At 36.7% G+C, this 57554-nt stretch overlaps 2 protein-coding genes and 1 long non-coding RNA gene across 11 annotated transcripts; all 3 read right to left on the bottom strand.

Annotated features, from left to right (window-relative positions):
• Window positions 1-2472: 2472 nt before the first annotated feature.
• LOC136277886 (uncharacterized) lies at window positions 2473-13376 on the bottom strand. Its single transcript, XR_010716066.1, has 3 exons — window positions 13197-13376; window positions 12190-12267; window positions 2473-2667 (listed from the first exon to the last, which is right to left on the bottom strand). It is a non-coding gene; the product is annotated as an uncharacterized lncRNA (long non-coding RNA).
• An 8188-nt stretch (window positions 13377-21564) lies between these two features.
• Window positions 21565-28325, bottom strand: LOC131790165 (nuclear receptor subfamily 2 group E member 1). Of its 2 annotated transcripts, none has more exons than XM_059107344.2 (4): window positions 28186-28325; window positions 27477-27704; window positions 23591-24310; window positions 21565-22813 (listed from the first exon to the last, which is right to left on the bottom strand). In XM_059107344.2, the coding sequence occupies exons 1-4, from the start codon at window positions 28226-28228 to the stop codon at window positions 22572-22574; spliced, it is 1233 nt and encodes a 410-aa protein (XP_058963327.1). In that variant the 5' UTR covers window positions 28229-28325; the 3' UTR covers window positions 21565-22571. The 2 variants fall into 2 exon arrangements, with proteins under 2 accessions (XP_058963327.1, XP_066016017.1); XM_066159920.1 differs by having other exon boundaries at window positions 27477-27701; window positions 28186-28298.
• Window positions 28326-39570: 11245 nt separating this feature from the next.
• Window positions 39571-49617, bottom strand: LOC131790166 (neuropeptide FF receptor 2). 8 transcript variants are annotated; one of them, XM_066159922.1, is made up of 4 exons: window positions 49602-49617; window positions 49244-49343; window positions 45802-46017; window positions 39571-41427 (listed from the first exon to the last, which is right to left on the bottom strand). In XM_066159922.1, exon 4 carries the CDS (start codon window positions 41239-41241, stop codon window positions 40045-40047), a length of 1197 nt encoding a protein of 398 aa, XP_066016019.1. In that variant the 5' UTR covers window positions 41242-41427; window positions 45802-46017; window positions 49244-49343; window positions 49602-49617; the 3' UTR covers window positions 39571-40044. The 8 variants fall into 8 exon arrangements, with proteins under 8 accessions (XP_066016019.1, XP_066016018.1, XP_058963329.2 ...); XM_066159921.1 differs by lacking the exon at window positions 49602-49617 and having other exon boundaries at window positions 49244-49359; XM_059107346.2 differs by lacking the exon at window positions 49602-49617 and having other exon boundaries at window positions 45802-45929; window positions 49244-49327.
• Window positions 49618-57554: the final 7937 nt, after the last annotated feature.

Below are 57554 nucleotides of genomic sequence, written 5' to 3' on the forward strand. Positions count from 1 at the left end.
CCATGTTATCGTCCCCTTTGATTCCACCAATGCACATTCCATACTTCGACCTCGTCTCGGTCCATGACAACGCAAAAAAAAAAAAGAAAAAAAAAAAAGAAAAATGATAATTTACTTGAGTGGCCAGGCTCGTAAACCCTTTAACTCCCATGACTGACCAAGGCAAAATTTCTCCTCACAATATTCGATACAATATCAAGTGTGCAAGTAATTAGAATTAAAAAAAAAGATCTGTCAAGGGATATTTGTTGATCCAATACCAAATTCTCTGACCCAACATCACAAGAACTGTATGACAGACAGTAAGGAGGATTGCTAATAAAATCTTTGGAGTGAAAGGGTTAAAGGAGAAATGTTGAAGGGAAGAGGGAGTGAATGAGACAAAAGAAATACTCAATTCTTAAACTCCTCTCCCTCTATTTTTACTCCTTTAGCGACGATTGATCTCCCATCCATATCCCCCTGAAAACCAGGTGATCCCTGCAAAATCCTCGGAACCCCCCCCCCCTCCTTCTCCTTAGGCGATGGCAAGAAACGATAGATAAATGTCAATCCCTCAGAAGATTTTGTTTGTAAGACAATGTTCGTTCCTCTTCATTGGTTTTCCTGAAAGAGTGTTTTGTAGAGTTTCATTAAAACCATTCCATGAAAGATCTTTCTCCTTGCATTCTCATCTTTTCTTTCTTGTGTTTTGCTCTAAAAGAGAGTTATTGAAATCAGAGGGTTTCCGTTCTATCTCGTTTGATGTAATATGTTTCTTAATTTTGTCGATGTTTCCTAATTGTTTCTGCCGGCGTGTATCTCAACGGGGTTCCGTGATAAATGTAAGCGAAAGATGTTATGCTCCACTGTAGTTGTTGTTGTATGAAAAACATAAAAAGTTACTTCAAATCCGTGTCCGCGTGAATGTGACGATTTTAAGAAAAAAAATGATTAAGAATGCTTTTTATTTTTACTCGCGTTTCTGAAGGTTCCTTCGCAAAAATGGACGGTTTATTCAAGTCATCAAAGTTATTCATGCGCAGCACTAACTAAATATGTCAAACCAGTAAACCATGTGATCTGCTTCTGAATTAAGTTACACCCGGTGCAAGCAATAATATTTAGCCGTTCCGTTGAGGGAATAACTTGGCGTCGGAAACCTAAAGGTAAAGCATATTTACAGTATAAATTTTTTTGATTTGAAATTGTCACTTGAAGTCTAGCGGGAACAAACACATTCGAAATAATTGTGTCTATGTAAGAATTTTTTGTCAAAGTGACGTTTCAAACCTTGAATTCAAAGATCTTTATGAGTTGTAAACTTTAAGTTGCTAGCCAAAGATTTTTGTCAGAAAAAAATTTAAGGGACCTACCTGTATTGCAACTACCCGCTAAAATTTTTAATCGTCGCATTATGTGGTCTGTATTGGTTTGTTTCGCACAGACCTCATTGAATCCTATGCCTCAGAAGTCAGGTGAGATCAAGAGAAGACCAGCTCCATTTTCGTTGGTTCTTTTGACGAAGAAACTCAACAATTCTCGATCGCTCAAATCCAACGCGAATGATAAAATGAAGGTTAAGGTTTTTGTTATGATAAATCTCACGATAGCGATATAAGGAGGACACTGGTAAGTTCGCGCGTTGTGTTTAGTCCTCTAAAAATGGACCTGTACTCAGACTATTTGCAAACTTTACCTCTAAGTTGTCTTTGTTGTTGTCTTTTTAATTTCATTACGTTCTGAAGACAACACACTTAAGCTCAAGAGGCCATATAATTTTATATTCGCTTTTAAAATTATGACCTCAACTGCGTTTTGAGAGTCCAAAGAGCAAACGAACCTTTAGAAAATTTGTCTTCAAATTTTCAAACACTTTGTCTGTGGACGCCGCCATTTTGAATCTTGCTCAGTAACTATGCCGCCTACCTGTGACATTGAAAGATCCCGCTTCTCTTCTTTTTCCTTTGGGCGCCCGCGATTGGTTTAAAAATTAGCCAGAGGAGGGATCGAGGAGCAGCTGTTTGTGAGCCGCGCGTTGTGGTTCCGCGCCATTTAAGCAAATATGCAATGGCCGAGTTGTTTTCAATTGAATGTTCAGCAATATTAGATACAATTTTCGGGGGGCTTGGAATCTCTTTGAAATCTCAAATTGCGGTAAGTGGTTAATTTCATTTCTACCTTTCGATGGCAGAGATAACAATTCAGATGTTTGTACCTCTGAAACGCGGAAAAGCGAGGTTAATGAAGCAGGTTATTTAACCATATTTAGCTCATTCTTCTCTAATTTAAAACAAGGTCACCTTCAAATATGCTGCTTGATCAGTTAAAAACAATGAATGATGTCGTAAAATTTTGTCCGATATATACTACTCCCTTAAAGAGAGAAGAAAGGTCTCATTTCCTTTAGAAAAGCAACAGTTACTTTTCTACATACAAACACTCCTTGTAATGTACTCTCGCTGTTTCATTGTTTATTTTTTTGTGAGGGGAACTAAGGTATATCGAATCTATAGGAGGAATGTCATTATCCGGAGAAAAAGAAAGAAATGATGGTTCATCAGGGGCTTGTAATACCATAAAAATTTCTTAGCCAGAGTTTCATATCTATGTTCAAGATGTGGACAGCATATTTCCAAGTCATTTTGGCCTCAGTGTCGTCGTCTTCAACTTGGGAGTGAGCTTTCCCTGTTGGTTTAGAATAAACATCACGAAATAAATAGCAGGTTAGAAGCAGTAAAAAATAGCCAGCAACGATTAAATTTTTCAATTAACTTTCGACGGAATAAATGAATTCTATACAGCTGTTTCGGAGAGGGTGTTCGTTGCTACCATGGAGATGGACGCTGCCGATTAGAAATAAAACATTTTTATTCTAGAGTTTTGCGGCTTTCCGAACTGCCAAGATGTAGGGTAAGGCCGAGGACTACGATATGTTACTATGTTGGAAGAGTCCGTTGAAGTGAAACAAATAACTTACTTTACGTACATATTGTACTCGTCAGAGATGATAAGGAATCTCTCGCTTTCAAGTTTATATGGACTCTGAATGGGCCATTTGTTGATAAGTTTAAATTGTCCGTGGCAACTTATTTTACTTCCAAATTTTGTCGTTTTTAGCCCAAGAAAGACAATGTAGGCATAACGCAGAAAGCTAATGTTCAAACTAAAATATTCCTTCTGTCGACAGAATTTCTTTTTCATCTTTGTAAAACATGTGACTAGATCTGAATTGCGCGTGTTCAGTTCAGCCTTTGTTTAAATGCAAGTTACGCTTAAAGAAAGAGCTCTTTTGTGGTGTCACCCGCCTTGCATAAGTGATATTTGAATAGTTTTTGGACGTAAGTTATAACACGTTTACCATGATGTCTGTGATAACAAAACAGCCGAAGTAAGACATTTCAACTTCCGTTAATCAAAGCTATACACTTTAAGAAGCTTTGGTCAGCATAAAGAACTTTATCTCCAGTCACGCTGATTGAGGGTCTGTTATCATCCAAATAATTCATCAGCTTCTATTTGCTTTTTATGTTTTTTAAAACACCGAACTCCTGCGTTGTAACATTAAAGCTTTAGTTTGCAATAAGTTGAGTTGCATTCTCAACCTTGCTGCTTTCAATTCGTTTAGGTGTTTATAACTTTCCAGTCTGTTGATCGAAGTAATCGCTAATAAATGAATGTTTATGGAAAATTCAATTAGAGCGGGAAAAAACAGAATTTTAAGGTGATACCCAGGGTGGTTTGTGCTGTTTAAAATCAGCGGTTCGAACTCTTAATTCTGTGGCTGGATCCTATCTAGTGCACAATTTTGAAAAGATTCTGTTCGTTGTACTTGAGTTGTGGTGAAAATAAGGCCTGAAAAAAATTCAGGCCTGCACGGGATTTGAACCCATGACCTTTGCGATACCGGTGAAGTACTCTACCAAGTAACAAGCCAAATGGGAGTAAGTCATTATGATGGTTCCAAATAAACCCGCAAAGTGATGAATAACCAACTGTGGATATATGAAAATCACATATGTAAACTGCGGATAAAGAAGTTAATATGAGATCGCTTTCATTTCCATTTCTTTTACCGCAGTTCACATATATGATTTCGTGTAAGTCTCTCCAAACCTAAGTGCATGACCATTCAAGTGAAAATCACTGAACATAACAGTGACGTGGTGCTGTTTACCATGCTGTAAAAGATGCCACTGCTTCCTATTCTGTGGATGAAACCTTGGAGTGCGACTATTTAGATGAAAGCTACTGAGCATCACTACTTTGACGTGGCAATGATTATCATGATGTTTAAAGTAGTTGTAGCCATTCAGTGTTGGAATAACTGCAAAAGTCTTTCATGTAGGTATGTTTACATAGTAAGTCTGAAGATGAAGCCCAAGAGTGTAATTATTCCAATGAAAGTTACTCATGAACAGGGGCGATTTCATGTGATGGCATTTATGGTGCTTTGCCAGGTAGCTATCAGGTTTATTGTGATATGCGGTGATTTTAAAGTGATCAATTGAGCATTAATTTCATATTCACAAAGCTGTACTGGTTGGTTCCAAGGTTATGTCTGTACATGAAACCTTGGGTTGTGACCATTCATTTGAAAGCTATCAAGCCTTACTCTCATGTGGTACTGGTTATCATGCTCATTTGTGGAAGTTGACGCAAACTTTTAGTTTTGAGGATTAAATCTAGTACTGGGTGACCGTTCAAATGAACGATAAACTGAGCAGTACTTTTATTTGGTACTATTTAGCAGCTCTTTATCATGCTCCACTTTAACAAGCAAGTGCAGCTGCTTATACTTTATTAGGTACAATCTACATTACCATCTACATTAGCTTTTCCGGTTGTTGGTAAAACCTTCAGACATGATACAAAAAAGCCACAAAGCAGTACTTTCATGTGGAAATATTTTTCGTTCTGGTTTTGATGGTCTGTGGATAAAACATAATTTTGTGAAATTTTGAATAGTACTGAACTACTGATAAATCTTTCATGTTGAGGAGAATTTGAGTCTGTTTAACGTCGGTTTATCATTTCGAGCACACCTGTCTACGGGTACAGTACAAGTTAATCGCGTTCTAAAACTCTTTGTACAATAGTGTATAACGTAATTAAGTTCTCTTAAAGTTGTCGTTAATTGTTAATTGCACAGATGTTGACAGGTTTGATTTGTAATGCACATATTCAGTTTTGTCAAAAGCTATTGATAATATATGTTTTGGTTACAAAGTCAAAGTACCTAGCTTAAAGCTTGACTTGCCTTGGCTGCCATAAAAACTTCCGGCCAGTTTTTTTTTTCTGTTTTTTTCGTAGCTGAAATTGTTATTACACAGTAACTTCTCAAGTAAATGCCATAAGACTGATTAAATATATGCAAATTTGTTCAAGCATTTTCCTTTTTGTAACAACGGGTTCAACCACTATCCTGCCATGTGGAGATTATAAGAACAAGAAACCTTGAGCCTTAAAATTCTAAATTATGAAGAAGTGCGGCTAATTACAGAACAGTGTGGTTAATTGTACGCCAATTGATCATAATGGCAAATGGCCAGTTCAGGCCCTTAAAACCATTGTTACACTATTGTTTCAACTGGCGGAAGGTGAAAATTGAATCTTCTCGCATACCCTAGAAGTGATTCGATTTCTCCGATTGATCAAATAGTTTTTCCAAGGTGTACGTTAGCGCTGTCATTTCGTTACATCAATGTAGCCTGAGTTCGATTAGAAGCGAACTGAGTTCTCAATAGAAACCAAAAACTGCTTTTGTGAGTGTGAACTTGACTGGGGAACAGTAGTTTTACGCGAAGCTTTTCTTTTAAATCCTCAAATCCTTTAGGCAAAGCAATCATCTATGTCAAGGTTACTCTTAGTTGTTATTTTTATTCAAATCTTGTTTTAAACTGCAAATATTTTATCTGAGTTAATCCAGTCTAACCAAGCAGTTCTCAAATTAAAAGTGGTTGAGAAGCGGTGAATAATGAGGTTGAATTAATATTTTTCTTAACGCTGTGCGCAGCTGATTGTAAAAAAATTTGATCCGCTTTGTCCAATTTTTTTTTTATCATTTACAACCTATTTTGCGAAACTAGATGTATTTATTTCCACTTTCATTCTTACTGGCTGTGAAATCAAGATTAATACGGAATACCGTACTTTCGATTTGTTAGCTTGTTTACTTAAGCTTTTGATCTAGAATATGTCCGTTTATTAAAATTTGGTCAAACTCAAAGATGTTTCGAGGCCATTTACTAAGAGCAGAATTGACTCACGGTGTCGTGATTTTCTCAGCCTTGGTAAGGTTCGCTTTCTCTCCGTCAAGTTCTCCTGACTATGGTCATGGAGAAATTTGTAATGAAATCTTCAAATTCGTGTCTGCGTGAGACTTCAACGTTAACTTGAAAAACGTCTTTGTAAAGGTTTTCAATTCTAATTCTCTAAATTAGGTGCATTGTTTACCAACAGTATACGAGGGACTAAGCGAAAGCATGTGCCATCGAGGTGTCTTTGTTCCAACCATGTGTCTTAAAGTGATCTTAAATTTCAACCGTGGGAACTTTTCCGCGGCCTTTTTAACGTTCCTCTTTGTCCAATCAGCATTAAGCTCCCCACCTGCCGTTGATTTAACTACAGGGATCATATCTGCCTATTGTTTACGCAGAACTATCTGGCATTGACGTAAAGAGACAACAAAAAATGGAGTAACCTTTTCCCGTATCGCAACAAATAAACGCCACTGTGAAACACCATAAGTCGTCAAAAGAAGTGGGCTTTTAAATTCTATCAGAGAAGAGCTCTTTAACTCACTCTGAATTCTTTCTTACGATAAAATTCGACTTTTGAAAAAGCCATCATTGATCTTTATCCATGTTAATAATAAAAACGACTGCACAATGGAAAAGCTTTGTTTCCAAAAGCAATATTCCTTTCGCGGTTGCCTGGATAAGGGCTAAGGAATATGTTTTCTGGCGAATGAGATTTACATGTGGCGAGCAGCAACAATAGAAGATAGAACGAAATGAAAGGACCTCGCTATATCGAATGCTAAGTCATTAAAGGCAAATAAAAGTGCTTACAAAACAATTGTTCCCTCTTGCTGAGAAATGCTTTGGTTTTTTCTTCATTCTTATGTCACTTTAGTGCCGTGTCTTGGAGCCAGCTTGACTTAAGGGTCACTTCTGATTGGTTGAAGAAAGCTCTGTTTTGTTCCCCATCGTAAATAAAATCAAGAATGGATCATTGCCTTAGCTAACAAAATTCAACGTCTGGTCGTAAAATACGCTAGTCAAATATTTGCGTTCGGCTAAAAAGGAGTGATCGTATTTTCCTTGACATAATCTCTTAAGTCGTGGTAAGTGGTGTTTTCTAACATTTCCAGTGATTTTCTTTACCTTGGAAATTAGGCTTATCAGAATTTAAAGGGTTATGGAATTTTTAAACCGGCGACTCTACTGCGAAATATTTTTTTTTCTTTCAAGGATGTACTTCCGAGAGTTTTTGTTGAGTTACGTATTCACGTTTTTGTCTTTGATATTGGTTTACAGTTGCTAAGGTACATGTTTGGGACATCCTCCGGTAGTAGGCCTACATTTGGTGTCACTATGGAAGAAACAGCATCTCCAAATCAGTGGTTTTTTCAGCATACCGAGAATTTCTCAGCGACGGCGACCCCAAGCCTTGCGATGCCGGCGGTGAACCCATTGACAAGCTGTAATGAGCAACAGTACTACCCACACGAAGTTTCTAATGATCAACCTAAGAAATCTGCCAAAAGTACCTCCCTTGAGCCACGATTACGCCGTATTAGGGCCAATAACAGAGAGAGGAGGCGTATACAAGCAATTAACGATGCAATGGAAGCTCTAAGAAAAGCTATCCCAAGCACAAACAATAAACGTAAATTGACTAAATTAGAACTTTTGCGACTCGCGCAAGAATACATAAGACAACTCTCAGAAATGCTTTGTTCAAGCACGTCTCCTTTCGAAGATGAAGTTGTAAATGTAAGTTTTTCCTACCCTGCTTACACAAATTATTTTCCAGAGACTTGCTTTACAAATTAGAGCTTTTTTGTATGAAATAAGTTGAGTTACGGTACTAAAAAACAGAGAACTTCATCAGCGGAACCGATAAAAATCTTCGGAGAAGCATGGTCGATGTTCCTTACTGCCTGGTTGACACGGGGTGTTATTTTTTTCTATCGAAATTTGTAAACAAGTCAGACACACAGAAAGTGCATATGATCTAACTGCAGTGCGGTGATGAATGTAATATTTAACAAGTTGTAAAAAGGTCGATGTCTAAATGGGTAAAAAAAGATTTCACAGTACCTTATATTATCTTTCCCAATATCCGAAATCTATAGGAAAGCTTTGTCCCCCAATAAAATACATGAATGGAATTAAACGCCTATGCTTCCTTACTATATCAGCTTTAATGGTTTAATTGAAGGGGAGGAAACATTTTGTAAATCAAGCTATTACAACAGCAAACAATAAAGACAAAAAAAATTGTGTCATACTCTCGTACGATCCATTTTTTTTTATAAAGTGAGTCTCGCTCAAGTTATTGTGTAATTACTGTTAGTAACATGGCCTTTAGAAGGTTTCCTAACAAGATTTTTCAACCTTAATGTATAGTAAACTTTTCTTTTTACATTTTTCAAATAACCTCCTCTGTTTTCAGCTCCTTTGAGTACTTTTTCAACAGTTCTTGTGCAATCTCTACAGAGGATGTTTCATGCATGTTGGATTAATGATTGTAAATTAAGTTTCCAATTAAGGAGAATTATTTAAAGTCCGGTTAACATGGTATAAGATACATAAAATATTGAATACCCTGACAAACATGTCTGCAAACAAAGTTGTTTTATTATTACTGACAAGGTCAAGTAATTCCAATACTTACAATTAGCACATGGTGTCAAGTATAGCTTCCGATTTAACGGAAATCAACAGAGAAAACATCAATAGTTCATAAAAGAGGATATCCAAGCTTTTATCTATGGCAGTGTTTCCTTTTTTTCCGGTTCTTTACGATAAAATTTTATTTGAATGTTGCACTCCTTACATAACGCTCTTGAAAAAGAATCTTTATGACAACTGATCTTTATTTGCTCACTTTCGTTTCAAGTAAAAGACCACACCATTTCAAACTGTTCACATTTTTTCCCGCGACAACTCCACTTATCCCTTCAGGCAGCATTCAACCAAATCTGATGAATTCAGTGGTTGAGTTGAAAGGAGTTATTTACAATACTTGTGGCTTTGGATACAAAGGCCCTTTAAGTGATGATTGATATGTTTCTATGTAGGTACCAGAACTGCTAAATAAAATTCCCGTCAGGTTTTTCTCCATTCGTGTATTTTTAAACAGTGACCTTAGCCACGATTTCTGCCCTCTTTGAAAATAACTTTTACTAAAATTAGCTGGTGCCATCTTAGGGTTAAGACGCTTCTTTCACCAAACACTATGTTATATTTTTAGAAAAAAAAAACCGTAATTTGAATAAAATAACTTAAATCTTAACGCTGTCTGTTAGATTCTCTGGCTTATAAATTACTTTGACTCAGTTAAAGTAGTCCTAAGTATTTAAAACTTCGGGCCTCTCAGAAAGACCTAAGTAACCAAGTGTGTGATCAAGAATAAAAATAAACTCACTGTCAGAACTGGCAGCTGTTTTAGATAACAAAGAATATCACAAGCGAAAGAAAAAAGTTTCAAATATTTTTGTGAAGAAAACCAACGCTGCGTGAGAAGTAGATCTACGAAATTAGAAGGTTTTTTTTTTAAGAGAGTTCTTTGAACGCTTTGATGATGGTACCGCAAAACAACAAAGGCCATTGTTGATGTCTTCGTTCAAATTCGGATTTTAAAGTATGCAGTTTTAAAACTGAGTTCGAAGACATTTTCCAAATGAAATGAAGCATGAAGCATATGTGTGATGCATGTGTGGAACATGATCAACACATGCTCTTCAAAAGGGGAAACTCTTAACCAAGGCGGCTGGTCCAGGCGTGTCTAACAGGTGGTACGCCCATATGTGTCCCCGAACTTTATACTAGAGATCATCCTCAACTTGACTCTTTAAAGAAAGAGGCACATGCTTGAAAATTTAAACCAAGGTGTGTACAGTGTTGATTCGCTTACACGCTGTGCTGTATAGAGTAACAACGCCGGTGGATCGCGCGAAGTTTTTACACCCATTTCCGGACCACGCCTTTTTCCCTCGTGTCAATGTAATGCGATATTGGGTAAGCACGCCGGAGGCTAACTCCATTATAATTCTTTAATTCTCCAAAAGCGCCTTTGTTCATCACAAGTAGAGGAGAAATATTCCACTGAGCTATACAGATTGATGGATGAATCGTACAATTAACGGCAAGATTTGATTTATAGAAGAACAAAGGCAGCCCTGCTGTTTTTGGGTTTTGACTTTCACGGCGCGAAATCATGTAATCTCTGTCAACTAGTGTCAGTAAACCGTTCTTACAAGCATGCCGCAGATAAAATTTACGTTCTTCGACAGAAAAAACGCTTTCTTAATCTTGACAGCAACAATTTCTCGACTGATATACTTCGTGAGCTAACTTAATCTTGACAGCAACATTTTCTTGGGTGATACACTTTGTAAGCTCACTACATACACAAACGGCTGTTTATCAGTTCGTGACGAGATCAAGAAATCATATTTAAAGGAACCATAAAATTCAGGCTCAAACCTTCACCTGCCTTGGACCAAAATTATTGCGATGATTAAGGTAGGCATTTCAATGTGTACATGTACGAAATTTAAAGTACTTATATCGTCACTCAACTGTTACATCTATTGTTAATACCACTCGTGCTCGGAGTTTAGAAGGTTTTAGGCCGGGGGGGGAACAAAAACAAGCTCCCCGCCGAGAAAATCTTTTGGAGTACGCTTAACTCTGTGCGAAAGTTTGTTTCTCAGGTGAAAGCATTTGTGGCACGGTACGACCACGTTTAAGAAGGGCGTTAGTTTTGTAACTCAAGAGCACATGGCTTATAATTTCGTAAAACAGTGTACAGTTGTTGGCGACGGGAAAGTGGCATGTTGTTGCAGATCAACCTCCAACACAAGTTAAAAAATCTAATGAGAACTGCGCAGTATTAAAAAAATCTAGAGAAATCTTGGGAAACAGTTTCCGAAAATCAATAGATACATCTTGAACATTCATTGTCCGTTTAGGAGTTAAAAGCTTTCCCCACCTCTCAATTTGATTGAATTACAATTTCGCTCTCTAGGACGATTTATGTTCATCACTTTTATTCAAATAGCGTTCCAAAGAATCAACAAATGTATCCTTGGTGAAAGAAAAGGAAGAAAAAAGGTACGTTTCCTCAGCTTTCACTTGAGTAGCCTAACTTGAATATCAATTCCAAATCCTTTGGCTTAGAATTTGAGAACAGAAACGCTTTAATTTTGACCTAAAAGATCGTCCAAGTTTACTTTGAATCAATTAATGCGCAAACAAAACAGAGACAATAGCAAGGGCTTTGCGATAGGTAAGAACTCGACAAAATTATCGTTTGCTACATCAAATCGTTATACGTTAAAAGGGAAAAGTTTCTCTCGCTTCATCTCAGAGTTTTAGAAATTGAAGAGTTCCAAAGAACTTAGGTTGGTGACAAAAGTTTACATCTAAGGTAAGGAAAGGAAACGTACCACTTTGACATGTGAACATCTACTTTGAAGAAGCAAAAATGTAACTTGAATGACCTTGGAAATTAGTACAGACCAGTTTATCAAAACATCAGAGCTCCACGTGCTTTAAGCTTCCTTTTATTCGCTCATGCATGTAGGAATGCCATCGATAGAGCTCTACTTATATTCTTAAACTAAAGATATATATTTTTCATCAAAAGACAGATCTTTTCATGAGATTAACTTGAGAAAGTTTTCGAGGCGTAAGTGATTGGAATCATTGAGAGTTCTCAACTGTTCTTTTTGAGTGCGAATTATTTGAAAAAAAAAACCAATTAATTTGCTCTTTTTCTGAGAGAGGCAGATTTCCACTTAGTGCCTCTTTTCAGTAATCTTTGTACATTTCAAAAATTATCGATTTCTACTTAAAGAAGCATAATATAACCGTGTGGTATAGTAATCTGCCTTCTATAAACTTTGCGGTTAGCCATGAATTGTATGTTATCATGAGAGAGGCAGGAGGCTACGAAAACAAATTAAAACATTACCTGAGATCAAAGAGCCATAGGAAATGTGACTGACATAAAAGTACTCTTCACATGAACGAATATTCTCTTTAGTTGGGCCTGAAAAAAAAAAAAGAAGAAAATTGTGACATGATTCATCTTTTGTGATCTCGAAATATTTCACCATTGCGAAGCCTCTGAATACTACCGTGCCCAAAAACTCTTCGCTGCTCGTAAGGTTCAGAAGTTCTGAACTATAAATATGCCTTGTAAAATTCTGTTTCTGTTGATTATTTGACACTGACAAAAACATCGTTATTCATTTATCGACCCGCTTTTGGTGGCGCTGAACTCCACGTGGTAAGGAGCTGACCCAAAATCCGACATGGAGAACTTAGATAAAAAAAAAAACGATTCCCCGATTGCTAGTTTTCAAGCCTTTCAACTCATTAAAGTGTTGAAAAGTTAGAGGAAGAATTAGAACGTTAAAGTTTACTATCGCTCAAAGAGTTTAATGAACTTTAAGCTGATTGCTCGAGGATTGATTTCAGGAATACTCATTATTTTTTATTCACGCATGTTGAGACAGTTACACTCCGCAAACATTCATTAGTATCGCCTATGTTGTTCTATGATTCGTCGCGTGAACCATACTCATTGAAGTATACTACGGTCCAAAAATAGAATTCTAATACACTTCTTTTAAGAACAGAGACGAATTAGAACGAAGGTTAAGATATGATAGTGTTTCCTTGTCTGCTTCAAAACAAGAGACTGATCTCCATTCACTATACTGTCGTGTTACTTTGCCGCCATGTGTGCTATGATAAATTGTCGCATCCAAAACCGTAAAAAATACACTGAGAGAAAATTAGCTAATAAATCAATCAAAACAAACGCTCATGCTTGTTGTTCAAATGTCAAACAATAACTTGCATCCGCTAGAGAGCTACGGAACGAATTATGTTACAGAAAACACGTCATCCCCGTGCAGTAAATATGAGCTCCAAAGCTTTTCTCATTGCCCTTAAAAAACAAGAAAGGGTTACCTAAAATTCCACACAAATGATCCTTAAAACCAGCTCGTGTACATACATTTCATTTGAAAGGCGTCTGTCTTTGAGCTAAAGCCATTGTTCATTTGGAAGGCTCAGTGACGAAGTAAGATATTCTCGTAGAAGGCACTTAAAGTAACTTTCATTTAGTAAAACATGCTGTTTCCACTACGGCTTCCGTTCAAAACAACTTCTGCCTTGATTAAATTCCTTCCTACATTATTCTTCCCATACAATACTTGTTTTTATTTCGCTTGAGTTGCTTCGCTACGCATATCGACTCGGAACGCAAGAATGAGCTATTTTAAGATCTCATGGTGTTTAGGCAAAGTAAAACGGCAGTGAGAGATTACTCAACGTACGGTCCTTTTGGTTTCTTTGTACAGCTAGAAGCTTGATATTCTCTACCTTAAGGTAGCCGAGAAACAATTATGACAACTGTAATGAAATTTCCATGAAAGAATTTTTTTTCCCCATGGAACTCTGATGAATTAGCGAAATTGCACCCCAACAAAGAACAAAACAAACGCGCCTAGGCGGAAAACCACAGCTGGAGTAAAATTAAAGTCCAGAATGACGTGCTTTTGTCTTTTTAAAGGGACAACTGGGCAAACAATGGCGCTTATTCCTGGTGCTAATCTTCTAGGGCAGCTTGCCAATTAGATGGCAATTAAATGGATTACTTCAAAACAACCTGTGATCTTTAACTCAAGACATCAGCGCTATCGTCGGCCAGCGGTCGTAGAGTTAAAAATTGACTCGTTGTGTGGTTCTCACGGAAATGGACTCACATACGAAACCGTTTGTTTGGCTCATGTCCCCTCAAATTGAAAGAATATCTACCACATGTACAAACCACAAAAGTGAATGATGCTTTTTCTCTCTTTCTTCTCTTCAGATATAGGGCAAAACTAAATTCCACTTAAAAGTGTTTCCCTGTCACCTCAAATTGCAGCGTTCACGTAAAGTTCCTCCCTTGAAGGTTTTTTCGGAAGCTACCGTCCACTGCGTGAAATGTTAACCCTTCCAATATCTCATTAGTAATTCTCCTTACTGTCTGCCATATAGTTCTTGTGATGTTAGTTTGGAGAATTTGGTATTGGATCAACTAATAATCCCTACTTTTATTCTCATCACTTGTCTGCTTGATATTGTATCGATATTGTATGGAGAAATTCTCTCTCGGTCACTCATGGGAGTTAAAAGGGGGACCGTTCATAACATATCACCTGTGGTAGGGTGGGGGGAAGAAGAGTTTTAATTGGCTAACAAAAACAATTTACCTGTTCCCCTCCCCTGAGGCTCTGTGGTATTGTGGGGTTACTCTCTCGTTGGCAGCAGGGGCACATTACAAGTAATGGGCTCCTGCTGGCAGTCAATTTTCTACAGTCCCCTTTTTATACTCTGTTAGCGAAGACTGAGCCCCGCTCCGCTACATCTGAAAATCATGTGACCCCCCAAAAACCCTCCCACCCCCTTGAGTTATGACAGATCCCTAGACTGTCACGTGAGAATATCACGTGGATGAAAATAGTCAATAAACCGTGTAAACCAGCTTGAATGAAATGTTGTCCTTTCCACTTTGAGAACTGGAAGAAGAAGAGACAATTTATAGCGGCGTAGCTGCGCTCATTGTGTAGAATTTTATTCCGCTGTTCTTCCTTATGAATCAGCGGGCTCGTATTTATGCGGCGAGAAAGACTAGTAAATGGAGTATCTACAAGCAAGAGATTATAAACTGACAATCTCTTGCTAGGACTAGAAAAATCTGCATTATGAATATTTTCCGGATTTGCGCTTGTTCGTATGATGTTCACTTGGAAAAGATAATTCATATACTTTATGTAAACCACGACGGTAAAGAGAACGTGGCCAGAAGAGAAGATTTAACGGAGATTTTAAAATTTTGTAGCCGTCCTCTGTAAAACAACAACATGAAATTTGCCAGATTTAAACCCCTTCTTACAGAATGTAATCATACCACTGCCGAAATCGGACGTGTTGTTATAATGTTGTTTCTGAAAGAATATTCTCAACCTTTCAGCGCCCTTTCAAGACTAGCAGCCAATCAGAACAGGATGTCAAGAGGAGCCAATAAGAACTCAAGGAATTACAGGTAAGCAGTCTGATTGGCTAAGGTGCTTCATGTGTGAGTTTTTTGAACCAATCACAGATCATATTGTAATGAATTTGATGAAGTATTAGATATCTCTACCGAGACTTGTTCTGACTCCAAAGCATCACTTGTTACGAAGAGTACGCATTTACTATTTTTTTCAAGCAGATATGGGAGCAAAGTTAGCAAAAAGAAAAGAGGCAAAGGAAAGTCTTGGCAACTCCTTGGGTGAATTAACAAAAGATCCGAAGAAACGGTACCGACAAGATCGACCCATCCAAAATGAAACAAGCGACGACGATTGCGTGGTTGAAAGCAACAGCGATGGCGGTTCAGACGCTTCAACGAAGGCGAAAAAGAGACTGAAGGAATTACAAGTCGAAAGTCCTCCAGGATTCCGGAAGTTTGAGTCCGAAGTGGAATGGCAAAGGATTGATGCAGAAATCGCTCTGCAACTCTGGGAAGACGTGTTTAAACCAATGTACACATTTTATTGAGGGAGGCAGACGAAAATCGCGGTAACGTTATCATTTGCAACTTTGTGCGATTAGAAATATTACACGAACTTTGTAAATATTCCGTTTGGTATTATTCTTACGAAGACAATCAGTCCATTATAATGCTTTGTGTCTAGCCACAATTTTTTTCAAATTTCATCAGAGAGAAATTGCACAATACTGAAATATCTGTCACATGAAAGTTAAACTAAAAAAAAACCTTTTTTATTGTTGGCTTAAGACTGGAATGCACCGTCAACTTTGGCAAAATAACGGTGAAAATGACGCTTTTCTTGAAAAATTGCTGTAACCGCTTTCAGCTCGACGAATTTTTTCTTAAGCTTAAAAATGTTTAAGCTAAGTTTCTACAAACATTTATTTTGAAATTCAGGCGAAAAATCTCCTATATATTTTGAGGACAAACAAAAAAATTAACTAGATTTTAGGCAACAACCTGTGTTGAATTTTATTCTTTAGGCTATGTCCGTGTGAGGTAAACATCGGTTGCTCAATTCTGTCTGCATGCTACGTGACCAATAAGGTTACAATAGTTTGGTGAGGTTTGTTTAGCACCTTCAATTGCAATCTACGTCGTCAAATTTACATAACCTTAATTAATAGTAATTAGCAGTAATTGGATAAAAATTGCTCTATTGACTCGTGAAAAACCTGTTTCCAGTAATTTTGTCATACAGAATTTTGATAATGTCTGCTCACATAACCCAATTAGTATACATCAAAGGGTCTCAGGAGGGTGATGGCTTTTACGGCTAGCGCTAAAAATTTGGCCATTTCATGTTTAACCTTTCAATCCCTGACAGTGACCAGCATCTAATTTCTCCTTTCAATATCACCCCTGAGTCACACATTAAGGTCATGAGAATAAAGGAAATGATCACCAACTAAAGAACCTCTCGACTGTTAAACAAATTCTCCTTGTCAGCACTTTAGGAAATGGTGAAGGATGGTTAGGATGTGAAGGGTGAACGGTTATGTCATTCCATTTTTGTCATCAGAGAATTTTTTTTTTAAGGTTACCTATTTTTACGGCTTTGCTTAAATATATAAAGTTTCACGCCTAACGGCTAAAAAGTAAAATCTTTGGCCGTTTTACGGCTAACGGCATGAGACCCTCATATCAACTCGGCAATATTCAAAATTAACTGCATCGTGATGTATTTCAAAAGATTGATTAAAATGCTCTTTAAGGACTGGTCATTGGTCACCAGGAAAGATGGGGTGGGGGGGGGGGGGGGGGGGAAGAGACTGTCACGATAATATTCAGCTGATCCCCCTATTAGGCTCTGTATTATTCTGATGACCGATTCCCCCTTATTAGCAGTTATAATTTTCATCACCCCCCCCCCCCCATAGTGGTTATAAGGAAATATTAGTATTAAAAATCTAGGCAGGTCATTGTCCTTAATATGTACAGCAAAATTTGAAGTGTAAAAGTTAGAAATTCAATTAAGCAGAACAGCAAATTCCCTCAGTAACGGTACGACTTCTGAGCTTGTTCAACAGAAAATTTAAGCTTTTAAAACGTGTTTTCCTTATTCTTACGATGCAATGTAAATTATTGGCTCTATCAAAATGCAGTAGCCTGTGCATGCTTAGCCACGCTCCTAAAGAAGAGAAGATCGGAGAGAAGAGGAGGTGAATGAGATAAAGGAAACACTTAGTTTTACGGCGGTAATGTCGATTTCCGTGGCACCAAGAGAGCTTGAAATTTTGTCAAGTGTCTTGGATGGGAGGCTTGTCCACTATAGCAAACATTACCCAAATTATCTCATTTATTCCCCTTAAAGTTCAATCTGATACAAATAGAGAAGCATTCTGGCTATAAAGCGCGATTGGAACTCATCAGAACTCAGTGGAGTTCATCGGGACGCCTCGAAACTCATCGGAAACCAACGAGAATCATCGGACCCCATCGGAACTGCACGGAAGAGTTCGGATGTTTCAACACAAATTCAATTGTGAAAGGGAGATATTCTGGAGCATTGAATGATTGCAAAAACTATTGATTAAAACAATTTTACCACAGTGGCAATGATATCGCAATCTGATCGGCCAATTTACCGTTGTCGGTAAGAGTACAGATAACGCTGCTTGCGTCAACGTGTCACGCGATGGTCACGCACTGAAAGAATATTTTTATTTGACATCGACATTGTGGTTAAAAAAAAGCAAATCAACGGTCGTTAAGCTTGCTCTGTACTCTTATCGACAATAATATTTGTCATCACATTAGTAAAAATTTGTTGCAGACTTACTCGGCTGCGCCTGTAAGTCCACAACATTTTGACCATTGTGATGACAAATATCATTGTCTATAAGATAAGATAAATATCAAAAATTTCTCCTACTTCCTTTGAGACTGGGACTTTATCGTGATGGGCTAACCCTTGCTCCCATCCCTGTGAGCCGAAAGGCTCTGGGAACGAAGGTTTGATACGACTAGAAATGGCCCACTTTCGATGTTCCTAGGCCGGGAACAAGGAGAACTGGACTGAGCGCATGAAGTCGAGGCTTAAGGGTAAACTCACTCAGCTGAAATTTTCTGTGATAACAAACGTATCTTATGAAATGCTGTATTCATCGAAATCCTGTCAGCGTAACTGACAAATAATTTTTAATTTCCTTTTTTTGATGTGGAAAATTATCGTTCGTATCAGGGGCCCATTACTTGGGCTCCTGTTCGTAGCCATTCTAGGGCTCCCTAGTGTCGGAAGTTGAAGGCAGCAAGTCAGGCTTGAGACAAATGCAAATATGTAATTTTTCGGGATCTCGGAATTTCTGCAGAACTTTTTTTCTCGCCATAGTTGCTCTGGCGCAGGAATCGCTTACAAAGTCCATAGGATTATTTGCTGACATTTACTGAGCTTCAGGAAAAAAATATTTTGGTTTTCTGTTATCATCTATGTTGTTATCAGAACAACTACATTTCTTGGCATATCATTTGTTTCTCCTTAATTTATTGCGAGAAACTCGCTTATCAGAAACCTTCGCAGGCAGCTGATCAGAATCAATGCCAATTTGACACGCAATAATCACTTGAATATTCTCTTTAGCGTCCTTGTTTTGGGAGCTTCTCGTCAGCCATTTACCTCAGTGTGATAAAATAAAACATAAACATATTTCCCTACCAGCTTTGCGCGTCTCTGTTTCCCTCCGTAAGAAGAAATAAAAAAGCCACGTCGAATATCTGTGATCGTCCGTTTTCAGCTCCAACTGTAGTGGAAACCTCACGTCTGATAACCCATTCAAAATCTCTAATTCAGCTTTTACAGTTGCACTTTTCCTCCATAAATAGAGATAAAGTAGCCACGTCGAATAGTTATGGTCATCCGCTTTCAGCTCCAACTGTAGTAAACAGCTCACGCTTAAAAAAATTATTCAAAATATTTAATTCAATACAACATTCCACACGGACGTTCCGCCACTATGAAAAGTACTTATTGTGTTTTGCAAGGAACTGTTGCTATGTTTACAGAAACGGGGAAGTAGAGAAATAGAGAATAATTCATGGCGCGCGTAGATATGGAATTTCTCACGGAGTGTTCAACAGACGATAGCTCACGATTAAGCGCAGCCATACTTACTGGCAACCAACTACTACTTTGTTTATTATATAAACACAATGGCCCTTTACTGACAAGAAAAGTTGACTTTATTGATGAATGAAAATAAAAGTATCGACAATCCCCGAATAAAAATGAGAAAGTGCGTTAGCGTAAGGCTTAAGATAAAAAAAAAACTCGTTGAATCATTACAAAAACAACAGTGGGCGTAATTTTCAATATACAAAAATTATCAGTTATTGACTTTACCGACAGAAGAAATCTTCCAGGTAAACAGCCAAAGTCAGCCTCTGGTAAATCTTGCAACTGTCGATTTTTGTTCTCAGCCGCGAGAATTTCCATTACCAAAGCCGCTGAATACGTAACTCTCGGTTTTTTTCGTATTTTGGTTTTCTTCCCGTTTTACGAAAGTTTTGACGTCACTTTCTTTAAGCGATGGTGATTTTACAGTGTTTTAGTAGCCATATTCCGACAAAATTACGACAAACGACCATGGATTGAGAATGGCGAAGGCTTTGCCGTTCACTCATCAACCTGGCGGAGTTGCGCAAAAGGCGAGTGACGTGTCAGCGGCCGATTGGCGATATCAAACAGGCGTGAAAAAATATCGTATTTTTTTCCATAAGTGTTTTTGCAGCTTTTCTCAGGGCTGGAAATCCTTGTAGAACACCGTAGTTTATATAACAAATACTTTATATAAAGCTGCTTTGAGAAAAGTTGCGGGAAAAAAAGCGTAAAAAAGCATGCGGAAATATCGTTGGTACTTTTTTCTTTTACCTCAGGATTTCAGAGAAATCTGAGAAAAGTCATAGTAGGAACGAGGCATCGTAGGTTGGATGAAGTTATTTATTTGAAATGTTAAAATTCATTGATTACTTGATACCCAGATTGCCTTCAGGGATTGTTGCGTGCAGTTTTTTCCTTTTTACGACAACCTTTTTCGAAAACAGCTGTATGTACTTGAAATACTTTGTATGTATTTTCATATCAGTCTTCATGATCTTAGGACCACTCAGAACCAAGGAAAGCAGGCTACAAGCAGTTTCACAGGCAATTTAGTATTACCAACTGAGTTGATAACGTAAATTGGCCGCCGTAAAGAGTTTAAAAGCTGACGTTTCGAACGCTAGCCCGTCATCATTCGCTCTGACGAAGGGCTAACGCTCGAAAGTTTGGCTTTTTAAACTCTTTACGGCGGACAATTTACTTTGACAATTCAGTTAATAACACTAAATTACCCAGTTGTCCTCTCACACCGACGCAGCACCACAGTTTCTCTTGAAACTTACCCCCTTAATACAAGCAGTTTCGCTCGTTGCTTCTGGCCTGGGCATTTGAGCTGTGAAGGAAACTTGTTCGCCGAACATTTATAATTTAGCAAACACAACTTCCCAAAAAAGAGTTGCCAAGGAGGCTTGCTGGATAAACAAAGATTAGAATTGCAGCATAGTTTCCCTCAATGCATTTCCAATTTGCCTAGAGGGTTTCGTTTTCAAATTACCCAATACAGAACCAGGTAAATTATCACTGCTGACCAGTCTTTCCTCGAGTCTCCTTTAAAACATGTTATTTCACCGCTGGTAGCGCCTGTGGGCAATATGAAGCGAACCTCCGACGGTGTTCTGATTTGCTACCCGAATGGGCAATCTCGCTCGGGATTGCGCTTTGATTCCGTGCAAGAAAAACATTATGTGGGGCGGATTTAAAACGTTCGCAATTTTTGGACAGCTTAGGCACACACGACTCTCGTTGGCTTATTGTGCTTCATCTCGGTCTATAAAAACGCCCCCCCCCCCAAAAAAAAAATAAAAATAAATAAATAAATAAAAAGAACTTGGCCAATATCTAGCGATCCTGACCTCACGCTTGGTCAATAACGCACATGCAAAAACTGGTATATGCTAGTTCCGGGCAAGCACACTTTCTAAGACAAATTGCATGAGTTATTGCGCTTTAACCAGTTTAGGTGATCACCTTTTTATCTGTAATCATCTGTTATGGCCCATTGTTGGTCGTATGAGCAAGGTCCACTTTAATCACAGGTTAAGGCAATTTAAAGCCACGGTTTATTTATCTTGACAAATTAAGTAAAAAAGTTTCAAGTTGGTCATCTATCATTCCTTTCTATCACTTTTCTATACAAGCTACAATTCACGTTCCTTCATTGTAAAAAATCTTTATTAACGGATGATTATTAATTGATAATTACATATATATTTTGCGCTTCCAGAGCTTTTCTTTTCGATGACTCTTTCGCGGTATTTGTATTAAAATTCTTACAAGAATAACCATATAAACTCCGTTTTCAAGATACCACTCAGTTCATCTGAAACGTGTTTTTGAGTTGTTTCGACAGATTGCAGGAATGGTCTGCTCTCTGACTTTCCACTCTTCCTTTCAAAACTTTTAGTCACCAAAACTTCAGCATTGCACATTGTTTTTGCTAAAATGTAAAAAAAAACTTAGTTATTTGTGTAGTTAATTTTCTTATAAATGGCATAGTGCAAAACCTTAGATATAAAATTCTGACTAATTTGAGAGAAAAAATTTTGAAATATTAAGAAAAAGCAAAATACTAGAGAAATGAAAGAAAAATAAGTTAAACGAAGTCTGTGATACTCAAGCTAAAGTAAAAATAAGAATTTAATTGAGGGAAAAATGAGGTAAACTGTTTTAAGAATTTTCGTGATATTTTAGGAAAGGAGAAAAAATTCCTCTAAATATATAGCTAAAAGAAGCTTGAATTAGGATAAAAATATCTAGGTATTCAAATTGAAAGCAAGAGAACGTGAAATGATTTCCTCTTGCTGTAGTCACTGTTTATTGTTTCTGATTCAGTAACGGACAACATTATGCTTGTATTTTATTCTCCTTTCCATCAAGGTTTCCAATCGGAAGTTATCGAAACCAGACTTAGCCTGCAATATTACAATTCACCATCCTTCCATACATTAGTTTGAAGGAGCATCTTCAATTCTCCGCGGACAAGTCTACGAATATTATCCATTGCAATCTTCGTGTTGCACCGTTACTGTCCTATTTCAACCCATGCTCTTACGTCGCTCACTTCGCGAGCGCTTATTTTTTTGCGTTTCAATTTATTTTTCCGCCGTTTCAGGCGAATTTATACGTCCGGGTGTAGAATCTTGCAAAACCAACTTTTGAAGACGAATTATGCGGACTTAAACATGTCTGATAAGAGCCTTTCCATTGGGATGTTGTCAAGCGTACCACGAAAAAACATCTGCTCAATGCATTTTGCGGACAGCACTCGCAATGCAGGTAGCATGAGGAGTAATCGTCCAAAGCGAACTTGCTGGTTTGGATATGTTTGGCGGTCATATTCTCCCAGCATGCTTTGCGCTTGGTCTTGAAGTTGCTCAACGTGACTCGGGGCTCTTAGTCCTCTAATATCTGTAACAGCGAGAATGAAAAAAATAAGCTTTAATGATTTCATAGCGATTAACTATTTTTTATTTCATTATTTCTTTCATAGCCCTCATTGAGCATCACGGTTTGTTTGTCTTAGTAAAGAATATGGTTTAAAACCAGGCGTAACATTGAACTCGTGGTCTGATCGTGCAGAGTAGTCTTGAAAAGAATTGTTGATGACTTGCGCTCAAGTTGTCACTGCAACCAACAACAGTCCGTCCCATGACTACGCTCACTTACATTACGTGGCTACCTTTCCATATTCACAGATAGAGCCAAAAATTTCAAGTTTGGTCTTTTAAATCTTGTCTAGGAACCCCGGATATACCGGTTGAACTCTCCGCTATTTCAGGCTTAGGTTTTTGCATTTTGGTAATAGCGCGGCAGAAAGATTTTAGAAATTTAGTATTGTAAATATGAAGAGCAAAATATTATTGAGGGTTGACTTTTCAAATTCTATCAAACCATTCGGAAAGAAAAAAAATTTGATAGCAGTTGTTGAATAAGGGTCTCGACGGAGTAATAGATTTTACGGCTTAAGGTTAAAATTTTGGCCATTTTAAGGCTAACGGTTAACATCATTCCATTGTTTTCACCGGAATTTTTTACGGTTTTTTTTTTACGACTATCGCTTGAAAAGTTGTCAAATTTTACGCCTAAAAGCTGTAGTTTTTGGCCATCTTACGGCTACCAGTAAACGCCATTGAGACTCTCTTTATTCTCTAAACAAACATAAAGTTTAAAAAAAAGTTAGCATACCAGGCTTAAAGAGAATGATGGCTTTCAAGCAGGCATATTCCGTCTGGTCTATATTCGCTGCTCTAAACCTTTCCACAATATTTTTCATTGCCTTGATCTCACTCATCCCGCAGACTGACTTGTCCGAGTTATCCCGCTCCGGGCTCAATCCCGCAGCCGCGAGCAAAGTTCCCATCTCCACGGGCAAGTTCCATTGCGCGACACTTAGAATGAAAAGCTCGCTCCAGCCCTCCTCCAATAAGATCGCCTGATCGCGGAATGGAAGATCAAAGAATGTCGGAATGTTGCGAACCCATTTCACGGTCATAAATAGAATCCGCACGGCGGACTCGTGCAGCATTTCCGGTGAGCTAAGATACATGATTGGATAGGGCACCTGTTGTCCATGCTGGGGCGTGTGCGGAGGTGTCATTGCAGTCGCCACGGAAACAGCCACTGGGACGTCTTTTGGGCTCTCGGCGTTTGAATATCCCATGAGGAAGGCGCTCTTATGTTCCATAGTATATCTGGGCGGGCTGTTCCTGAAGAATATAGGTTCCGGAGTAACAGGAGAGTCCAGAAGTTTTTCTTTCTTTGGAGTTACGTGGATTTGGCCTGGTGGGAGATCCATATGCTCCTGCTCGTAGCTGTTATGTTTCCTCTTCAGAGGCTTGCATCGGATTTCTTCGTTTGACGCCTGTTTGAACTGATTTGTACGCGGAGCACGTTCGTGTTGCACGGCTGAAAACCAATCATAACATAAGCTTATAAAACTGGACAAACGTTAACGAACTGATTCATCACAATAAGATAGCATGCCGCCAAATATTTTAGTGGGCGATATACACGTAATCGAAAATAAAAACTTAAAATAAAAGCTTTATAGAAATTTATAGAAATTGTTTATTTGCGCCTTTTATTTACCTTGGCAAGACACATGCTAAAATTAAAGGTTGGGTTTCCTTTCCTAGAGTGTTATGAAAGACAGTTGAGTTCAAAGATAGGTCAAAATCGAAGCACGCTCTTTACATAATCTCATGTTGGTTTCAATTGACTGTTAATTTTTTTTTCTGTGCTCAACTTAATTAGTCTTCTGGCTATACTTAATCAAAACAAACTTTTTGATATAGTTTTAAGCTTTGCTAAGTATTCAGTCAAACGCTATTTTCCTGTCTTTACCACAAAGTTCTCTTTGTTCTAACATAACCCGATAATGCCGAGAGATCTTTTGAGTGTAATACAATTACATTACTAAGGGTGTAATTTCCTACCCCATCAACACGTGTCATGAATTTCCCAGATGCATAGACTTTTCGAGCTACATTTTATTGAAATGAAATCAAGGGCGCAAATTCTAGTTCAGAAGCTCATTGTTCTCTTCCAGTCTGGTGTTACCAGCCACAATGTCCGACAAGTCTTGAACTGATTTTATTGAATGAAAATGAACTAAGGAAGTAAATCACATCCCGATACTTTTAGTTATTCAGAATTACTTTTTTATGGAATTGAACCCTGAGATGATAGTTTGATGCTAGAGCCAATCATCGGCGATTTCAGAAGAAACCAAAGAGGAATCTGGACGTTTCCGAGGATCATGAAAATCGACACAATTTGCAATCAACGAACTTAAAAAACTTATACTTTTTTTTTTTTGGCACGCACGAACAGTGATGTAACATAGTAGAGTTACTGTACATGCCTTTTCAAAAAACTACCGACCTGAGAGCTATGCTGTACAATGATAGCCCAATTGAGGTGGACAAAAAACCTCTCAATTGGTTACCAATGACAGCAGAGTGTGTGACATCACAATAGTAAACCCGTTTAATGTACCTGAGCCCCAGGGGCTCTCAAATCACTCTTGATGTCAAAAGCAGTCTTCTTAACTTTCAGCTGCTGTTCATGGAGATCAGAATTTCTCTCACTCTGATTGGCTTATTAGTCACAAGGTGGGACACCTTCGTTTTGAAGACCTTATACTTAACAGACAACAAGGGCTTTGAAATGTTTGTTTTGTTTGGCCTAATTCATTTTTGAATTCCACAGGACAGCGTTGATCCTCGAAGACAGAAAAGCTCATAATGCGTTTTCAGCTTCATTCTTTTACAATGACTTAGCTGCGACATACTGACGAATATTAAAGAATTTGCACGCTGAATTTTCGCTGAGATATGTTTAAAAGCAAGGCCAATTAATTGAAACGTGACTTTGATCTTGATTTCAGCAATAAATCAGAAAAAACCTCTTCAAAGAAACGGATGTTGACAAACCGCGGTAGAACAATGCGCGTCGGGGGAACAAATCATGCATGCATTGGTACGCAAGTTTATACCTGATTAACTTTTTTCCATTATTTCAGTTCCGTTGGAATGATAAAGAAACGGGATAGGCTAGCTTCCAAATGGAAAAAATCCAATACTTTTGGAATCTATTCGACACTTTCCAGTGCCCTACAGGACTATTTATTTTTACTTTTGAAAAGTTTCATGCACGGGAGAGAGAAGGAAAAATTTCTCGCGATTAGAAATATTCTGTAGTCGTTCTCTCTTAGAATGCAAAGCGCTTGAATCAGAGCGGAAGCTTTTCAGTGGTGAAAATTCAGCAGAGCTCGAATTCTTTGACCTCAAGTATTTTTCTCGCGAAAATGATCAGTGGTGGAAGACAAAAGCTCGGGTACTGTCTTTTAGCTCCAAAAAAGCATCTATTAAGTAGTTTTTTATTTTACATTGGGTTTGTTTTCTGTTTCGGTCTTTAAACACTGGAATGAATTATTAATCACCACGGTTCCCTACAACGCTAATTTTGCATAATACAGCACTGTGGTGAGGTTTCTAAAGAAAGACTTTCATAGTTCGAAATCAATTGGGCGTATAAATTGTTCTTTGTGCTAAAACGATCAAAGAACTTTAGAAGTTTCGCGACTCAGAAGAGACGAATTGAAATACCTCCACTCAGTTCGGATTGGGCTGAGTACACGCAATAAATAATAGATTACTCTGCGGCGATGGGCAAAGAAATCTTTTCAGTCGAATCGGAAGTTCGGAAGCGCACAGAAAATTTTGTCGCAAATAAAAGGAGGGTCCATTCGTTGAAAGAAAACATGTAAACAATAATTAATGGGGTTTTTTGGGGTAATTGCATTAGCTACCCTGAGTTGAGGTATAAATTGGGAAGGTTATCTTGAAACGCCGTTGTGAGGTCAGGTATTGTTAGGGCAAATTGTCAAAATAAACAAAGTCGTTTCGCAACGGCTTTTATTTAAGCTATCGCGTTATGAACATGGCTGCCCTTACTGCGCTTAACTCGTACTAAAATTACCGTTTTTATGCAGAACCTAAAACAAATTGATACAACCTGATAGACCCCGCTGATCATTCAGAATTCATTAGAAAACATTTTGATCTGCACGGCAAGTTTTCGAAGCTGGATGAAATAATTGAGTAAACAAGGCAGCGATCATTAAAGGCGCATCAACAGATCCTCAGATAGAATTTAAAGTATTCATTGATCCGTGTAGAAACTTAAAAGATCTCTGCAGTATTGTACAATAGTGCGAATTTGTTGTGACGAACGCATTTTTGGGTGAGCCCAAATCTTTTATTTTAGGACAGGTGGTCTCAGCAGGTATGCTCAGTCCTTAATACAAAACATTGAGAGGAAACGAACGAGGCTCTTTTAGCAGCGAAAAGACAAAAAATTTCCATTAAAAGAGTATTGGATGCTGATTGAAAACAAAGAGCGATAAACATTTCAGTTTGGCCTATTGTCCTTCACTTTGAAAAGCCTTTGTTATGAAATTCGTGTCCTCTTCCTGTAACCCGACTAATAACCCCTGCTTACATTTGCAAGATAAAACGTTTTTTTTTAAATTTTCACTGGATTGGAAAGAAAAGATAAGTTGGCTTACCGTCCCTGTTCATGCGAACTTCAAAGCACTTTTTTAGCCGACAGGCTTGGCATTGGTTTCGTCTGGCCACATCTATAGGGCAGGAATTATTCTCTTTGCACTGATACGCAAGATCCCGGCGAATGCTTCGCTTGAAGAATCCGCGACATCCATCGCATGTTAATACTCCATAATGCTTTCCAGAAGCTCTGTCTCCGCACACTTTACACAGAACTGTTTGCTTGGCTTCTGAAATAGAGTTGTCAAGTAGTTGGTAATTTGACACTGAGTAATGTGACTTTTCGACTTTCGGCTATTCGGTAGATTAGCTTTGTTTGCGGCACGCGTACACACGAGTAAGCAACCCTCAATTAAACGGTCTCTCTTTTGATCGCGTTTTGCGATTATTAGCTTTGCTCAGGGGGCAATTTTCCCCAAAGATGAGTTGTTTTTCCAACGCTCTTACTTAAATAAACATCCTATCTTAATGCAATTTGTTTGATTAGGCGTAGCCTCTATTGCAGCTGTCTGTATAGAAATCTGGGGTACGTTATTACATCCAATAAATTTGAGCGTTGTTATTGAGCTATAGTCTCTGAATTGCAATGCAAAGCGTTTTCGTCGTGCTATACTTTTTCTTTGTATATGACCTGGAATAAAATCGTATTCAATACGATTTTATGATCCACAGGAAATGATATTTAAGGTAATTTCCAGTATTTTATCGTACCTGATTTTCCTCTCCTCGCTGCAAGAACGTCTGCGTCAGCCATATTTCTGCAATTCTCCAAAAAGAGGTATTCTGGTAAAAAATTTTCTTATGGAGAGACACCTCGAGTATTTCGATTTCTGTTCCCCGGGAGTTTCTGAGCTGACGATGTCTTGCATGAAAATTTAGAGGCGATATTTGTACTTGCTGGTCCTGAACAGGTGCATAAAGTAGGTATTCTCTGATTGGTCAGTGGTCAAGGAGCTTGGCTCTGATTGGTGGAAAACTGATCTCGGATTTGCATGGGTAACCACCTAATTAAATTAGATTCTCTTAAATGGTTTATGCGATCGTTTGCTACTAAGCGAGCATTCTCTCAGCAACTGATGAATGGGAGGTCTAAGCATGTGTGTATTCGTAACGGTGTTTAAACATGAACAATAGATTTAACCTTGCTCCGCGATCCACCGGAATTAAGACGGTTCAAAGACTACATACCACAGCTCTTTGAATGAGAAGCGATCTAATTCAAGTTCGGTTGCCATAGCATTTCTCGTGCAATCGCTAAAAATGACAATCACGTTTTAATTGCGAGAAATGTGTAACAATGCGTTTGGATCTCGAGTCACCGCTTTTGTTTTTTTCTGTTCGTGAGTATATTCTGTCAGTTTTAAGTTATCTGTCTGTCTGTCTGTCTAATCACCCTCTGGCACAGTTCAAATTCGCTTGACGTCCATACAGACCGAAGCACGTGGATTTGGTAGCTTTCACTAAGTAAACACATCTTACAAGTAAGGGTTTTGTCTTGTTTAATCTTAATAGGCCAGCCTTCTTATTTGGTCTGTTAATTTAGGGTTATTAGAAGCTAGGATGACATTTTTGTTTGCGCGTCTCTGCTTTACCTCGTGGCAAGATAACCAACTCGCACGGAAAGAAATCCATGCTCAATAGCCTTCAACCCTAATCTTAGCTTGTGACTTGGAGGTTAACAGTTCATAGCAGGAATTTTTGTGTTTGAATTTGCCTTTCATTCTCGTCTCTACTACTTTGGCGTTCTGATACAAAGTAATACAAAACTCACCGCAACTGAGCGTTTAAATCTCAGGGGAAAAAAACAGACATGTTTTGTGATGGAAATCTACAAAGTAACTCCTGCTTGGTTTGTAGGGTTATGCATATCAATAATCAATCATTCAGTGTGGTTGGATGCTTAAGGTTGGCTTTTATTGGCGATTACATAAAATTGCACTTGTTGAATCAATGCAAAAACCAGTCGTTAAGTAAATTGCTCTAAAATTTGGTTGGATAAAGTTTACTTTAGAGTCATTAGATAACTTGAAAGGAAATCAAACAATGAGGTACCTGCAAGAACGAGGTTTTTTTACGGCCGAGCCGTGAAGCAGACGTGACATCTGTGTCTCCTAGGATTCCGCCCATCTAATCAAGTTTACCTCAAACAATTAGCAAAATAAAAATGCTATAATTTTTGAAAACAACTACGCCTTCGAATGTGAAAGGTTTGCAATTAGCGAATGAAAAATGCCATTTGATTGCATCTACTTCAAGATTTGAGGCTTTTTTTGAATTGATCTTAGGATAAATCATATGCTTCTCGATGGCAAGGTGTTTGTTGAACAATTGTCCCCTGGGTGGAAAATACCGCTTGATTTCTCACCACGCGAAAGGAAGATCATTTCAGACTCACCAATATCAACTCTTTGTCATATTGATCATCGGACATTCCTTCAAGTTTACTTTTTGAAATTTGCTCTTCACAAATTGACAGTATCGATTTTTCTTCTTCCTTCGTAAAGAAAAACTGAATGCCATCAGAGATATCTTCTTTAAAAGCAAGAAGTAAATCATACGGTGTCCAGATCGTGTGAAAGAAATTTCTCCCACGAGCCAACTCGAATTTCATTTTTGAGTTGTAATGGAAATTTAAAAACTTTTGTCGTTTGTTCTTGCCGATAAATTTCGTTGCATGCCTAGGGGTTTACTTAAGCTTTCAATTCCTACTCTTTACCAAACCATGAGGCCTACTGAAGTGTCAAAATGTTTGCCAACAATTGTCTCTTACCTAGTTATGAAAACCAGGATTACCATCTCAATTCAAAGCTAAGCAGAAGTCAAGAACTTTTTAATTAATGAAATATTTTCAAGTCCATGCCGGAAATAGATCTGTACATGCAAAATAAAACTTTATAAGTTTACGAGGTGCACTGTATTTTTCCAGTTTAGACCCGCTTGCGAGTGAATTCCTCAATCCATGTCGATGACAAATTTATGTCAAAATCAAATTTATATAGAAAGTATTGTTGAGCTTCTTCGCAGTTGTGAAAGCAACAGAAAAATGTCTCTTCAACGTTTAACCTTTTTCATTTTAAATCTACTTTGAACCCCAAAAAATAAAGGACACTATTCTAAGGCAGACGGTCGTTAAACTCTCTCCCAATTCACGTCTTGCGCGTAAAAGATCTAATTTTAGATAAAATTAGTCGCAAACGAATAAACAAAAAGCTAAGCTATCATTAAAGTCAACAATTTTGTCATTAAACCATCAGCTCGTTCTCTATGAGGTAGGATAAATATGGTTTGGAATTAAAACTGGCAAGGATTATTTAAAAGGAGCCTATAAGGTAAACAAGGGGAACTGAGAAATTACAGCACATCCAAAGTTTACAGAGCAGCTCTTTGTTCACCTATATCAACAACCTTTCCATTACTTCTCGGCCGCCAGCTACGTCTAGCATTTGATTTCCTATCTCCAGACAGTTACGTCCAGTGATTGGCCATCCATTAGTCAATTCACTGGATTAAAAGCCAGTAATTTACCACTTGTACACGAGGTAAACCGTGTAGATTATTCTCTGCACGTGGGTAAATTTTCTCAGAGGAACCTTGTATTGCGGGTCACACTTTGTTATTCAGTCAAAATAGTAAAATACCAAACAAACAAAAGCCTACAAAAAGGACTCACGAGGAGGCCTCAAAACAAAGAGATTGCTAAAAAAAGTTTGTAAAACTTAAAGTTCACGCAATGCAACTTTTAAATTATTTCAAAATTTGGGTTAGCCTTTAAAAGTTACCAACTAAAGAGGAAACAAATGGCAACGAAAACAAACATGTCCAGTGTGTAAACAGAGACAAAAAGCCAGAGGAAAAAGAGTAGTTTCGATTTCTTGACATCAACACCTTTGGCGTCTAGACTGAGCATGTGAAGAGTCAGAGGTCCGTATCTCCTGGGTTACTCGTTTTAAAAAGCTGTTTTTTGTTTGCGGTTTTATGAATCCATTCGAAACTAAAGCCAAACAATTTAAGGAAACAAAGCAAAATTGGACCAGTACTCGGGTACTTTCGAGAAACAGGCCTTAAGTAAGCCTTGAGCTCTAAACAAGAAAAGCATGTGTTGTGTAACAGCCGAGTCTTTTGAACTTTAAACCCCACACTCGATTTGATAAACATTATTCATCCTTGACTTTTCAGACTTTGCGCCCTACAACAAATTCAGTTCTTGGTGTTAAAGTTGTACAGAGTTGAATAACTCGACCTTTGGGTATTGTCTCTAAAACATCGATCTTTTCAATGTCAAATCAGATCGGGGCATTTTTTTTTATAATTGAAGGGAATGATGACTCTCTTGTGATTTACTGCCAAATAAAACGCATTTGGTGGTCGTAACATGGACTGAAATTCTTCCATACTTCTATTGGCTGCATCTCGTTCAATATTGTATTTAATCTGTTCAGTAAAGCATGCGTCGATACTCTTTAAGCCACAACAGCTAATAGAAACTCTGAAAGGAGAATATGATTAGTTGATTGTTAGGAGTATACGTATATTCTGACAGCCGAGTTTGTCGTAAAGGAAAAGCGCATGGTTGCGGCTTCAATGCAAGATTTGAATGTTATTCAATTACGCCAGAAATGATTAAATCGATGATAGTTATCTGCAGTTATTTTATAGATCTGGAAATTCACCCTGAATAATTTCTAATCAAAGGTAAAAAGGCCGGTGTTATTTAGCTAAGCCAAGGAGACATCTATGATGAATTCCACAAGTATTACATAAGTGACTATGCCGCTCTTTGATTTACAAAAGACGTCGATGACCACTTTACCTGTTACAGAGAAATTAAAGAAGTAAATTGGAATTTAGACAATAAGCTGTTTTCGATTTTGCTCGAACTCTACCGTATGCGCGAGGAAAAATACAAAAAATGTCAGCAAGATCCTTTGTCTGGCCGGTAATCTCCACCAGCGAATTAGCCTTGCAGGCAGACATTTTTTTATATATTACTGCACTGTACTATTTTATTATTGCACAATACAATGAAAATTAATGAAGGGGGGGGAGGGGAGGGGAGGTTAGGGGGAGGGGCAAAACGAAGAATAAGTTTTAAAGAAATATCCAGTTTGTTTGCACAGTACGTTGGCCTAAAAAAAAAACTAAAATGATGGGTATTCTGCCATAAAAATAGATTTCATGGGAAAAACAAGTTATGAAATACTTAAACGTGAAAAATTTGTGTGTGGTCTTACACTGAATCGCAGTGCAAATCATATTGCGGTTTGAGTCCGTAGCTCGGTCAATCTTGTAGGTGGTAGCATACTTTGTGTATGTAGCCTAATGTACAACTTGGAAACTAGATTTCTGGTCAAAAATACGAAAACGCTGATAGTGGATGCATTTCGTTATCTATGGACAAGAGTAATGCTTTGAGAGTTCTCGTAATAACATGAGCCGCAGGCGAAAATGAAAATGACCGCGTGGTGTGTGGATTAGTGCAGGAGACGCATTAACTCGAGTGCATCACGCGACTGACCGACTCGTGTGATGTTTTGAGGGCTTTTGTTACTGCTCATTATGAGTGACCACACAGAGAGTAATAATACACTAGCAGTTAATGAAAAATAATTATTTCCTCAGGCTGAAAACTAAAGAAAAAAACACGAAGATGGACAAAAGATTGAAACAGGCAATTTGAAAAAACCTAATTTGAAAAGTATTAATTAGCAATTATGTATCTCCTTTTATTTTGTTTCAGCAGCTGAGCCTAACACTATCATTGTCCGCTTTGGCTACGCTCCCTAAAACTCAAATTATGTTTACACAAACTATGGCAACTGATGGTCAGTCTAGACTTATTCTTTTAGGGATTAGATTTACACGAAATGCAAATGCAGATTGCCTAACTCAACACAAGTTTTAATCAAGCTGTTTTGGTTTTCTCTTAGAAAGAACCTCGAAGCCTTCTTAGTTCAGCGCACTGTGTTCCATGAAAATTTAGCGGACTAGCGTTTTTTGTTCTAACCTCAGAACATAGATCACAGGGAAAAGAGAACGTGAAATTTCAACATTTAGTACGTGCTGAGTTACAGCAACAACCGCTCATGAAAAAAATGCACTGAAAGTAAAACCTAGTCGTTTAGAAGCTAATCTGCCTCGGTTTCTGAGACATACGGTTTTTTTTTGGCCGTATAACGCTATTTTCACAGATCTAAAATTTCCTGAAATTTCAAGAGAAATCTTTGTGATCCAGAGTCATGGTGAAATTTATAAGTAACAGCAGACTGAGTTCAATTTAGCCGGGTTTCGTGGATCTATAGAACTATTTTTTTAACTCAAAAGAAATGACACCATAACAAAAGGGGAGTCTTGTGTTGCGAATCGGGAACTAGGGAAAACTAAGTCCACAAAATCCAAGAGCCGATTTTTAAAGCTTTTAAGCCACAAATTTAAATACACTTGCCGAAAATTAAATATTTCTTCATTTTTTTCATTGTAATATCATATAGGGAAAAGTTACTAAATGCTGATTGGCTGAGACAGAGGGAATTTTTAATTTTTTTTTTTTAATTGCCCCGGGCAAAATTACTTGAAATTGATTGGTTCTTAGATCGCTTAGCAACAATAAAAATACTCTGTGTTTTTGGCTATCTTTCAAAACAATCGCGTGTCGTTTCGGAACAGTGAAAGATGAATTTATCGAAGAACTGAGACAAGTGAGCGAAAATTAAATGAAACGTAGAAAGCACAGACTCTGGAGAAACGTTTTCGCAAAGTGGGCGAATGGAAAAAAGCAGAAAAAAAATCTAGAAGAGTACGACAACGAATCCTTTGACAAGAACTGTTGCAGTTTTATACCGAGTTATAAAAACAAAACGGTAAGAAAACGAATTTAATTCCCTAAAAGTAACGCTGACAGCACTGGAGAGGTATTTAAAGTCATATTATAACATAGCTTGTAAATTTGTCTGATCAAATTCAACTGCGCGAGCGTGCTTCATATTCCTATTGTGCACGCTGATGACGTCACCGAACATATCCCTCGAGAAAAAAAATTTTCCGACGGGTTGAAAATGTTATAAAACAATTGGTTCCTACGTCAGCTATGCGTTCATTGAGATATGAAGCACTTGGGAAGTTTAGAGAGCACTCAAGAAGCGAGAGTTGCTCTCGGCTACGCATGTTTCGTGCTCTCCAAACTTCCCGCGTGCTTCATATCTCGAGGAACGCACGCTGACGTATGAACCAATGGTTAATTTTATAATGTCCATATTCATATGATTGTATATTGTGTATCATTAAATATATATCTTTTATCATCAAAACAGCTGAGTGATACTTTATTGATTTCATAACTTCCAAGCTAATGATTTTGACTTCTGATGGTTTTCGTTTTATAACGTATTTGTTTTTTATTTAATGACACATTTTTAAAGTCTTCATGTTTGATGTCTTTCTCTATAACAATTTTTTTCATTCCTTTGGCTGTACTATCATTTCTCGCATTATCTTTTTTATAAGAGTATATTTTTTATCTTAAGCTGACAAAATGAGCAATTGCTCTACTAAAAGCCTCGTCTTTGAACTAACCTATTATCAGTTTATCAAGACTGGAGCTCATGAATTAAAAATTATCAAGGAACACAAGATGCTTTCCTAACATGAAAGCCATATATTTTACCATATTGTTTGGTATTACATTTATGTTCATCTGTTCATTTTCCCCTTTTTTGTTTGTATATGTATGCTTTTTGGTTATTTAACCAATCTCTTGCATTTTAAAATGGCTTTCATAGTCTCTCAAATTATGGAAGATAACAGACATCTTAATTTCTTCAAACTTTAATCTGAAGTGGTTCATAATAGAGTATTGATGAGCATTACTAGCGATGTCCAATAGCGCTTTACAAAAATGTTTAAAATGTTACAGACATCACAAATATTGTTCATAAGAATATTTAAAAATTACATTCCACCGAAACGGCTAAAATATTAAACAACCAATTAATAAAATTTAAAATATAAAGCTGAAATATCAAAGGGCTAATATAAATAAAAACGACTAAAATATAAAAGGACTAATTTACAGGCAATTCAATTGCTTGCTTTTCATATATTATGATACAGTTTGTTTTATGCTTGTTCAACATATCTTCAGAAGTGGAATACAGCAAACAGTACAAACAGAAATGCTTCCTTTGTCCATCTTTTGTTTCATTGTACATAAACTTGTTTAAGTCTTTGATAAGTACATAGTGCTCCACTAATGTCTTTTTCATGTAAGACTTTTTCCCATCGACATCTTCCATTGTATTTATCACTAAACCATGTCTCATTTCTTCATCAGTTGGCTCACCCCAGTTGAATTCTTCACTCTCATCACTTATAAGTAAAGGTTATCTCATCTTTAAATTGTTCTTTTGATAAATAGATTGGAATGGTTGTATTGCTTCATAATCAAACACATTAACATTAATGTTTTTCTGTTTTTCGATTCTGTTGTACTGTTTTACAGATACTGGAAATTCAATTCTTGGGTAATCCAACTCGTCAACATATTGTTTATCAGTTTTTTTTTGACTCACTGAGGATATTTCTCTGGCGGATTTAAATGTGTGATATGACACCGTCGAAAACATTGATTATCTTCATTTTTGAGGTTTATCAATTTAAAGGGTTTCTAAGTTCTGATGGTAATTGAATATAAGATGATCCTTTCGGTGGGTTACATTTAACAACGTGGATATAATGATTATCAATTAAATTGATAGTCCAACCGGAACCTTCAGATATTCAAGCAGCTATCTTGTTTTGAATCTCTTGGCTTGAATCTGATAAATCCAGATTAAGTCATTTTACATTGATAACCGTCTCGGTTTTACTGTTGAAATAGGCTGCTTTAATGATTGTGGCATCTCCATCAAACTAATTACGTGTTGATCTCAATTTTTCCACATATTTAACAACTCCAATTTGATCTAATTATTTTTTAAGATTGAATTCTGTTTAAAGTTTTTTTGGTGTTTCGTAATTGTGTTCAGGGTCTTTATTATGTCTTACATCAACCTCAAATGTTTTGGTATATCCTTTCAGAGCTTTACTTGTTTGCCCTATTTTTGTTCTTGGCATTAGAATTGCTTTTATATTTCGAAGTGCTGGAACAGGTTTTATATTTCTAAGTAATGGAAAAGGTTTGTGCCCATCTCTGAACTCAATTGCTGGAAGTATTATGTTATCTTGATACTCCTGCACCATTTCTTTGACACTCTTTCGTGGTTTTGGGATTGGTCTTTCTGTTGTAGAAAATGATTTGTCTTCTACGGATATTATGTCTCTCTGCTTCAGCATTTGTTAAATGCTTGGTTTGGGAGTTGATTCTGCATTCTGTTTCAACAACAACAGTTTGATCAGTTTTGATTTACTGAGCTTTTTGAGATCAGCCCTATTAATATATACATCCTGATTATGCTTATCATTCATTTCCATTATACTATACCCATAGATAAATCTTTCAGAATTGTGCGTTTAAAAAGTTGAAATAACCAGTTTGCGGATAATTCAAAGTTGAAGAGGTGTTTAATCACTAATGTAGCGTTGGTGCATCTTGCCTTTTATCATGCTTCCATTTGCCAGCCAATGAATAATTATGACCGTTTTTACAAACATCACAATACCACTCCTTGTTGAGCATATATTTTGTCTTGGATCTTTGGATAGCATCTTTTCTTTCTTCATCAATATTTTATTTTATCTGTACACCTTTCTTTCTCTTTTCTTGTTTTTACATTCCGAAAAAGTAAGGTCCAACCACTTTTTGGTTTTGGTAACCTCCCGATTGCTTTGTGAATATCTAAAGCACCCCCCAATCTGTATTATGGTCTTTCGGCGTAACCCTTTTTCCAATCACACTCCCACCGTTTCTTTTTCTGATTCCAGATCCTTTTTTGTTTCAAGTCGTTGTTTATGATATCTAACTTACTCATTCGGAACTCGTCTGTCATCGACTTGTTTATTTTGCACGATTAGGTCTTGTTCTGTCATTGCTTCTTTTTTGTGTAAAAGAATATTCTGTGTTTTTACACCGTTTAACTGGCGCCGTTTATGTGTTGCTTGTTCGATTATTTTGTTCAAGAATTTTTCAGTGCGAGTATTTGTTATATCAACTCTATTACGTTGTTTTTTAACATCATCATAATTCTTGAGTCCTAAATCAGCTAATAACACATTAATCTCATCTTCTTTATCAATAGCACAGTCTATCTCAACATCTTCTTCATATCCTGGTGGTAACTCTGGTCCCTCTGGAAGATATCGAGGATCAGTATATAATTGTTTTTTTCCTTTTAAAATGTCAGCAAGACTTTGTTCATATGTAGGTAGTTCGGGTATCGATACTAGTTGTGTTTCCTGTTGAAATTGAACACCATCATCAAATAAGCCTTTCAACTCATGATCTGGAATTTCATTTTTAGTATCTGGAATTTCATCTTCAATTAATATTTTGTAAGAAGGGGTTTCACCTTTCTCTCTTAATTTTCTTTTGGTAATTTCATATCACCAATAATTGCATTATCTGATATATCATCTAATTTCGCGGTTTTTAGCTGGAATATTTTCTGAAAAGATGTTTGACTTGTTCTCTCTCGGGGGTGGAAGCTGAATAATGAATAATGAATAGCGGGTTTAAGTGAAAAATAAATAATGAATAATTGGGTTTGGAGACCTCGGAAGAATGAATAAGGTAGTCATGCCCATGGAATAATACATACCACTTTCCTGTTCGATTGCATTGGTTATGTTTTTTTTTTATATATTTTTTAAGAAGCTTTTTAAAGTGAAATCAACAAGGTGCAAAGTAAAACTACTAGAAACGCGAAAAGTCTTCCTGCGAAACTTCCGGCCGGAGGTGTTTGGAGTTGTAAGACAACTTCACAGCTTGACAGCTTGACAGGTTTTCTGTCAAATGTCCTGTTATGGCATCGTATCACGTTTGATTCGCGTGGAAGTTGCTTGGTGGTTATCTTTGTCGAAGTTGTGTCTGGTCGGTTTTCGCAATTGTAATAATGGGTAAAAGAAAAGCAAGGAGGAGAAAAAAGGAAGTCGCGATCAACGGCAAGGCGATTTTATATCTATTTTGGATTGTTTCAACCATGCGCCTTTTTCAAGTCTATTCGAATCTATCTTTTTTATGCTTTGGATATGGTAAACAACTTTCCCTCAGCACACGTTCCTGGTCACCTGAAAGACGGTGCCGTTCAAGGTCAGTACCATACAGATTTTGAGATCGATTTGTGATACGACGATAACGATAGTGAATATTGAATCAGAAACTTCGAATAAACTTCTTCATGGCATGAGTACAAATTTTTTTTGGCTATTCATGCTTTTCTCTTTCTCTCTATCCAGGTCGCGATCTCCGAAAAGACGCCGGAAGGATAATTCGAGGTACGGATATCTATGCTGTAAGCGTTTAAGTTCATGTACATTTTGACGAAATCAAATCAGAGAATTCCAGTAAGACATTTCCTCGCGTCATGATCATAAAGTGGCGCGCATCGCCACTGGGAAACTCCTACGTCCAGATCAAGTTAACAATTACAAACGCTGTGAAGCAGTTCCCTTGTAGCTCGATTGTGATCGAGTAGAAATTAAAGAAATTTGGAGAAATTGATTTTGAAGGATGTTGATTCTTAAATTAGCGCCAATTTGTTGTCCTTCCCAAAATCTCGCACTTCCCTGCTGGGAATAGACAGCCAACCGATCTGACCTTGTTTTTTTAAACTTTCAGCCAGTTTTTTCAGTGTTTTACTAAGAGGAAGTCTATAAGCTACGCTTCCGCACATTCACATACTCGTAAAAATCGTGCACAATGAGAACCTGAAGCACGCTCGCGCCTTTGTATTTGATGACACAAATATTTTGGCATTACTTGGTTGCCAAGCTCCATAGAAGCGTGGCATGTCAAAGCCTTAATTGTTCATCTTCCTCTTGGGGAAGATAAACCGTTTTCGTTTTCTTTTCCGTTTCCAGTTTTACAGTATCACTCGTGAATCAAATGCTCTTTGAGTCAAAGACGTGAGAATAACAGAAGTGATCACCAGTTTCAGAATCTCCTGATTGTCAAACAAATTCTCTTTGTTAGAACCAAAAGAAATGTAAAGAGAACAACATGGGAAATATGAATACTAACGCTAAATTTTAAAGGGTTAAGTCTTTGTCAAGATTATAACGATTTTCGATTAACTTCTTCTGCTGCCAACTTAAAACTAGCGCAAAGTGGACCCTCATCTCAGAGTAAACCACGGGATAGGAACATAGACTATTAGATCTCTCAGATTATGATCTTGAGTTACTTTTACACTTCGTACTAGCCACACAAAGATAAAAAAATAAACAAACAAGCGAACCCTTGATAAAACCGAGGCAAAACGAGACAAATACAGAAGACAAAAACGAAACAAAACCGATCCAAAACAGAAAAAAGGAAAACATCGCAAAATCAGAGTTTTGCTGAGTTGTTTACATTTGATTGAAATGACGATTCCATTCGTGCTTTCGGACTGCAGTATTAGCAGTCATGTTATGTGACGATTACACTGCCGATGTTATTAAAATGCTTTCCACTGTGTTATGCATTTCCGGCTGCTGACTTGTCGGGGAGTAGTCGGGATTGTCCGATTTTGTTCGGAGAGTTTCATGTGCGAATGGTACGCCGTTCGGCTCTTTCACGGCCTCCTCCGCCCTTCTTTTACTCTTTCTGCTAAATCGTTTCGTGCTTGTCCTCGAGAAGACAGAAAAGGAGTCTCCAAGGTCACGGCGTGATCTTCTCTTCCAAAATATTTGAAAAGCTTTTCTAAAGTTTTGACTCATGTAGCAATAAAGCAGTGGGTTCAACGAACAATTGGAGAAAGCGACAAAGAATATTATTGGCTGAGCTACATGCATTGCCTCTTTTGAATATGGAAAATTTTTCCGGTCATAGAAGAAGAGTAACGTCGTTGTGTTGAATGGAGTCCAAGACACTGCGAAGCTTAAAATAATTGCTAGTGCAATTTTCGTCAGGCGTAGCTTGGAGTTTGAAGCATGCTTGGTTGAGAGTTTCATGGTTCTTGTTTTATCAGCACTTGTCCAAACTTTTCTACCGATTTTGTAATAAACTACGGCCATGAACACAAGAGGCGTCACATAGAGCATAGCCAGCGTGACAGTTTTGTAAGCTTTGGAGTATTTGAAAGACCATGTCTCCACGCAAAAGTAAACATTGACTATCGGATTGAATATAGACTTTCTGACAATCAACAGCGGCAGAGCAGTAAACCCTGCGACAAACCACAAAAGAACTGTAATTACAAATGCTTTCTTTGCCGTCAAACGAATCTGTCTTGGCCGACAGACGGAGACATATCGCTCAACGGAGATGGCTGTTAAGATCAGAATGGAGAGATTCGTTGCGAGGTAATATAAGAAGGAGACCAATTTACACATTGTGTCTCCAAATATCCAACTTCCTGCCACGTACAAATCGACTGTCACAAACGGAATATACAAGGAAGCTATCAAAATATCCGCGATGCACAAGTTCATGAGAAATGTACTCGTAGGCGTTTGCACGTTCTGCACACGTGATATGACAGTTATAACGATCCCATTGGCTGGAATGGCGAGTAAAAATATCAGCATGTTCGCGGCCACTATGGCTGTTCTTTCTGTCATAGAATATTCTATGAGGTTAACGGTGTGGCATTCACCATCATTGCATCGCGTGGTAGATGAATTGTTAAAAGCCATTTCACAACCTTACAATCTTTTGTTCTTTGAATGGATCCAAAGTAGCTTGGCGAACTTAATATTTTACCGAATTAGCCAGAGCTTGTCGCCTTTCTTTGCTTTCTTTTCTTGTTCAAAACAGTACCTTTTGTTTAATTCAAGTTTTCTGAAGAGAGGTGAACAACAATGGTTCTTGAATGACAAAATCTGCAAGAATAAAAAGAAGATTCAACTTGAGCTTTTAACTATGCGAAAAGGAAAAAATCGCAATTGTACGATCTAGACCTACCGTAAATTGAGGTCGATAAGGTACAAGTATAATTTCCTATGCCTAGTGAAATTTTATTTCATATAATTACGTCAAGTTTGTGTCAAGGTTTTGCCACTACACAGGAGCGAAACGGTTGGGCTATAGAGCCTATCGTGGATCAAGAGTTTCCACTAAACCTTCTATCACAATCTACGAGCAGTTCGTTTTGAATATTAAAACTTACCCAAAAGCTTTTATGACAGGACTAATCCCTTAAAAAGACAAGTCTAATTAATTCGTGACGGGTGATCCCTGAATTTTAAACAGTAAACACTACTCCAAGTAATAAAAATTTTGATCAGTAAATACAAAGAGCTTATTGACTTTGGCGAGTTGCACTGACACTTTACTGAAATTTAGATTACTGGCAATAAAGCAAAAAGAGATTGATTTGCAAAATATGATAATGAAACGTAATAAAACGGAAAAAGAGATAACTGATCGGCGACTGTTGTAGCGAACATCTACGCAGGCTTGTCGAGAGTGAAAAAAGCCTCTTGCAAACGAAACGTTATGAAGAATTTTTGCCACAAGTCAGTAAATTAGTTGGGTTATCTGGATCGATCTTTTCGTTGTAACCTTGATGAAAAGTGTTTCAACGGCAGAGACTGTTGTTGCGACTGTTGGCACGAGCGCTAACCAGTTCTATGAGAACAAACCCGAAACAAGTATAAATTCTAGAATACGATTACATATGTGACCTTGATGAGGGAGTATTTTGAAATTCCGTGTAAAATGAAGAACTAGGAAGACTAACGAGTTGTCAAACTTTGAGCGCGCCGAGATCTCCACACAGTCTTCTAGTTCAATCCTGGGGGTTGACTTCATGATCGCTTTTATATCAGCAATACATGGTGAACGAAATTTACATTGTAATTCTTAGCACGTACATTTGAAAAAGAGATCACGTTTTCTCATCCAGCTGACAAGGCAGTCCTTGGAATTAAATTGAAATTTAGATCTCGATTGACCGAGACCCTCGTGTCCTCATAGACGCCTCTGAAAGCCTCAATTTAGTAATGTGCCTTTGATCAGTAAAACTCACTTGTGTCCAACTTCACGGATGCAAATCTTGAATTAGTGCTGTTCATAGCTATTTTAGCCTTCAGGCTGGTACAAAAGTTTGCACGTGTTTTGAAACTCATATGTATTAAGTATATTAGGGATTTTAGTTCAATAACATAAGCTCATACATCTATGTTATAAAAAACTCAGTCGATATATCTAGGATATTGCATGACCGCGAGCGTTCGCGAATTTTATCTTTGAGTGTTGTTATTATCTCTGACGATTTAGCGAAGCAAACAGGTGAATCATTGATCATAGTGGTGGTAGCGGTTTTGTGCCCTGGAGTACGCGCGTAGGTAATGCTCTATGGACGGCGATAGGAATATAATTGTTAATGGAAGGGATGAAGTCTACCCGTCTATTACTATTTTGTATATTTTCTTTACTTCTGGTTCCCTGACTCGAAATTTACGTTTTCCCCTTCCTGACTCGAAAACTTTTAGATAGTTCAGTAAATTTGGTAGAATTCAGAGATCCATGCGGGCCATCGATGCTTCCATACGTGTTGTTCACTCTAATCGAAATTAAAATTCATTAGGAGCTCAAAGGTTCATGAATGAACATGACTTCCGTCATAGACATTAACAAGATTTTCTTGACAGGTGTTCCCTCCACGCACACGCTTTTAAAACTGACATCATTGTTTTTGGGCCACGAGAAGTGTCAACAATCACAAGCTGCAATGGTAGGTAAATTTACGACGACTTCTGTCAAGGACGAGATGTTGTAGAGAGCTCAGGAAAAATTATACTTCACTCAAGTCCACTTAACAAGTTGCCTTGCCAATGTGTAAAGCGTATGTATTTTCCTTTGTAAGTACACTTTTCAAGGCAAACGTGCTGATATCAATGCATCTTAAGTCAATATCAAACGGAATGAAGCCATGCTTTTGACATGCACGTACACTGATCAATACGAAATTACAGATTTCGCAAGTAGAAGAATTTTCACTCTGAAAAGCAGAATTCACAAGTCTACCTAAAGAATTGAACGAGGTTGAATAGACTTGCTTTACCTTAGTATCGATGGCGGTGTATATTGAGAAACCTCTAGTCAGATGCAGATTGCGTGGTTGCACAAGTGGACGATCTTTCTGTAAAGTAGACTAATTCATCTGTCAATTATCTGTACCCTGGGGGCAAAAGTGACGTGCTCAAGTAAATGTTTACTTTCGTTCCATTTATCACTTTAAAAGTTCTGTTCGCTTTGAGATAAAGTACTTTAGATTATTAACCGGTCAAAAATTTTTTTATTGCTGAAACGATCGGGGAACAAAGGCTTTTTGTAAAAAAAACAAATGCGAAAGCGTCTTATGATAATCTTCGTTCGAGTTATTGTCTAGATTTGACCGAAATTATCATATATTCGTTTTATTTAAGATCTATAGCTAGGTATTACTTAGTCCATAACTATTTTACATTTCAGGCAACCAAGAATTTGAATGAAGCCTCTTTTTAGAGAACAAGTCTTTCGTATCTCAGCCGTTTAGACGACGTGCTATCTACTCAGGGGGAGTGGAGAGGGTCAACTTTCTCGTCCCATACTCTCTCGTCATTTCAAGTACTCAGTAACTTGAGGCTGACGCTCATGTAGCAGTAAATAAGAAAGTCTGAAAGCTTTTCATTAATTTTTGCTTATACAAAAACAAAACTGTCCAAAGATGACCAAATTTTGAAATTGATTTTATTGAGTATCGAAACAGATGCCTATTCAAAAATGCGCAGGATGTTGCCGATCGTGGTAAATTGCTTTAAAGTGCAGTTTTCTTAATGAATCTCTCGCTTTTCTCAATCCATGTCACTCGAAACTGGTCTGGCTTAAAGTTCACCACCGTGATGCAAATACAACTAACTTAAAATGTAAATTTAAAAAGGCTTTCACTTATGCTCAATATTTTCTCAAGGATCTGTTCAAAAAGGAAAAAAAAGTAACATTAATGAAAAATTCGTCAATTGAACGACAATGATACCATTATTCAGTCCAAGCAGGATAAGGTAATCTCTGTTTACAGGCTAGCTGAAAAACACTGAGACCGAGATTTATTTCTCGCCGAAAACAATTGCTTCTTTACCGTCGCATAGCAACCGAGGTTATCAAACCGAATGCGAGTTTATGCAAATTTGGTTATGTTTGTCAAAAGGAAAAAAATTGAAACAAGATTAAGTAAATGATAAAAAAGTAGTGTCTTATTTGATTGAAAAGGTTGCCATACCAACTTTCTATTTTGCTGTTTAGAAAGGACATGGTGTTTTATGATTTTAGACGCTCTTGTTTACATATATGCTTTAAATTTGTTTAATTGGCATGAAAATGTTTACCTGTAAACAAAAAGGCACCTTTTGTGTCCTATATTTTCATGCTTGCCAAAAAGAGGAGAAGAAAAAAGAAATGATTCCATACAAGCGTGATGAAAAGACGAATAAAATATGAAGATACGGAATAATAAATATTGAGAATGAGTCTATTTCAGTGATAGGGTGCAAACACTGAGTTATGGAACTCGGAAAACATGTCTAGGCTTGGACCAATCACGGCAGCTCATTCTGATGATCGGGGATACCGATTTAAGGCAAAGCCGCTTAAAAAGGATAAAAGGCTTGAAAAAGAGATACAACCAAATCACGGGGACCAACGTCACTAAGTATTAAATAACCGTGTGAGATTCCAGGCAAAAGACAGACTAAAAAGCAAGTAATGACATAAATATCGGTGATCTCGTTTATCTGTGTAAATAAGAAGCTTTCGATTCTTTGTTCGCTAAAATGTGCCAGTGTGGTTCGTGTTTGCTCAGTTGAGAAAATATGTGAACGTATTTTCGTCTCTGGGCATCCAATTTTTCCGGAAATTTCACGGTTTGAAAGTGTCACCAATATCTCTAATTTTTCTACTTTGTTTGACTTTTTGTGATTCATTTCATACTGGAATTAATAATTTCATGATTTTTTGAAAGTTAAGAAATATTGAGAAGATACAGTCCTTGATAGCGAATTTTCAGACGGACAACGTAAACATACGACAGTAGAAGTAGAATATTATGGTGGAAAATTAGTGTCATGGAAAAAGAACTCTACATATCAATCAGTTGGGGATAAAAAAATCTGTTAGACATCAATTAAAATCATCTAACTAAAAGCTACTTGAATTAAGTGAATTAAAACTAATCATAAATAATGTTTAAAACACATTTTAATTTTGGGTCTTACCAATCAGCAGAGTGAACTCCGAGCCGTTCGTTTAATCTTTGTTTTGCAAATTGCTTGTGTGTCTGATACGTCGTGGGGATCGCTCAGTCTTATCTCTTGGCAGCAGTGCGGTCTACTAAGAGCCAAGCCTTTATGAAACGAAAGCATTGCCTTTGTGAGTGAGCCCAGAGGGCTTCGCTCAAAAACACAACTTCAATCCCAGAATGCCACTAGGAACTGTCAAAAACAGAATTTATGCAAATAATCGATGACATCATAGTTCTTTTTTCTATCCTTATTATTAATTATACAATCTGGAAAAGCTGAAAATGTTGATTCAGGACTTATATATTTTTTTAATTAGATGGAGAGAGGATGCAGTCTGAAGTCAAAATGAGCCCGGAAATTTGACATTTGTTGATATTTTTCTCTTGCGAGTTTGTTGTCATATAGTTGTATCTCCACTGAAAATTGTTTAGGCTGATTTTTTTGTCATCGAAATTGATTCTATTTCTGACATGTTCATGTGGCTCATCGAAAGTGAATAGCTCTAGTACATATAAGAAAAATTTTCAAAATGAAAAGCGAAAACAAATGGTCTGTCCTTAGGATTAAGAGCACCAGACATTGCACAATCTTACTATAATTCGCACATTTTGCTGTATAAATCGCTGGGAGGCTCTATTGGTCAATAATTTGAATGCTACGTAACATTAAGTACGGTCAGGTGAATAGAAAAATGTTGCAACGACCAATAAAAATTATTTTCAGAGTTTTGCAAGCTAGTGATCTTTTCTAACTATGGTTCTGCATAACAGAATTTTGTCTATAATCTATAATACAGATTATTTAAAAATTAACGTTTCATTTAAGCTAGTAAGCTGAGAAGTTATGGAAAGCATTGATGGCAGTCGATAGCCACAGTGGAGCTGTTAAGTAAAAACAATGAAATTTTACCTACTCATGAGTTTTAAAATCAATTTCTTTTTTAAAAACGTGCTATTAGATATGACACTCTCTATGAAGCCAATTCGGAGCTCAGCCTCATGCAGATGGTGTGTTTACTCAGGAGGAAGCTTATTTTCTGAGCGAAAATTTGATATTTGGCTTATTTATGACAAATATACAGCCGAGAAACCTTAACATATTTCTTCTTCTGGAAATTATATGGGAGAAAGTAAACAACCTACGACAACAACAAAAACGTTGAATGGCTAAGAAAAAAATCTTTTGTCACTCTGTGGTGTGTCATGGCTTTATTGTACAAAATAAAATATTTGCGTTCTCTTTCATCAATGAGAGGGAATTCCTGTTTTAACGCTTATTTTCAACCCTTAAATTTTTTCGCTCCATCAGTAAACTGGAAGTAGATTACGCTTCGAAATCTGAAAGCATTATATCTGATTGGACTCGTTTGAATTTATATTAACTATGTTAGAAAGGAGTTGGTTGAATTACGATCAAGTATTTGAATTCTGTGCCTAAGTATTTTATACTTTTGAAGAAATTATTTGTTTTCCTTGTGATTTTAACACACCGAAAAAAGACCAATTTGCAAACTTAAAAATCAAAACAAATATGAAGTTCTCTATTTGAACATGGACAAAAATTAACTTTTCAAGGTTCAACATAGCAAAAAAACCTGATTTTAATCTCCGGCTTAGAAAAAAAGGAAATTGTTTCTTTCTCTGACAATTATCAGCCGCTGTCGCTTTTAAAATATTTTGATGTATGTTGGTTTTAGAAAGTATAATTTTCTGGATAATGGAAGACGTTAAAAAAAGCAAACAAAATATTAAACTTGTGCGTGTCCAGAATTCTCTGGTATCTAAAACGTGTTTTGAAAATATGTACCATTTATTTTAATTTCAATTCGTAAAATTTGTCTCGCCGACAGTCTCGCAGAAAAAACTACTTTTTTGTGAGTAAGTAGGCTAATGATATCAAGAACTTATTTTAAAGCTGTAGGAAAAATCCTATAAGGTAGAAAAATTTCCTTGTTTTGTCTTCATAGAACAATCGTGAGCTAAACTTTGCAGCCTCCATTTGTGTTATTTTTAGGGTATAAATTTTGCTGAGTCTTCATATTTACAGAAAAAATATATACTTACAAAACACAATTGTAAATCCGTAAAACCTTAAAAATAATGGATACATTTGAAGCAAATTATAGAAAAAGAAATTATGCCAAAAGCACTCTTCACATCCATTCACTGTGTGTGATATTAGCAATATTGGACTGAAGATGTTACAGTAGCTCCTTTGAGTTTTGGCTTCCCAAGCTTATGCTCTAACTACCAATGTAACACGAGGTGGATATCCTAGAGCAGAGCGCTGTTTATAAAGATAACATCAGGTATTCAAATAATGCTATCACAAAAAGCTATATAAATTACAAAAAAAATCAATTGAAATATGAAATAGGCTATTCTATTATTTAAATTTCATTTTCATTACCTTTTTCTATTTTTTGGGTAGATCTAAAGCCTATTTTATCTTAATGAGTATGAATTTGATCTTAACTGTCTGTGGTCAAAATTGCTGTCATATATCGTGATATGTGTTTTTATAAATCGAATGGACTGTCTTTCGAAAAAAACCTACTGACGGCGGAATAGTAATTATAAATTCAAATGCTCTACGAGTTAAAATGTATTTTACTTTTTCAGTTTTCCCTTTTGGAACATGTACGATTGGATGATGTTTAAATAATTACAAATCTTTTTTCGTCAAGAACTCAAAGCCAATAACAATCTAGTTTGAAAATATTTTCCTCCGGTGGTGTTATAATGTTTCAATGTCCTCAATTGTCCACCTGGCTCAGTTGAAAGAATCAAGAGTGCCAGTGACGCATTTCGAATGTTACATTTGAATTAAAAACACGAGTTTTGCACGGAACCTGAAACATATCTTCATTCTATTTGCAACCATCCATGGCAAGACTAGAAACTCGACGGATCCATACATCTAGATCAATGTTTCGTTAACGATTCGAATTGGGTTCATAACTAAACCTCTTCTTTGGATAGAAATGCAGCTGAATTTGGCGTCTTGAACATAAACTGAGAAGAAAGTTAATAATAAAACCTATCATCTTGCTTCGTAGTCAAATTTTGAGATATAAACATTTTTACACCCTGTCATATGATTTTGCCATCGCAGGAAGAAATTATGGTGGATGTTTTGGAATCAATCTTCGAAAATGAACATGAAATTTCTCGGAAATTCATAACATCAGATAGCTGATTTAGGACCCATTACTATGAACTTAGGGCAACCCGAAAATTAGTCATGAAACCAAATGAATTTCTGGCGAAATCAATTCAAAGCGTTGCCGTTCAAGCTTCGTTACGCTGTCTGCTATTAACACGGAGAAATAAGCGTAAGACATCATTTGTGATCATAATTCTTGTGATTTCAATTTGGTTATCATGTGAAAACACTTAACAAAAATTCCATATACCTTTTTTATCCTGGTTTTTTTAAGGACGTTTGTTCCTGATATTTCTCGAACATTGAATGTTTTTTCTACCTCCTTTGTGATCTTTCGATATTCGACGTATCTAGTAAGGTAAAAAATGAGAAATAATTTAATTATGCTGTTGCTAGCTGCACCTGCTAAATGACAATGAAAAATTTGTCCTTTGTTCATTTGCCAAAACTGCCATGGATAACGCTCGGCGAGGGTTGGGTAAATAATAAAGTGAAGTAAAGTATAAAAGCATTTATTGGGTGTAAAATTGGCGAACCTTGGACTTAATTCTAGTAAATATTATGCTAAGGAGAAAAATAATACCCAGTAACAGTTTTATTAATTTCACCTGGTTTCGTAGCTAAAAGATAAGTATTTCAGCTTTCTCTTTCAGTCGTTATGTTGCCCCTAAAGACTACCTCTGACTGAGTTACAAAGAATGGCTAAGCCTGCGTAAAATTTGCGAGAGAAAGTATGTACTGAAGATTTTTTGCCATTAAGATTGGAATTCAGATGAAATTTCCGGATATACGTTTTACCCAAATATCATAATTTTTTTCCCATAAGTCCGTCAAGTCATCTATTGCCGTTTATATTAAAGTGTAATTAAATTTCATGAAGACCTAAAGAGAATTTAAATTCAAACTCGAAATAAAACTTGATTGGAAAGTCTGGATCAATTTTGTCCAAGTCAGCGGTCCACGAAATTAACCCAATAGTTAATGGTTTTCTTCGTTAATTAACCTGTCAGTGTGTTACACTGTCAATAATGCATATATAAAAGTACGATAATCGTGTCAGCGAAGAAACACTGCAAACTTAAAAGAGAAAATCTTCCATGGTATACAGTTCATGTTGCCAATCAAGCTCTTTTTAGACATTCGCCAGCCATAATTGACCCTTGACTCTCGGAAACATGAAAATTTTACCTTTTTTTCGATGCACTGACATCATCATTATCCAAATTCAATATTTGAATGCTTTATCTTTTTTGATATTTTATTGCGTTCTATAATGATTTTTTAAGGCTTGATTTCTTTTTCGAGAGATGAACCGCCATTCGCCGATCAATAAAAACCCAAGGAAATTAATAAAAAGAAAAACGATTTTTTAGGATGACAATAAAAGACAAACTAAGCATGCCCCCTAGTTTGAATAATATCCGACTTCTCCTTCTATTAAAGTACTTTATCGGCTTAATTTTGTCCCGACCATCTGTCGCTTTTCCTCTTTTGTTAGCACAACGACTGACCAATTTGACACATAAATTGTTATAGATATCCAAAATTCTAACCGAGACGTTCTCTTCAGACAAAAGAACACAGGAACTGGAACATTTTAAATAATTCTGCAGTACTTTCTGCGACAGCGCACACGAAAAGATAAAAAAATTAACCTGTAGTAAATTGAAAGTTTTTAGCGCATAAAGGCTCACCACTTAAATGCAAAACGCGTCAAATATGATTACCAAAAAATTCACCTTCGCAAGCCCTGAGAAATTTCTGACTTTGTTTTTATTGTCAGCAGATATTCGTCGTGTAGGAAACTTCGCGTAATTACAATGAAAAATTTTAATATAAACCTGAAATTTTATATGCGCTGATTCAACGGCAAATTTCCAAAGCAAATGAAAAGCCGTATTTTTTAGAATATTTTATTACACAAAAAGGGCCAAAAGATAAGGAATTTTTGCATTTTAGGGCAATATCAATTGTTGATATCGAAGTATCGTTTGCCATTTAGCTTGTTAGCCTTTGATAGGCGATAGGGTTGAATTACTTCGGGTCGATGAAGGCAGCTTGGGGGCTTGCTGTCATTGGTGCGTTCTCGGTGCGATTTAATTGGTGCATTTCTGCACCTCTAACAAATACACTAATTTAACGCATTTTCAAGTTTTCAAGTTTTCAAGTTCTGCGACAACAATAATAAAAGTAAACATAAAGTCTTTGTCAAGTCATCTGCCGCCAAGCGTTGGACCGTTAGGTGGTCCTCTGCATGATAAACAGGATACAATGGAGAAGTAAACTTTAATTTCCCCAAAGAAAAGAATACAAATTATTACTGCGCAGTTTATCTAACAATTGTTCTATGAAGACAAAACAGGTAATTGTTTCTGTCTCATCGGATTTTGCTTACAGCTTCAAAAGAACTCTAAATATTATTAGCCTACTTACTACCAAAAAGTAGTTTATGGCGAGACTTGCAGGAAACTACACAAATTTTGCAAATTGAAATTAAAGGAAATGGTACATATTTTCAAAACACGTTTTAGATACTAGAGATGTCTGGTGACGTACAAGTTTAATATTTTGTTTGCTTATTTAAAGTCTTCCATCTAGAAAGTTTTATCATTTGGGTGGCTTAGATATTTTTTTTTAGCCGAAGGCAAAGAAGTTCTATTGGCAATATTAATTTCCATGGGTGAGTAGATGGAGTCGTGGCCAAAGCACCAAGGTGTAATTTCATAAGTTATAAATTTCGTTTTTCAGGCTCCAACCTCTTTTAGTATCTTTACAGAAACAATTTATACCCAAATTTTAAAATCCAGAGAAGTCTTATTATTTGCTTATACAGTCATGAGTGAATGACGTTTTGCTAAAACAAATTTCATTACAAGAAGCAGAACATTTGACTAACAAGTCTAAAGGAAGAAAACTAAGATTTTCAATCATCACTTGTTAAGTTGTACATGGCATAGCTCTTACGTGGATGATTCGGATGAATTATTATCGTGCGAAGTCGGACACTTGATTGGACCATATCTAGCAGCATTTTGAAGCCTTTTTCTTTCTTTGACGCGTGGTAATATTTTTTTTGCTTTTTGTTTTTTTTTTTTTTTTTTTTGCAGTAACTTATTTTTCCTGCAGAATATACAATTTATAATGGATATATGCAATAAAATTTACTTCGCGAGTCTATGGTAAGAAACTAACTATTCAAATTTGCTTCGATTTCACCTGAACATTCGCTTGATTCATGAACCACTCTAAGACAATGATAAATTTAACCTTGGACATTATTTTTCGAAAGCTACTTTGGATTCTGTTACGTAACAAATCCTATGCTACAAAATGGCACCAATTGTCATTTACTGAAGCGATACTGAGTTATGTTTACGTTTACAGCCAAGGTATTGGAATAATTTGAGTCTGAAAGCTAAACTTCTTAACATGAAATTTTAAATGTAATACCATTCGCGTTCTACTGATTTTGTTTAGCTTTGCGAACCCTCTTTGAACAATCTGCAATCTCTTGGTTCACTTCAAATGTATCACCACTATTTCTCAACAAAATAAAAGCTAAGATTCTATTTTATTCGTTTAAAGTACCTGTTGCTGGGACTACGGCGAGAATTACGCTTTAAACTACAAAATAATTCTCGAACGACGGAAACGCTCTCTTGAGTTTTTCTGGTTAAAAAAAAAAAAATATGTTTAAATGAGTAATGGAGGTCGAGAATAATTGTTTTTTATCAGCGCACTACGAAATCTGAATCAATATTTTTGCTCCCATCACCTAACATATCCAAGGAATAATTCCCTGTTTTCAGCGGATTGCTTGAAAAGTCGGAAACTAGGCGACAAAAAGTTCTACATACAGTTGTTCTCAAGTGAATGTTGGTAGTAGGCAAGGCGAAAAAAATATTCTCTACAGATCAGTTTAAGACCGTTTAACTTTTTGCAGCTTCCAAGATGTATTCACAATTTTTATCGGTTATTTTTTTTTGGAGATGGGAATAAAATTCAAAACTATCGGATAATTCTGTTTCGTTTTTCAATAAATTCTACGAATTGTAGTTATCGGTTTTTACGCTTGTTTAAAATCGAGAAGCACTCCACATCGACAGAAGACTTAAGATTGCTTTAACATCATAGCAAAGGTCACAAGTAAAACAAAAAGTTATTAATCACAAATGAAATTTTCCTTCAGCGCTTTGGCAATTTTTTTTACCTTTCAGTTGTAGTTTACTCATTCCTGGGTTTCCTGGCTAGAAAAAAGTCAGAATCTGTTAAATTCACTCACCTGACGTTTGAAATGGATGAAAAGAGTCTTCAACCTACTTGCGGCTTACGTGCAAGTATTTTTATATTGTTTTTCCTGCACCATAGTATTTATCGACCCACTTTGATTAAATTGTTAATCAATTTCTCCTCTCGCATCAAGACACACAATCTAGGCGATTTATTGCTGTCTTATGTCACGCCAATCGCTAATCCTTCAGTTCTAATGGGAAGTGTTTTATTTCATCAAGTGGTATCGCACGCAATCCTCAACAGCCAAAATCTGATGATTTTTCTTCACAACAGCTCCTCTTTTATATTGTAAGATCTTCTTTTAATTTCGACAATGGATAATTAAGATATGGAGAGCATAATCCCGAAGTGGTCTTTCTTACTAGGTGACAGCATGTACACCAAAATCAAATTTCCTCTGTGGCGAGCAGAGAAATATGTTATGATAGGAAGTACCTGTATTATTGGGAACTATATTTTGGAAGTTGAAAAAAATTACGCAAAGAAAAAACAATTCTCTGCTAATGATTTTAGTTTACAGGAAGCAATACAGCAATTCGGTTTTCAATTAAGTGTTTTTTTCCTTAATATGATCGCTCGTGACCTTTTCTTCACCAAGCGTTTGTATTTTTCAAACGCCCCGCAATTAACACGAAAACAGCCTGCTCTCCTTCAAACAAGTTCTCGAAACGGAGCTATTAGTTTGTCAAATAAAGTTGTGCTAGATTTTTTCTCAAGTGTTCATGATCATTGCACCAGTAAATATACATTTATCCCTATGAGAAAAATCGAGAATTCAAAACGTGTTTTGTGATACTATTTTGTCTACCTAAAAGTAACTGTCGTAAGTCCTAAGTGTTATGAATTACAAAACTCGTACACAACTTGCTCTAGAACTAGCGTTAATTCACTTTTCAAAATTAAGATGTTTAGTATTTTTCCTTTCTTATTGCTTAAAAACGTTTCTAAACACCTGGTTTCGAAGCACCATTTTGATTAAGAAAACACCCAAGTCATAATGAAAACTCCAAGTCGTAAGTTTAAAAGCTTCAGAAGTATCATGGATTTGAATTAAGTATTAAACTAATTCAAAAGTAAAGAAAAAGATATATGCAATATTTTTCTTTCAATAAGAAACATGTCGGGAGATGTTTCTTTGATAAAATTTTAAGATTTAATTGTAAAATGTTACATCTGCACTGTAGTATTCTTATCATATACATGAAATAAACAGCGTCGTTTAGGAGTAAAAAAATTCGTTTACCTACCTCCTTCCCATCATTGACCAACATAGAATTTTTCTTCGCATTTTCATTACAACATCAGGCAGACAAGTGATGGGAATAAAGAAATATATCCATTTGGGAATCATTAGATTATCCAAAATATCTCTGAACTAACATCATACGAATTGTTTGGCAGGCTGTGAGGAGAAATAATACTTGAGGTCTTGGAAGTGAAAGGGTTAAAATAGTAGAGGAAAATTCATGCGGTTATCCTAAACAAGAGAGGGTTTTTTTTTCGTGATAAACTCAGGCTTACGAAACAATCGAGTGGAAAATCTTTATTGAAGATACGCTACTTCGCAGCTTCTGATGTACGAATTCATCACTGAAAAACGTTTCTGGTAAATTCAAGAAAGGAGCTTTATCCCTGAGGATTTTTCTTATCTTAACTCGTTTTTTTTTTTATTAGCAAGTTAAAACACGAAATAATAAGCAATATATCGAATTCTGAATTTTCTCTCTCGTAATTTTTCTAGAAGAAAAACAAAATGCGTCTCAAAATTATGAAAAGAAAATGTTAGACTTAAAAAGCAAATATATCTTTCCTGTCATTAGGTGCTTCGTGTTGATTATTACAAATGTCCTGCATCCCACGCGGATACAATATTCTTGTCTCTCTTCATCTAATATTTGCATATATTAAATAAAACTTGTTTACTTTCCTGAATTCTTGGTTGATCGAAATTTTAGTGAATAGACCTCTTTATAAAACAGTGCTACGTGAATCCAAAAGCCAAGCAATTGATGATCAAGAACTATAAACGAAGGGAATTTTCGCCTTTTATTGAGGTCACTATTGCAAGAAAATGAAAATTAAAAGATTTGGTCTCCATAAGTACGCGTCTTTTTACACAAACATCGAGTGAGGAAACTCGCCCGTTTAATACTAGAGCGTAGAAAAAAATTTCCTTTTCCTTGGTTGCTTGACGCAATTCAGGGACAAATTTAAATATGAAGAAAGGGTTGAAAGCTTTTAAAAATTGACGCATTTGAAGGGGTCCTTGTGAACAATTTTTCTTTATTCATCCCTTTTTATTACAAGTATTATGAAAACCTTAACGATTCTTTCTCACCAACGCTTTACACGTCAGGCAGAATAATGTTAACCAAAATAACAAAGCCTCAGACGTTTTTTTCCTAGGCTTTCAAACTGACACTTACCAGTCTTTGGCCACTTCCAAACGTGGCCCACTGCACGCTGTTAAAGCAATTGTCTTTTCAAATTCACGAGACGACGAGGAGTTTATGCATGGAAATGATGAGTGTTTGCTTTTAAGAATATTATGAATTTCAATACTAGCTGTCCTTGTTACAGTCACCTGGAGTATGGCAACACCTCTTAAAAAACTAACTTTAGTTTCTTTGCGGGTTTTTCAAGCTTGTACGTGATCCATTATTAAAGCATACCAATTTCACTTTTTCGTTTCTGTCTACAGGTCTCTGTCGCCAACTATCAATTTAAACGAACTAAACCTTAAACTTTGGAAGGAACTATTACACTTTGTAATTGAAAGATGATCTGAGTTTACTTCCTCATTTCGCTTGGACCATGGCCGGCCCACTGAGAAGTCTACAGAGGCAGATGCGAAAGCCGGGGAACCAGGAGGGAATTTGCATTTAAAGCGACAAAACAGCATTTCTTGCCCATGGCACAGCAAAGCAAATAACTGATCACGAAACCCAGAAACCTCCTAATGCAGTAATTATTCCGCTTTTTGACCTGTATCCATAACAGTTTGGTATACATCTCACATCTTTTTTTTTTCCTTTGGCCGAATAAATTTCACGCTCACTTAGACTCATTACCTACCTACCTTGGTGGAACTTTTGGTAAAAGGTTCTTCTCAAATGTGGTAGGTACACAAGATATTTCATTTATGTTTAGAACTGAAAGGTCATAGCTTCAAACGTTTTAAGGCCAGGTACTTAATAGCTTTCTTAGTATAAATGAAAGCTACGATTTTTTTCAAATGAGCGCATGAGACTTAAACCCAATCCATTAGAACGTGAAAAAAGATCGTAACTGAAGAAGTTTTTTACCGGATACCACTCATTGTAAGGGGGGGACATTAGCAGTATGCAAACATTACATTTTAAAATGCTTTTTAAAAGAGGCATTGATCAATAGAGTCCAGTTTTAGAAACCAAACAAAGAAAGCCGCCGAATTCTAAAATAGAAAGTTGACACAAGTGCATTTCGCCAAAAGGTAAATAAACCGTCTGTCTTTGAGGGCGGCCGAAAGATTATTTTGATTTGCATACTGATGATACTTTTTGTAATAGGTAATATTATATAATTTGATGAACCTAAAAAGATATTCTTTTTGATGGTGGATAAGTTTATTATAATTTGACAGGAATATACGAAGAATCCAGAGGGAGCTTTGGGAAAAAATTGATTCAGTGAAACCCATTCTGTTCTGGGATTTGCATGTGTGGTTCCCTTGTTCCATATACATTGCCCACTGCTCCACATGTTGGTTTGAATTTGTATTTATATCTTTTTGTTCATAGAATATTATAAATAACTAGGTTTCAAAATAGTGAAAAAACTCGGACGAGAAACGTATATGCTTCAAAGAGCTCTCAAAATCTTGTCTCTGATGAAAGTGTTTTTAGGGTTGAAATTTGTAATTCTAATTTTGGGCTTCTTCTTCATACTCAGACGTCATTAATCTACAACTAAAAAATACATCCCGCAGAGCCGTTCTGTTTCATTTTTTCCTTTACTTTTCAAAATTAACATGGATAAAAACAAGCTGTACTGGCTGCCATAAGCAGTATCGTTCTCTAGACCTTTCAAAGGACGTCAACGTTCTTCAGGGACGTACAATCGTTTAAACTTAATTTCAGGAGCTAAAAGCTTGCGGGCTTTGTTAAATTGTCCCAAGACGCAATCTATTGCTGTAAAAGTGAACGAAATAGGCAGAAACCCGATGCTTTTAGGTCTTGCTTCTCGAGCGACGGAAATGATTTTTCTAATGATCAACCAGTCCCACTGAT

This window comes from Pocillopora verrucosa, chromosome 13, assembly GCF_036669915.1.
Source record: "Pocillopora verrucosa isolate sample1 chromosome 13, ASM3666991v2, whole genome shotgun sequence".
Classification (NCBI taxonomy): domain Eukaryota; kingdom Metazoa; phylum Cnidaria; class Anthozoa; order Scleractinia; family Pocilloporidae; genus Pocillopora; species Pocillopora verrucosa.

What these genes read in the sequence shown, in the direction of transcription:
- LOC131790165 (XM_059107344.2), bottom strand. Translation starts at nt 28,228, where the DNA reads ATGGCTGACGCAGACGTTCTTGCAGCGAGGAGAGGAAAATCAG. An exon ending in AGCGAGGAGAGGAAAATCAG is followed by an intron (nt 27,705 to 28,185) that starts GTACGATAAAAT and finishes ACTCTATTTCAG; the next exon opens with AAGCCAAGCAAACAGTTCTG. An exon ending in CATCATTCTCTTTAAGCCTG is followed by an intron (nt 22,814 to 23,590) that starts GTATGCTAACTT and finishes TCGCTGTTACAG; the next exon opens with ATATTAGAGGACTAAGAGCC.
- LOC131790166 (XM_066159922.1), bottom strand. Translation starts at nt 41,241, where the DNA reads ATGGCTTTTAACAATTCATCTACCACGCGATGCAATGATGGTGAATGC.